This window comes from Lipophrys pholis (genome assembly GCF_963383615.2).
Source record: "Lipophrys pholis genome assembly, chromosome: 19".
In the NCBI taxonomy this organism is placed as follows: Eukaryota; Metazoa; Chordata; class Actinopteri; order Blenniiformes; family Blenniidae; genus Lipophrys; species Lipophrys pholis.
Window position 1 is genome coordinate 22,219,659 of NC_137647.1, and position 72,089 is coordinate 22,291,747.

The 72,089-nt window shown below is 44.1% G+C and overlaps 1 protein-coding gene across 2 annotated transcripts; it reads left to right on the forward strand.

The window, feature by feature from the left end:
- The first annotated feature begins 44,277 nt into the window (after positions 1 to 44,277).
- Positions 44,278 to 60,070, forward strand: LOC308124873 (NLR family CARD domain-containing protein 3-like). Of its 2 annotated transcripts, XM_080488229.1 has the most exons (11): positions 44,278 to 44,413; positions 44,955 to 45,054; positions 45,130 to 45,276; positions 45,503 to 45,604; positions 45,681 to 45,759; positions 46,072 to 46,279; positions 54,460 to 56,257; positions 56,338 to 56,511; positions 56,606 to 56,779; positions 57,082 to 57,128; positions 57,363 to 60,070. In XM_080488229.1, exons 2-11 carry the CDS (start codon positions 44,969 to 44,971, stop codon positions 57,935 to 57,937), a joined length of 3,390 nt encoding a protein of 1,129 aa, XP_080344355.1. In that variant the 5' UTR covers positions 44,278 to 44,413; positions 44,955 to 44,968; the 3' UTR covers positions 57,938 to 60,070. The 2 variants fall into 2 exon arrangements, with proteins under 2 accessions (XP_080344355.1, XP_080344354.1); XM_080488228.1 differs by lacking the exon at positions 44,278 to 44,413 and having other exon boundaries at positions 44,926 to 45,054.
- The last annotated feature ends 12,019 nt before the right edge of the window (positions 60,071 to 72,089 follow it).

Here is a 72,089-nt window from a genome sequence, read left to right on the forward strand (position 1 = left end):
CCTCAGCTCTTTCATCAGCTGCTCTCTCTCTCTCCTGTGCTTTGGCCATGTACCGTCTCCCCGTCCTCCACTCTCTCCGCTTGCTTCTTCATGAATCGGAGGACAGCATCGCTGCCCCTCCCTTGACTCTTTACTTTCTGGCTGGCTGGGGCTTTGTCTGGGGCAGAAGAGGCAGAAGCTGCAGTGCTGACTATTCCACCTGTAGGGGCAGTGAGGTTTGCAGCAGCAACAACCAGGGGTGGACTGATGGAGTGCTGTCCCTGCAGTGCCGCATCCATATCACCATGTCACTGCCAGATGACAGCAGTCACACTACCAGTCTCAACCCCCTTTTCCCATTGGCGGGTCCCTAAGCTTTGAAAATAGTACATATTAATACATTGAGAAGCTAAAGGTGTGTTTACACACAGACAAGTTACAAAGAGCTCGGTTCTTGACTCCAGATCACGAGTTGCACCTAAATCATACGATTCAGGGCAGAGGAGACACAGACCGTTAGGAGTTACAATTAAAAGCACGAAATGAAGGCGAATCATCGTGGGTCAGTATTCACGGTGTCAGGGATTGCAGGTGGTGTGTGGCTGGACCCGAGTGCAGACTCAGACTTAAGAAACAGTTTATTGACGTCCATGGGACAGGAGGGCGACGAGAGGAACGACATGGTGACGACACGATCCGACAAGGACAATAGAGGGAGAGGGGTTTAAATACACAAGGAAGGGGTAGACACATGTGGAACACAATGATGGCTGCACACAGAGGGATACAGCCATTGGTTAATTGGAAACGCGAGGTGGGACACTAATATTGTTCTGTGCCATTGGGCATCACAACTTTCTCTCATTAATCTGTCAGGAATGTTACGAATTGGGAGAATTTGAAAATGATATTCGTAACTCATAGTGCCAATGTACACTGCTCAAAAAAATTAAAGGAACACTTTGAAAACACATCAGATTTCAATGGTGAAAAAAAAAATGTTGGATATCTATGCTGATATAGACAGTTTAATGTCTCAGGAACAAAAGGATGCCACATCTTTTGATGGAAATAAAAGTTTTCAGCCTACAGAGGGCTCAGTATATAGACACCCCAAAAATCAAAGTGAAAAAATGATGTGGCAGGCTCGTCCATTTTGCCTAAATTCAATTTCTGCAACTCAAAATTCTTTTCAATATCTTGTGTGGCCCCCACGTGCTTGTATGCATGCTTGACAACGTCGCGGCATGCTCCTAATGAGACGACGGATGGTGTCTTGTGGGATGTCCTCCCAGATCTGTCTAAGGGCATCAGTGAGCTCCTGTAAAGTCTGAGGAGCAACCTGGCGGCGTCTGATGGCCCGAAACATTATGTCCCAGAGGTGTTCTATCAGGTTTAGATCAGGTGATCGTGAGGGCCATTCAATTGTGTCAATTCCTTCATCCTCCAGATACTGTCTGCATGCTCTTGCCACATGAGGCCGGGCATTGTCGTGGACCAGGAGGAACCCAGGACCTACTGCACCAGCTGACCATGGGTGCAAGGATTTCATCCCGACACCTAATGGCAGTCAGACTGCCGTTCTCTAGCCTGTAGAGGTCTGTTCGTCCCTCCATGGAAATGCTTCCACGGACCATCACTGACCCACCACCGAACGGGTCATGCTGAATGATGTTGCAGGCAGCATAGCACTCTCCTTGGCTTCTCCAGACCCTTTCACGTCTATCACAGGTGCTCAGGGTAAACCTGCTCTCATCTGTGAAAAGCACAGGGCGCCAGTGGCGGACTTGCCAATTCTGGTGTTCTATGGCAAATGCCAATCGAGCGCCACGGTGCTGAGCAGTGAGCACAGGGCACACTACAGGACGTCGTGCCCTGAGGCCACCCTCGTGAAGTCTGTTTCTGACTGTTTGGGCAGAGACATTCACACCAGTAGCCTGCTGGAGGTCACTCTGTAGGTCTCGGGCAGTGCTCGACCTGTTCCTCCTTGCACAAAGCAGCAGATATCGGTCCTGCTGATGGGATGAGGACCGTCTACGGCCCTGTCCAGCTCTCCTAGAGTAACTGCCTGTCTCCTGGAATCTCCTCCATGCTCTGGAGATTGTACTGGGAGACACATCAAATCTTCTTGCAACAGCACGCATGGATGTGCCATCCTGGAGGAGTTGGACAATCTGCAATTCAGGAGGGTTAAGAAATCGCCTCATGCTCCCAGTCGTGATAATGACTCTAGCTAAAGCCAACACTTGTGGAAAAACAGTTGAAAAAGATCAAGAGGGAGGAACTTGAAATGGCCTCCACCTGCAAAACCAGTCCTGTTTTGGGGGCCATCTCGTTGTTGTGTCATGGTTCCGGGAGGGCAGACCCAAGATGCAGAACACACGAGACCACGTTTGTTTAGAGAGGTGAAAAACTCAAGTTTATTAAACAAGGGGGATCCTTCAGCTCCCAGAAAAGACTGCAGAGAGGCTTCTCCACGGTGCCGGATGGGAGAGGATGGCGAGGTCCGGGAGTGCACAGGAAAACCGGAACTGTTGGGGGCTCAGGGATCATCACCAGGGGACAAAACTCTGAAGAGAGAGCTGGCACAGACGACTATTCTCATAGGAGGTACGGACTGGCAACGACCACTGGCAGCTCCAGGCTTTTAAGGGCGGAGCCGCTGATGAGCCACAGGTGGAACGAGTTATCCTCCCCCACAGCTGCGCCTGCTCTGCTGTCACAATGCGAGGGGGAGGAAGGAACACTACACACGGAACAGAAAGACAACACTCACCAAAACAAACAGAACACAAAACATATAACTGCCAGGACCGGACCCACCGGATCCTGACAGTACCCCCCCCTCTCAATGGGAGACTCCTGGCGACCCAGGCTTCCCTGGATGGGCTCGATGGAAGTCGCCAATGAGCGAGGGGTCCATTATGAAGGAGCGAGGTATCCACGTACGCTCCTCGGGCCCATACCCTTCCCAGTCAACCAGATACTGGAGCCCCCGGCCCCGCCGTCGAACATCCAGGAGCCGTCGCACCTTGTACGCTGGCCCTCCTTCCGTGAGCAGGGGGGGTGGTGGGGGTTTGGCTGGGGGGGGCAAAGCTCCGAGGTTTCCACTGGTTTGAGCTGGGAGACGTGAAAGGCCGGATGGACCGGCATGGACCGAGGGAGTTTCAGCTTCACCACGGTGGGATTGATGATCCTTTCCACCAGAAACGGACCCAGGAACTTGGGAGAGAGCTTGCGGCAGTCTGTACGCAAGGGAACATGTTTAGCGGAGAGCCAGACGGCCTGACCTGGTGCGTAGGGAGGGGCCTCTGAACGTCGGCGATCTGCCAAGCGCTTATTTTCTTGGGCGGCGCGGGTCTCGCGCCACAGCCTCCGACACCGAAGATGGTCCTGAACAGAGGGGACGGAGATCTCAGCCTCCTGAGCGGGGAACAACGGGGGCTGGTATCCTAGGGAGGCTTCAAACGGAGACAGTCCAGTGGCAGAGCAAACGTGTGTATTATGGGCATATTCCACCCAGGACAGATGGGAGAACCAAGAAGCAGGGTTGTTTTCAACCACACACCTGAGTGGTTTCCAGGACTTGGTTGGCCTGCTCCGACTGTCCATTGGTCTGGGGGTGGAATCCGGAAGATAGGCTGACTGTGGCGCCCAACGCCTTGGCGAAACAGCTCCAAACCCGGGACACAAACTGAGGACCTCGGTCGGAGACTATAGCCGAGGGGAGTCTGTGGAGATGGAAAACTTGGTCTACCAGAATGCGAGCGGTCTCCAAGGCCGATGGTAACTTGGGTAGGGCGACGAAGTGGGCAGCTTTGGAAAAACGGTCAATGATTGTGAGAATCACTGTTTCCCCGAGAGGGGGGGCAAACCTGTCACAAAGTCCACTCCGATGTGGGACCATGGCCGGGACGGAATTGGCAAGGGATGCAGGAGGCCAGCGGGAGGTTGGTTTGAGGATTTGCCACGGGCGCAAATGGGACAGGCTCGGACGTAGGCCCGAACATCTGGTAGGAGAGAGGGCCACCAGAACCTGCGCCGAACTAATGCCGCCGTGCGATGGGTTCCTGGGTGACCTGACAGCCGAGAGTCGTGACCCCACTGCAGTACCTGGGACCGAACAGAACTGGGGACAAAAAGATGATTTGCAGGACCCGTACCTGGATCAGCCTCCTCCTGGTGGGCCCGGCGTACTTTATCCTCGATGTCCCAATGGAGGATTCCCACCACCCGAGAAGCTGGTAGTATCGGTACAGGATGCTTGTCCACCTCGGCGGGAGTGAACAGGCGAGAGAGGGCGTCTGGCTTTAGGTTCTTCGACCCAGGGTGGTAAGTCAGGGTGAACCTGAACCTGCTGAAGAACAGGGACCACCTGGCCTGGCGGGCGTTGAGCCGTTTCGCGTCCTGCACATAGGCCAGGTTCTTGTGGTCCGTCCAAACCATGAAGGGGGTTGAGGTTCCCTCCAGCCAGTGCCTCCATTCCTCCAGGGCTAGTTTGATGGCGAGAAGTTCCCGATTTCCCACATCATAATTACACTCAGCCGGAGACAGCTTCCTGGAGAAAAAGGCACAGGGATGGAGAAGGTTCTTGGGGCCGTGGCGTTGTGACAGGACTGCACCCACTCCGCAGTCCGAGGCGTCCACCTCCACCACAAACTGTCCCTCCGGGTCCGGTTGTACCAACACCGGAGCAGAAGTGAACAGCTTCTTTAGTTGGAGGAATGCTGATTCTGCTTCTGGGGTCCAGGAGAAGGTGCGGATGGTGGAGGTCAGCCGGGTCAGAGGCAGAGCGACTTGGCTGTAGTTCCGTATGAACCGGCGGTAAAAATTGGCGAAGCCCAAGAATCGCTGCAACTCCTTACGGGTGGACGGGGTAGGCCACTCTAACACCACTCACCTTCTCAGGATCTGTACGGGCTCTTCCTTGCTCAAAGATGAACCCCAGAAAAGGAACCGAGGTGGTGTGGAAGGAGCACTTCTCCGCCTTGAAATATAGTTTATTCTCCAATAACCTCTGCAGGACCCTGCGGACATGGGAGGGGTGTTCCTGGACGGACTTGGAGAATATCAGAATATCATCCAGGTACACAAACACGAACCGGTTGAGGAAGTCACGAAAAACATCATTCACCAAGGCCTGGAATACTGCTGGAGCGTTAGTGAGTCCAAAAGGCATAACCTGATATTCGAAGTGGCCCAGAGGGGTGTTGAATCCGGTCTTCCATTCGTCGCCCTCCCGCATTCGCACCAGATGGTATGCGTTGCGAAGATCCAGCTTCGTGAAGATCACCGAACCTTGGAGGGCTTCAAAAGAAGGAGAGCAGCGGCAGGGGATACTTGTTCTTGACAGTAATGTTGTTCAAACCTCGATAGTCAATGCAGGGTCGGAGGGATCCGTCCTTTTTCTCCACGAAGAAAAACCCTGCTCCCACGGGAGAAGTTGAGGGTCGGATGATGCCAGCTGCGAGGGACTCCGAGATGTATGTTTCCATGGCCGCCGCCTCAGAACGTGACAGGCTGTAAAGTTTACTGCTGGGAAGTGGCGCGCCAGGAAGCAGATCAATGGCGCAGTCGTAAGGCCTGTGGGGAGGTAAGGAGAGAGCCAGATCCTTGCGAAATACCTCCCCCAGGTCGTGGTATTCGGCCGGGACCAATGGTAAGTCGGGGCGGGTGAACTCTGGAAGTTTTTGCGGAGGTGAATGGGATGCCGCGCTCAAACAGTGAGCGTGACAATGAGGGCTCCAATTGAGCACCCTGCCGGCCTGCCAGTCTAATTGGGGGTTGTGGAGGAGGAGCCAGGGGTAACCAAGGACAATAGGATTTATCGGAGAGCTGATGACTTTGAATTTGAGGGTCTCATTATGATTTCCGGAGACCGATAACACCAATGGAGCAGAAGTATGGGTCACTTGGGCGAATGGCTGGCCGCTAAGGTTAGTAGCTCTAAGTTATGACTCATCCGGATCCCCACACGGCCGGACGAGTCTAGTCTTAACGTGGCCGGACAGTTGGAGATGAAGTGGCCTGGCTTACCACAGTAGAGGCAGTCACCATTCTTTAAGCGTCTGTTCCGCTCTGCTGGGGTGAGGCGGGAGCGACCAAGTTGCATGGGCTCCTCTGAATCTCCGGCGGCCTCACTGCGAGAGGCGGGGCTGGGAAAGGCCCGCTGGGACTCCGAGCTCGGCGGGCACTGGTTGGAAGCTGGTGTGGGGGGGCGGCTCCGTCCTGCCCGTTGCTCCCGGATCCGGTTGTCCACCCTGATAGCCAGGCGGACCAAGGCTTTTAAGTCTGTTGGTGACTCAACAAGGGTTAAACGGTCTGTTATGTCATTTAAGCCTCGTAGGAAGGCATCCCGGCGGGCGGAGTCATTCCAAGTGACGTCCGGGACTAATGTCCAAAACTCCACCGCGGAGCTCGTGTAGCCGGCGCGCTGCGTCCCCGCCGCGAGCCAGATGATCAAAAACCAACTTAAAGTCCTCTAGAAAGTCATAACTTAAGTGGGTTAGTGGTGTGGGGGAACTATTAGCCTCCGCCCATGAAAGGGCACGGTTCCGCAGAAGACCTAAAATAAACTGAATCTTTGCTGCGTCGGCTCCAAACACAGCTGGCTGGAGTGAAAACACCTGCTCGCACTGCAGCAAAAATCCCCGGCAACAGTTCAGATCCCCGGAAAAACAATCTGGCGTAGGAATCCGGGATTGAAGGCGTTCGGGCGGGCTTACCGGTGCAGAGGGGTTCTGGACGGATGAGGCTGGAGCGTCGGAGGCAGCAGCCGGCAGCTGATCCAGTTGCTGCTCCAACCGGTTGAACTGGGCCTGTATCCGAGTCATCATGGCTTGAAGTGTCTGGTCCACTTGACCCAGATGGGCTCCCTGCTGCGAAATGGCATGACGGAGCTGGGCGACCTCTGTGGGTGTTCCGACAGTGTCTGCGTTATGGCCAGTCCGTTCTGTCATGGTTCCGGGAGGGCAGACCCAAGATGCAGAACACACGAGACCACGTTTGTTTAGAGAGGTGAAAAACTCAAAAGTTTATTAAACAAGGGGGATCCTTCAGCTCCCAGAAAAGACTGCAGAGAAGCTTCTCCACGGTGCCGGATGGGAGAGGATGGCGAGGTCCGGGAGTGCACAGGAAAACCGGAACTGTTGGGGGCTCAGGGATCATCACCAGGGGACAAAACTCTGAAGAGAGAGCTGGCACAGACGACTATTCTCATAGGAGGTACGGACTGGCAGCTCCAGGCTTTTAAGGGCGGAGCCGCTGATGAGCCACAGGTGGAACGAGTTATCCTCCCCCACAGCTGCGCCTGCTCTGCTGTCACAATGCGAGGGGGAGGAAGGAACACTATACACAGAACAGAAAGACAACACTCACCAAAACAAACAGAACACAAAACATAAAACATATAACTGCCAGGACCGGACCCACCGGATCCTGACATGTTGCCCCTCTAGTGCACCTGTTGTTAATTCCATCAACACCAATGCAGCTGAAACTGATTAACAACCCCCTCTGCCACGTACCTGACCAAAACCTTATCAGAAAAGTGCAATTGAATTCATGCCATACCCTGATAAACTGTTCCTTTAATTTTTTTGAGCAGTGTGTAAACATACTCGCCCTGCTAAAAGCTCACTTCTTTTCAGGGCCACTGCATCAGTTCTGTTGTCTGTGTTACGTTTAATATATGACCACCTTGTATTTGGCCTTCAAATTGTCCCATTTTTTTCTTGGCCTGTTTGACCGTCTGTCAGACCCGGACGCTGTCACAAACCCTCTGATGCGGACTTAAAAACATAAAGAATTACCCACTACCACTTCAAGTTTTATAAAGACACAAAGCTTCTCAACAACGGCCTCCTCCCTGTCCGCAGCGTTGAACTGACAACTGTCTTCAACTCGTTACACTGGAGGACGCTGTGGATTCAAACTAACACCATGTACTATTATAATCAAGGGACAACTGAGGAAACAAAAGCCCTGATCCAGTGGGGAACTGACAGTGAGTTTCTCTTCACAGGGAAGAGGAACACATCCAGACGTGGATGGGAGTGAGTGTTGTTCTTGAATTACTCCATGTATAAATAACATGTTTTTAGTCCAACATGCTTTTTCGTTTCTTCTGTTTCCCTGCCGCTGTGTCTTTATATGTAAAAATCCATTACTATTCATCCTCTGTCACTGAAATGTTACGCATAATTCACTTATAAGTCGTCTTTCTGAGAATCGACTAACTGGGAATCGTCTATCTGGGATGAAACCGACACCAGTGATACAAGATAAAAAAAAACTAAAGTAATTACAAAAGAGAAACAAAACAAAGTAAAAAATCATTTTTCATTGTAAACATTAATTATTTTCAATATTTTTTTTGAAGCACATAAAAGATTTACACAATTGTAAGTCGTGACCAAATCCATTCCATAAAAAGACTCCCAGAAAGGAAACATCTATATTTAACAGTAGTTCTCACACTACCTTATTCAAATACACACAATCCTCTTTAATTATAATTATCATCTCTTAATTTAAATTTTTTTGAATACTTGTGGGAAGGCTTTTATTCTTCACTTGAAATAGTATTTCTAATGTTTAAGTATACGATAGCTATGACTTTTAAGGTGCAAGATTCTATGAAAAGTTTCTTGGAGTTTTCTCATTATGAAGCTTTATTATTCTAGTAATTATTTTCTGGAGTTTAATGATGGGGTCTATATGTATTTCCCCAAACCTCAACAAAATGTCATATATGGCATAAAAAGTGAGTAATTCAATATACACAAACATTTCTTGTTCAGAAAGTCCATATACCAATAGTTTCAGATTTCGTTTTTATATACTCTAGATGTGGGTCCTGACTGAATTTATCACCTAGGATTACTCCCAGGAATTTTGTCTCATACACTTTCAATTCATACTCCATTTAGGATTAATTGAATGTCATAATTTGTCATAGCCCCAATATAAATGTGTATCATTCACAAATATACATTTAAATTTATTAAATACTGTACAGATATAATTTAAAATCAAGTATAAATAACTTCGGTCTCAATACAGAACCTTGTGGAACACCACACTTTTTTTTTTTAATAATGTGAAACCATTAATTCTTACATATTGACACCTTTTTATCTAAATAACTTCTTATCCAACTTAGTGTAATAGTGTAATACTCTTATGGTCCAATGTCTGCAGAAGTAAGGAATGGTTGTGTTGAATGCTTTATGTAGATCAATAAAGACACCTACAGAGTATTGTTTCTTGTCTACTGCTGAAGATATATTTTCTACAAATTCCATCGCTGCTAAGGACGTTGATCAGTTGCTCCTAAACCCATTTCGATGGTCACTCAATAACTCGTATTTCTCCATGAAATCATCCAGTTTATTTGCAAACATTGCTTCGAGTACTTTTGAGAACTGAAGCAACAAGGACACAGGTCTGTAATTTGATAATGTTTGTCACCATTTATATAGATTGGGACTACCTTAGCCATTTTCATTCTGTCTGGAAAAAGACCAGTTTGAAATGAGTTGTTGCATAATATAATTAAATGGTTTAGAGACACACTTTCTAAGTGACATATATCAATGATATTGTCTGTAGACTTTTTTGCTCTTAAACTTTCGGACCACTTCTGATGCATCACTCTCACAGACTTCACCAAGAAACATTGAATTGTTACTGCTGAATGCAAAACCATAATTATGAATGAATGAATGAATGAATGAATGCTTTATTTCGGTTAAAAATTAAAAATAAAAACAAAATCATGTTTTTACAAAATAAACAGACAGCAACCGAAAAAGGAATAGGCTGAAGCCTCAAGGCTTATTTGTGCCTATCCTGTAACATCATAGGATTAACTGAATAATTCACAAAAAAACATCACTAATACTCCATTACTACTGAAAAATCAAATTCAATCAAATTTCATTGTAACCGTTGATAATTTTAGACTTTAAAGTCTTCTTGAAAACATACATAGAATTACACATCTTTATTTCATCATTAAGTCCATTCCATAATTTTACACCCAAAACTGACACACATCTGTACCTGATATTAGTTCTTACTTTGTGAGTGTCAAACATTAGCAAACCCCTTAGGTTATAAATCCCCTGCCTTAGTTTAAACAATTTTTGAATACAACCTGGAATTGTCTTATTTACCACTCTAAACATAATTTCTAGTGTTTTTGAATATACAATGTCCAAAAATTTTATTGTATGTGATCTTATAAACAGCTGATTTGTGGAATCACGATATCCAACTTCATTTATTATCCTAATAGCTCTTTTTTGCAGTCTACGTCCCTAATTTCCTTTGCAAAATTTGGGCCGATATTGACAAAAATTGTTAAAAGCATTCCCAATTTCAGTAACTGAATTATTTACAAAATGTTGGAAAATCATTTTTACTAGATTTTTTATTATACCATTGAGCACTCCCAGGTTCCTTTTGTTTTCGCGTTTAAATGGCTGATCATAGTCTTTTTTTTTTTTTTTTCTGTAAGCTCATAATTTGTTCTTGCATATTTTGCACTTGTTCTCCTTATCTGTCAGGGAATTGCAGCAGGGACCCAAACGCAGACTCATGGAGTTCCATAAAATCAGGTTTATTGCACAGAAGTCCAGGGGATATGAGGAAACGCAGGGGACACAAGAGCAACATGTAGACCTGCCTGACACATCTGGCCTGACACATCTGCAGGATCAAGAGGTCCTCAGTCTGCAGGATGAGCATGTCAGGTTCTAAGTGATCAGTCACTGCAAATCATGACCATGATGTCCTGCAAATAGGCTGTTTCAGTTGCTAATATGCTTGTCTTGTCTCTTGTGCCCACATTATAACCTATTGCAGGAAGAGGGATCCCAAATGTTCTGGCCTCAGGTGGCTGTCCAGTCAAGATCCCAGAGAACCTGCTGCCTTGTGCCTCTGTAGCAGCAGACTGGTATGATGCAGAGAGAGGTTCATCCCTGACCAGGGTCTCAGGCTTTGGAGTCCACCCTTTCATGACCGATGAGGCGAGACAACAGGCTGGAAGACGATTTTCAGAGGCTTTTGGGGACATCAATCCTCTGTTTGATGGCATCGCCAATGACAACACTACGCCCTTTCTGGAGGCTCTGCAACACCTTATTAGTGTTAGCAGTGAATAAAAAAGCAAAGTAAAAAGGGCAACATCCGATTTTAACTTAATATCCATTCTCAATGAGAGAATTTGTTCTACCAATAAAGGTTGGATCTAGGTGTTCCGGGCATGTCCCTCCGGTAGGAGGCCTCGGGGCAGACCTGGGACACGCTGGAGAGACTATGTCTTTCGGCTGGCCTGGGAACGCCTTGGGGTCCCACCGGAAGAGCTGGAGGAAGTGTCTGGGGTGAGGGAAGTCTGGGCTTCCTTGCTTAGACTGCTGCCCCCGCGACCCGGCCCCGGATAAGCGGAAGAAAATGGATGGACTATTTCAAAAAACATTCATTTATTGTCGATTGGTTCAACGGTAAACTGCAACAGCGGGATCAAAGTGCATGTAAAGGTAAGTCAAAATATATAATCAAATTAATTTCATGAACTCTATAGCAGCATCCAGACCCTTCACGCCATGGATGCTGCTGTTGAAGTCAGGACTTCTACACTTTTTAAGCAGTGGTCTGCAGTGAGGAGCCACTGCCTCACACAGGCTCCACACCCCACCAGTGAGCTGCAGCACTTGGCGAACGTGTGCTCCACCATGATAGCTACAAGGTTTGAGATAAAAAAAATCCTCAATCAGAAAAATCCCATTTAAACAGTTCATTAGAGGCACTGCAAACCAAGTTTACTGAAGGATACTTATGCTACATATCTTCTACTTACCTTTACACACCAGGCAGGTGAAAGCTTCTTTGGTTGGCTGTACATCTGCCTCAGTCGCCTTCTGCTTGGCCATCTCAGACAGCTGATTACTGCTGTCTGAGATGCCTTGGAGGCTCAGCAGCCTGCTTCAACTGGTCCATTTTCTGGACGACGTTCAGCAGATGGCCGTCTTCAGCCCTTCGACTTACATGTGAGAACAAAAAGAAAGATAATACAAGAAATCTATCAAAAATTCTCTGTTAGTGCATAGTGCACACAATATAATTCATAAACTAAATCAGATTTTGCTTGATATGAAATGTTGCATTACCTTGTTTTGGCCTGCCGCCCACTCTGGAACTCCAGATATTCGCTTTCGGGCAAAGCCAATATCTTTCATGAGTTCTGCTTCAAGTAATGCGTGCCTAAATGTCAGAGAGAATGTACTTCACATTTGTATTCAAAAGCTCGAAAGAGTACGAATTTTCTGTTATCATGTAAATAAACAAGTGAGGGATTGAATAAACGCTGTTGAGATTTTCAGTTCTGATGTGAGAAATGTACCAAAGTGATTGCGATAACCTGCTCAGAATTAGCAACTTACTTCTTGTGCCGTCCGTGTCCAGGATTTCATTACCCTGACTGTTTAATCTCTATATGTTGCCACTCGGAAATATTATTAGGAAACACAACATTAACTTTCATTGTTATGCAGACGATACTCAGCTATATTTATCAGTTAAAGCCAATCAGGCCGACCAACTTGTTAAATTAGAGTCCAGCCTCAGGGACGTTAAGTCCTGGATGTCTATCAACTTCTTAATGCTCAACACATCCAAGACTGAAAAGTTATCCCTGAGCTTTTTAGGACCTACAATTATAACCTCAGATAGTCTGATTACCTTAGATAATATTACCTTAACTTCTAACAGTGATATTAGGAACCTGGGTGTTATTTTTGATCAGGATCTGTCCTTTATGTCCCATGTTAAACATGTCTCCAGGACAGCCTTCTTCCATCTAAGGAATATTGCAAAAATTAGAAACTTCTTGTCCTTCAAAGATGCAGAAAAGATTATTCATGCCTTTGTGACTTCAAGATTAGATTATTGTAACTCCCTAATGTCAGGATGTCCAAACTCCTCTGTTAGGATCTTCCAGCTAGAGCAGAACGCTGCTGCAGGTTTACTAACCAGAACTGGAAGAAGAGAGCACATCTCCCCAGTCTTAGCATCCTTACACTGGCTTCCAATTAAATCTAGAATAGAATTCAAGATCCTTCTGATCACATATAAAACTCTTCATCAGAAGGCTCCGTCCTATATGGAGAAACTTCTAGAAGTGTATCACCCTCCACGAGCTCTTCACTCTGAGGATGCAGGACTGTTGGTAATCCCTAAAGTCCTTCAAAGTAAAACAGGAGGCAGGAGTTTCAGCCATATGGCTCCTTTACTCTGGAATCAACTACCAGCCTCGGTCCGAAGGGCCGACACCATTAGTTTATTTACGAGTAGACTAAAAACCTTCCTCTTTGATAAAGCTTATCATTAGGAATAAAATAGGAGCACTAAGTTGAGCTGCTATAGGCCTAGACTGCTGAGGGGATTTTCTCTCTCCCGTTAAAGGGAGGAACTCTACATTTGGAGCTTCTGTTTCTTGTCTTTCTTTCTTTCTCTCTGTGTAACAACATTACTGGAGCCACCAGATACTGCCGCCGTCTGTTTTTCTCCCTGACAGGAGGGGAGCAGGACCCAAGACTCCCAGAGTGGAGTTACGACGGTCCTACTACCCGACCCCACCACAGCACCGGGACCCCACCACAACGGCACGGCCCTTAAACTCCAGACTGAGATTGGTTCATCATCAGACCAACGCTCATCATAGACTTTTCTTAGTATTTGTACTTATCTCGCCTGTCTGCCACTCTCTCTTTCCCTCTTCTATTCCTCTCTCTCCCTGTCCTATCCCATGTACTTCTCCCCCCAACCGGTCAAGACGGATGGCCGCCCTTCCAGAGTCTAGGCGGAAGAGGGAGTTTTTCCTGGCCACTGTTGCTTGTTACATCTGCTTGCTCTTGGAAGGGTTTAGTTGGGTTCTGTTCTCTATCATTGTAAGAGTGCTTATGAGATGTCTGTTGATGTGATTTGGCGCTTTACAAATAAAATTGAATTGAATGATGTTTACACACCTGAAAAATTCGGCAGACCTTCTCCGCCGACGTGTCTTCCTCCCGCAGGCTCGCTCTTTTCCCACCACGAAACAAATCGTATGACTCCATCACCAGATTTTCAAGCGCTCAGACCACGTTCAAAACTCCCGGGGTGGCAGACTGGGCAGGAGGGGGGTGGGAGTGTTTGCTCACAGGCAGACTGAAGGGGGCAGCAACGCGATGCACCGTTGTTTACTCTCCCATCCAGAGAAGAAGAGACTCGACTTCCGGGTTTTCCGGCAAATCAAACTTGAAATAAAGAATTACGGTCGTATTTTATTTCCCGATTTTTGTTTAAGAAACGCATATCGGGAAACCGGAAACCATCCGTTTTTCAATTTTAAAGGAAAAGCGGGAGACGGCTTGTCTCTTGTTTTTCGTTTCTCAATATCAAATCGAAAAACGAAAATCGGATGGTTTCCTGTTTTCCGTTCTCTGACATCAAAACGAAAATGGAATGGCCGGAAGGTAAACGGACCGTGGACACAGGTGGAAACTCAGCCTCAAACAACTGGATGGAAACTATTCACTAAAAGAAGAGCAGTGAGGAAGTTCTGCCTGAAATGTTTCTGCTGTAGTAAAATGAAACCGAGTGATCAGAGTGCCGTCCGTTTATATCGCTGATAAATTAATCTGGTATAATCTCACTAAGTCAGCATTAACAAGTCAGGAATGTTCTGGGTTTGGCTGCAGCAGCAGTGTTGCTTTTAGCTGCTGGATGTGTTTTAATTCTTCATATTCTCAGAGAATAGCTGCTCCTTCAGTAATCTGTAAACTGCTCAGTAACCTGTAAACTGCTCTGCAGAGTTTCTCCATGTGTCTGATGCTGCAAACTCCGCCCCTTTCATGCGAACGTGCACGTGTAGGTCTGGATTGATCTAGTGAGTTGATAACCTGCTTGGTAGTAACGGTGATCAGGACCACGCATGTCTGGATAAGTTAAACAGGAAACAGAGAGAGATCCTGGATATGTTGATCACGGGTCGTAGTCCAGGCCTCTGCTCTCACTCAGATGTGTCTCAGTGCAGGAAGAAAGGCTCAGGTGAGCTTATAGACTCCGCCCCTCTTCCTGCAGACTTCCTCTTACCACCCTGTCATATTGTGATATTTTACAAAAATATAATTGTGGACAAAAATAAAGTTGTGACAATAAAAGGTCGCTATAAATTGCTGTAACTCTCCGAAAAAAAATCAATCTAAAGTAAAAGTTGCGCGACGGATTGAAGTTTACTCAGCACATCCTTGCAACTTTTTTCCTCTATTAATTCACTTTGTTTGTTTTTGTTGTTTTTATTTTTTTAATAAACATGATGCACGTTCCCAAATCAATACAGACAGCAAAACTACTATCATGAGAGGACTGTTTGCATTTACAATCAAAATAAACTAAAGAGGAAACGAGTTCTCTTAATATTCTCTTTACAAAATATATATATACAGTTAATGTATGTATTGCTTGAATCTTTTGAAGTAGGTGTTACAAAGATTGTATATAAAATCTGTGCTTGATGTTGGTAGGACAACAAACCATATATTATTCTCATGCTCTAATTCAATTAAAAAAATTCAACCTGAATTATTGTATTTTGAAGACAAAATCACTTAATTTCTGAGTCATAACACAGAATACCTAATAACCTTTGTTCTTTTAATCAAGAATAACATTGATTATTTCATATCCCTAGTTTAATTTCACATTGTCTAATGAAGTGCTCCCGAAATTAACACCATTATAAATGAATTAATCAGTCTTTCAAGAATCTGGTCAAATGTTGCTTTAAAACACATAACAATGCCATGAGGATGTCTGCAGAAAGTGGCCAAATGATACATTCTGGGTGATCGCAATATGGAAGTTTATAAGAAAGTTTATCCAAACCTTATCATAGTGCTCACAATTTTCATGAAAACCGGCTATGATTCCCAAAGGAACCGAACACATAGATGAATGTGATTTTTGCAATGCAATCTTTCTACAAGTATTATAATCGCCATTAAACCTCTAAATGGGCAGTGTAACTTTTTCCCCATGAAAAACAAAACATTTATGAGAGACATGCATAACACAAACCGACCACTAGGGGTCAGTTATTAGTTCAATCGAAGGCCTTGAGAATCCAAAAACAACCTAAGGTAAGAAATCTATGGTATCTAAAGGAAGAAGAACGTTAAAATTGTTACTGAAACTTCAACAGAAGTAGTTAATGAATTGATCCATTGTAAAAGTACTTAATATTTCTAAAGTTAATTTATAGTAAAATCATGTTAGAATTGTGTGTTTTAAAAATGATACTGCTGGTGTGTAAGGTTGTTCATTCACAAATTTGTACATTGTCATTTTAGTTATTATGCATAATAAAAAAAAAGTGCTTCAAGGTGGAGGGAGAGACACAGTCGGGCCAACTTGCCTGAGATCAACTGTCTCCAGTGCCACGTTCCAACCTGCTTCAAGGCTTCCACCATCATCCATGTTCTCAAGAAGCCACGGACAACAGGACACAATGACTTCAGACTCTTCGCCCTGGCCTCTGTGGTCATAAAGTCTTTTGAGACGTTAAAGACATTACTCACCCCTAACCTGGACTTCCTGCAGTTCCCCTACGGAGCCAACAGTTCTGGAGACAATGCAGTAAACATGTCTCTGCACCCTGTCCTCCAGCACCTGGACTTCCCTGTATCCTACGCCAGGATCCTGTTTGTGGACTTCAGCTCTGAATTCAACACGATCGCCCCGGCTCTGCAGTAGCCTCTTCTCAATTCGTCAACATCCATCATATTTAACTTTCCCTCTTTTAGTTCAAATAAACGTACATATGTGTCTACTTCCTGCTACTACATAGCCACTGCAAGCAGGAATTGTGTGATCAGATATCGACGAGTCACCCTTAACAGAAAGACCCGCCCACAGCCCGTGCTGATTTGCATTGTATTGCTTTTGTCTTTTCCAGACGGCTTGACTCATCGAGTAAATGCAATGACAAAAAGCCATTGGAAAAGACAAAGACAAAACAGGAGAAGCATTGACAAAATGGAATAAGCAAATACAAGATAGAACAATATTATGACTACCTTTGTATATTTTTTGTATTATTGATTATCTTTGTATTTCCACATTTATTTCCTTTTAATTTTGGCACTCCCACTTGATTCCATACTTACATTCCACCTGGCAACGGTTGCTAAGCAAATTAAAATTGAAAGTGTTTCAACTGGCTTTCATGTCAAAGGTGTTTTAACATCAAAGCCAGATGAGTGATGTCATTGTGACTTGACAGACAAGAGTTTACATGTACCATTTACATGTACCACTTATAACGCCTTCAACAAGCATTCCTTTGTTAAAACTAAACGAAGAATCAGTCTTTACCTGTGCCAAGCGCTTCTAGTTAACCGGTTTTCGAGAAAGAGATAGTATTTCATTTTTAATTGACATTTTTGCTAATTGTAACCATGCAGAACATTGAAGCAGAGAAGGTTATCGCTATATTGCGTCCGGTCATCACATTGTTTTTTGAACGGATGGGCCCTCTACAATGCGAACTGCTCAGACAAGGTCGACCAGATTTCAACACAGTCAACTCATTGGCAGAAGTGTTGTTGGAGATCATAGCCAAACTTACAAATGCTGTTTTGGCTAATGTGAAAGAGGCAGATACAGTGGAGAACAATGCTGTGTCCGTTGTCGGGGAAGCAGTTCCTCAAACATTTGCCGAGGTGCTGAAGGCCACGGAGTCCGTTTCCAGCATCGGGCATGAGACGCTGAGCCATCTGATCGCAGATGAGGTCATAAGAAATGTGAAGTCTGACCTTTTTGCTGCAGATGAGCCGGGTAGTCTGAGAGTTACTCCTTCCAAGAAACTAAATCGAATGGTGGATCTTGCCTCCACAATGATCCAAAATTTAATTGGAGAGAACAAATCTCTTTCCAGAGAAATAAGTCAGGGCAAGAAACACACCACATCCCCACTTGAGGAGATTTTGAGAGTCCGGACAGGTGACGCAGCAAACGTTGAGGGTGTGCCACAGTCATCGCCGACCACCAATGAGACTAAGACCTCAGAGTTGGATGATGATGTGACAAATGTATCAGCTCAACATTTGCATTTTGTAATGAATAGTGCAGTTGAGGAGCTCACTACTCCTCTGTCAGATATCATGACGGAGGCAGCGTATGAAGAGTTGCAATATAGTCTAGCTGAGGACATTGAAGTGAAGGTGGATGAGATATTCCACTCTCTGAAGGAAGCTCAGGGTCTTCAGAAGAACCCACAGCAGAAAAGTGAGCATCTGGCTGCAATCAGGAATAAGTTGAAGGCATTTTTCGCAAAGCTGTTTGCGAAAATCAAAATACATCAGGCCGTGGCTCAACTGAAAAAGAGGCACTCCAAGGTTTTACAAAAAGACAAGGCGACACAAACAATGATGGAGAAGATTGAGTTACTGATAGACATCCATCAGGAGGAAGCAGGTGGCAAGGAAATCAGCGAGTTTACTAGACTGAGAAATGTGTGTACGGGCAAATCCGTGTCATTTACTGAGGAGCTGAGCCAGTTGTTGTACAAAAGTGTGTCAACGGGCGGTCCCACATCACATTTACTCAAGCTTGAAATTTCGGGTCAAGTGAGGACCATTATGGGCTGGATGAGATGGTGGTTTAATGTGCAGACCAACAAGCACATTGACCGAGTCATCATTGCCTTAAAATATGATGAATCTCCGTTACCAATGAGCCCTGTGGACTTTCAGCCAGACTCAACTGTGGATGAGGAGTCAAATGGTGAAACTCAAAGAGCCAAAGAAGAAAACTGGGATGTAGTGAAAACATGTGTCATCCTTACAGTTGAGTCATTGGTGTCCAGGACATTGAAGAAAGCTGGTATATTCCCTTCCTATGGAGTCATTCAGGGCCAAATAGCAAACTGGCTTGTTGAAGAGTTGCTTGCAGAAGCTGAGGACGTGGATTTCAAAGTCACACTCAAAATGCTAAAGCACCTTCATAAGGACACCTTCAATGTACTCATTGACAAGTATGGAGGTGCAGAGGATGTTCTCAACAGCTTGTTGTTGCAGGACGCCTCTGTTGTTGATTGCATTGCATCATTCTTGGCCGAGCCTAAAAAGAAGAAGTGGAACTTTTTCAGGTGGTTTTGAAAATATTCAGTCTTGAAAACATAATTTTTTATTTAGATTTTTTCAGGGGCCATATCCTTTTAGTTTTGTTTTTTGTGTTTGTGCTTTTTCATGATGTTAGATTATTTTAACTTGAATCCTTCTATGTATTCTGCAAACGGGCAGGATTTTAAACAGTTCATAGCTGCAGGGGAAGAGAAACCTGACTTTATATGTATACAGGAGACTTGGCTGAAGCCTAATTTAGATTTTGTGATTTATGGTTATGTGTCTGCTGGAAGGGATAGAAGAGAGGGTGTAGGGGGAGGGTATGTCACGTTTGTTAAACAAGGGATACCTTACAGGGTGTTAGGTGTTGGGACAGAGCACGAGTATATTGCAATGGAAGCGCGGGGGAATAATAATATGATTGTAATTAATTATTATAACCCATGTAAAAGATTACTCCTTCAAGCTCACTTAACTGTAGAGGGACATGGTGAGAGTTATGTCATTTGGTGTGGGGATTTTAATGCACGTAACACACTGTGGGGGAGTGAGAGGGTGGATAATAATGGTCAAGGTAATAGAGGATGTGTTAGAGGAGGGTAATTTAGTATGTCTGAATGATGGAAGTAAAACCAGGGTTGATGCGGTAACAGGAAGGGAATCAGGATTAGACCTAACATTGGTGTCTAGTGGATTGGCAGCAATATGTAATTGGACTTTGTACAAGAAGGGAACTTTAGGAAGTGATCTCTACCCAGTGACTTGTAAGATTGACATGGAGGTATCAGCGACCAAAGGGGGGAGGGGCGTAGAATGGATGATTGAAAAGGTGGACTGGGGGAAATTTGAGAGGAAGTGTGAAAGATACAGATTCAGAATGATCTAGATATCAAGACATTGGACATTGTAATATATTACATTCCTGTGATATGGAGGAGTTAAACATGGCTCTGGGGAAAACAAAGAGATCAGCACCAGGAAAAGATGGGGTGTGTTACTCAGTGTTAAAATATCTAGGTGAGGAGGGTCAGAAGAAGTTGCTGGAATTATTTAATAAAGTGTGTATCTCCCCCTCAATCTACCTCTCTCTCTATCTCTCTACCTCTCTCTCTACCTCCCCTACCCAAACCAGGGTGGGTTTCTCTCTCTATCTCTCTCTATCCTATCCTTTCCTCTGCTCTATCCCCTCACCCCAACCGGTCAGCAGAAAGCCGCCACCTCTGAGTCTGGTTTCTGCAAAGGTTTCTTCCTGTTAGAGGGAGTTTTTCCTTTCCACAGTCGCAAATAAATCTGCTTGCTCATGTGGATTTGTTGGGTTTTTCTCTTTTCTCTGTTAAAAGCACCTAGAAAAGACTGCGTTGTATTTGGTGCTATATAGATAAAGTTGAATTGAACTGAATTGAATTGGGAGGAAGGGAGTTTACCAGAAAGTTGGAAGGAAGCGATAATAACTCCAATGAGAAAAGCAGGGAAAGAAGCCAGTAAACCAGCAAGCTACTGACCCATTGCACTAACATCCAGTACCGGCAAGGTTATGGAGAGAATGGTTAATGAGACTGATTCATGTATTAGAAAGTGTGTGTGTGGGGGGGGGGGGGTCTGGTGGCCACCTATCAGAGTGGGTTTAGGAGGGGATGAAGCGTGATGGATCCAATATTGTATCTGGAGGATGATATCAGGAAAGCCCAGGCCAGGTTGATTATTTCCAGGGGCCATATCCTTTTATTTTTGTTTTTTGTTTTTGCTTTTTCATGACCATGTGTAAAATATGTTATTTTTAATGTATGACTTACACATTTCACTGTTTGCATATTGTTCATATCTTCATGGTAGAGTATTTATCTTTCTGTTAATGTGCTGTTACGAACCACAGAGGTAGGGAACCTATTTAAAGACACAGTGAAGAAAGTACTGCTGAACTGTAGAAAGTGTTGTTGACCAGCAGAGGGTGGTGTGGAGCAGTGAGCTTACAGGGTCAAAGGTTCAGCTGGGACAGGTGGCAGGCGGGTGGAGTTCCCTGGATGTTTGTGTTCGGGGCTCCCCTGCTGGCTACCAGCTAGCTACCAGCTGGCTGAGTGAGGAGCACAGCTCCAGCTGGTACCTCTGGTATGGGTCTAGGACACCAGTGTGTAGCATAGAGTGTGTATACAAATGTGTGTCTATGTAGCAACAGGTGTCTGGAACGGCAGCCAAGGCCTCTGGGGAGCCTGGGAAACAAGGTCACCACCTCGGTCCCACAGCTGGGGGGATGGTCGGGGGTGGAGTCAACCCTCGCCCTCAGGTATAAAGGTCGGGCTCCAGCGGGACAGAGGCAGTTCACTCCGGGGTGTACTCACGGTGTTTAACCTGTTGGTGCCGACAATAAACACATTTGTTTGACTTAGAAGATCTTTGACTTTGGTCATTTTTGACTCTGCTTGAGTTCTTTTACTACGAACGAACCAGAAGTTTTTGCGGCTAAAACAACGGGAGACAGGAGGACCTTTTTCTCACACAGCCAGTTCATTTTTGTTTCAATATTTTGATTTTATAATTTCAAATCATGACATTCAACAGACAATATCTTCATCTTGTTCTTCTGTTAAACTGAACAGAAAGGAAAATAAATAGATCTTAAAAAACAACAACAAGCAGGTTGTGTTCCAATTTCAAGTAGGTTGTGTTCCAATTTCAAGTAACTAATCTTCTATTTAGAAAGTCAAAGTCAGTAAAGGGTGCCAGACCCTCTCAAACTCTATGCACTTGGAAAGAATAAGATTCCTTATTAAAGACAAGCTTAGAGTGCTTGTCAGCTCAGTTAGCCACAATTTGTCTGTCGGTTCTTCTGTCTTCTTCCACTACATGAGAATGAGTTTTTTGACTGTAAGGAGCCCATTAGATAGAAGATGTTTGTAGGCCACACTCAGACCCTGATCCAATGTTAATTATTCTAGGAATAAAAGATAGGCAAAGGAGACTATGTTTTCTCCTATTACTTTGGAAAGTAGTCCTAATATTCCTCTCCAGAAGTTCTGCAGATTTGGGCACAAGCCATACAAATGAAGGTGGGTTGCTTCCAGTGAGCCACATCTATACCATTGGAGCGGTGGTCACCGGTGACAAAGGGACGGCAATCCTCCCGCTCCATATCCAAACCACTAGGTAACATTGCTGTATCATCTAGCCAGTTCATTTCTAACCTTAATTTCGGAGTTTCCCTTCTTGGTTTTTATGGAGAAAACCCTTGTCCAAGGGTCCCTAAAAAAGAACAAACAGGGAAAGAGGAAAAGTACAATGTAAAGGTGGGCATGAATGCCTAGCCAAACAAACAAACAGGTGCAGCAATGGCCCAACCCTGTACAGGGCCACCGAACCAGTACCAACACCGGGCTAAGAAAAAAGAGAAACCCATACTAAACCCGGAACGAAATGAAGAGCGAAGAAAGGACAGCCGGTCCAGCCACAGCAAAGAAACACTGCCTACTACTACTGGCTACCAGGAATTCCTAAAGAGCGAGCTGGATCAGCTGACGGCGGGAGTGTGCCAGGGACGGTGTGCGTCTCAGGAAGCGGCGATATACTGAATGATACAGATCAGATGAAATTTTCAATAAAATAATAACTATCTTTGATCATTTTCAATCATTTAATCATCGATAGCCAAACTGCCAAAACCCAACATAATTGGTACCCCATGTGTAGACTGAACTACATAAATGGTACGACGTGATCCTTGTGAGTGTTGGCATTTATGTTCAGTTATTAGCATTAAATCACTGTAAGTAATAGATTACTCAAAGTAATAAATCACTGGAAGTAATTTTATGAAAAATTATTAATGGAAGTAAACTGTCATTTACTCATTGACAACTCCTAAAGTAATTGATTAATTACTTAGTTAATAGATTATCAAAAATAATTGATTAATGAATTAAAATTAATTTGAATACATTCATTATTCATTCATTAATAACAAAAGGGGGACACCACCAGAGCATCTGGAAAATGCTCATACAAAAATATCAGTCTCATTTGGAAAAAGGTTTATTTAAGTTGGTTAATATTTCTGTGTAAAATTTAACAATCTTAAGTAAAAGGGAAGGTGTGAGATCTGAACACAGACTGTTACAAACCAGTGAATGTCAACAATAAATACACAATAATCACCAGGAATCATTCAGTACAGCAAACCAGCATTTATTAACAAAAATGGATTAATTCACAAATGATTCTGAAATAATCTCATAAATCAACACGTACAAGTCTTACTGTTAGTCAGTGATGTGGTTTGCACGGGGTAGTGCGATTTCGTTCTCGTGAGGCTGCGGTAACCTGAGGGATGCGTCCCTTCTTAGGGTAGCATCCTCCCCCACAGCATTTTTATGGCCTATCACTTTTCTTCCTTTGTGCTTGTAAGAGGGGGTCGGTCCCAACATGGGGTAAGAAATCTTTACATAAATGTTTCGCCGTGCCCGGACTCTCAACAAAGCCATGATAGCCAATCAGAATCCTGGAAAATAACACGACGTCACAAAACGCGACGGAAATATCCACCTACCCCCCTTTAGATGCAACCGGAGACACAGAATTTTTCCAGATCTCCACTGAAGCCGGAGTTTTCAAGAATCATTGTTTGTGCTGAGTCGTACCTATGTTTATGTGTAAATACGTGGCCCAAACGCAGAGAAATATCTTCTTTTTTTTTTTTTTCAAATAGCCCGGTATGTGTAAACGTGGCCTCAGTGGTGGCACCATCATGAGAATCAGGTGTGTTAAAGAAGAAAGACATGGAAAACATGCAGGGCTGCGGCCCTCCAGGACCTGAGTTTGACACCCCTGACCTGGAGGGAAGACTATCAAGACTTGTTATTTTCAGTTTAAAATAAAAATCCTTTGAACTCTAAGGAGGCTCAAGTGTTGGAGACAACCAGGGAACTCTAAATCCGTTTCCTGGTTGTCTCCAACACTTGAGCCTCCGTCCATGCTCCTAGCCTCCATTGATGTGTGAATTAATGTGATTATCCATGTAAAGTGCTTTAAGGAAAAGTGGATAGGAAAGGAGAGAGAAGGGACTAATGGGAAGCACCCACAGACAAAGAGGGATCCAAAGCAAAAGAGGAATTCAGACTTAACCCCCTCCTCCTTCCACTGAGCATACCCTACAGCAGGGGTGGGCATTCCTGGTCCTCGAGGGCCGCAGTCCTGCATGTTTTCCATGTGTTCCCTGCTCAAACACACCTGAGTTGTCATGATGAGGCTCTGCACAAAGCTTGATAACGAGCCATTAATGTCTGTCAGCTGTCTTGATGGAAGGACACATAGAAACCTTGTAGGACTGCGGCCCTTGAGGACCAGGAATGCCCACCCCTGCCCTACAGGTTGGCTCTGGGTGCTGCCGTTCCTGTCTCCGGAGCCCCCGAAGGGACATGGAGGAAATATAAAAGGAAGCGAAAAAAAAAAAAAGTTTCTCGAGATCTCGCAAAACTTTTGTGTGATCCTGCTATAAAACTATATTTTTATATATGCGCATTGTGTATGTGATCGCCTAAGTTTGTCCTTTCAGAGACATCGTACCTCCTCGCCTAATTTGTCCTTTCAGAGACACCATACACTGTTCTGTTGTTGAGAGAAACTAAAGCTAAGCCACTAGCAGTATTACTCTGTCTCGAGTCTTCCATTCATTGTTGTAAGTATATAACATTTATAGTTCTGAGTCTTATTGGCAGTATCGGAAACGACAATGGAGGACACCCAAACGTACAAGAGTTTTATTGAGATTTATTTTGAAATCGGCCTCAACTATAAAGACATTCAAGCAGTGCTTAGCAAGAGGCATCATTTTGGAAATTAAACAAGTGAACCTCCTGTTATAAACATGCAATACTTTACATTTTTCAAATTGTTTCAACTTGTTTTCCCCTACTGAAACATGTTTGACTTGATGTTCTTTGTTAATGTAAAAAAATGCTTTTTGACGGCACTGTGTGCATCTGATGTGCATTTTAGTTGCTGTCCTATTATAATGTTGTTTGGGGCAAACATGTCTGTAATTGTATTCCAAACAAAATCTGTGTACTTACAAGTATGTAACATTAAAATGAATGTAGTGCAAAGTCTTGATGAAGTTTAATCTGTAAGATGACTTGAACACTGATTGACATGTTCGCCGATGAAGTCATATGTTCTAGAAACGAGACAGAACTTGTGTGGGGGAAATTATTAGGGCTTTTATTAGTTAATGTAAAGAAGTTGCATCTATGATAAGCGCGGAAATATATTTCTGAACACACAAAACTTTTTCTAGCACTGATGTCTGTAGGTGCTCCAAAAAAATAAATATAAGTTGGTGCAAACACTTGATTTCTTCAACAGTGAGAAATAATTTTATTCATATCCAGCATGAACTCCAGGCAACCTCACCTGACCAAATTTAGAGGGTAACTCAATTCTAAACATTAGAAAATATTAAATTCCATGGGAACATTCTCATATTAGAAGATAATCAGCAGCATCAAGTTATGTGCTGAATTAAAACAATCATTTCTAACATTTTGGACATAATACATACACATCTGATTACCAACTTCACATTGTGGCAGAGAAGACTCAGATGGGCCAAAAAAAACCCTGAAGATTTTGTAAACAGTACCATATATATATATATTCTTTTGGCTTCTTTAACCAACCTTATTAGCCGCTGAGAGTATGAGGTCGGGTTCTCGGGTTCGCCGATTTGTGACGCGCTCGGAGGCTGTGGTGACAGATACGCTAAGATCCGAAGGTGGTTCTGGTGCATTTATTGATCCCAAAACGCACAGACTTATTACAGTGTACAAATGGATGAATGGAGAAATGAAAACCAGTAGATTAAACGGGGAAAAAGGTGATGAATGAATAAATGGGTATCGTAGCTTAGCGTAGCGGAGCTTAGCATCGCGGAGCGGTGGTGTCGCGGAGCGGTCAACAAAAATTACGGCTATTACCCAACCCTGACTCTCATCTGTGACAGGTGAGTGCGCACCTTTACACACACACGCACACACTTTCTCAAGTGAACACACCTACTCCCATGTGCAACCCCGCCTCCTGTAACACACCCACTCAAACACACCGTGCTCCTCATCTTCTACCTGTATGTTTCCTACATATTTATACACATAACCGATAAAAACACAGCAGCAAGCACGTTGTATACATCCATTAATACAGTATGATAAAATTACTGGTACCGGTCAATGTCGGCACATTCGTCTCTCACCACACCAAAACTTTTCCCAAAGCAAGAAATTACACTTAATAAACCAACACATGGAACGAGGATAGAAAGCGCAACTTAAAGCGCAACTTAAACTTTCAGTGCCTCTAACATAACCATCTCCTACTCCTATTAATGCTAATATAACTACTGCTTCTTATTAGTGCAGACTGATTGCTTTTGTCTTGGTTGTAATTGAACGTCACCTGATTGTAACGTAAACATTGATTCAGTTGATAAACCTATTATACGTGTGAATCTGTTGCGTGAGTAACTGGTTTTCCTGTTGACGTGATCATTCCTCTGTTATTCCAGTATGTCACAAAAGTATGGGCGGTGGCATATGCGTATTGACTGTCCGTGTGTATCGTCACCGGTTTGTCTGTCATCAATTTACATGCTTCAGTTAATGCTACTAATTCAGCCGCTTGGGCGGAATAATGTGTAGGCAGTGCCGCTGCCTTCAAAACTCTGTTTGCCGTTACCACTGCGTAACCTGTTTCTGTTTTTCCAAGAGCATTTTTTCTTGACGAACCATCAGCATAGAGCTTCTCTCCTTCGTTTAAAGGTTGATCTGAAAGATCCGTTCTGCCTTTTGATGTCTGTTCTGCTTCTGCCTGACAGTCATGCGGTGTGCCATCGTCTGCTACAGGAAGCAACGTGGCAGGTTCAAGGTTGTGCAACGCTCAAGGGTGAGGTGTGGTTGCGAGAGCAATGTCGCGATGCATGCCAGATGTCTGGCAGGTGATAAGAACCGCATGTTTGTCTGCAGAAGCAGAGCTGACACTGCGTGTGATACTTTCAGCGTCAGCTGGTGGAAAAGTACTGTGGTGGCGCTTACTTCTATTGCCATAGAGGCTGCTATTACTGCTCGTACACATGGTGGCAGTGCACATGCCACACTATCCAATTTGGAAGAATAGTAGGCTATAGGTTTTAGCTTTGCCCCATGTTGTTGCAGAAGTACTGATGTCATGAATTGTCTCTTGCAGTCAGCCATTTGCACGAAAGGTTTGCTGTAGTCTGGTAATGCCAGTGCCGTGGCAGACACCAGAAGCTGTTTACCTTTGCAGAATGCATTTTCTGCCTGTTTGTTCCACATGAGTTTATCAGACATTTTTAACTCTGATTCATACATTAATTTAGAAAGTTCAGCGGTTTCTTCAGCATAGTTTGGAATCCATGTTCGGCAATAGTTAGTCATTCCCAGAAAGGACATCATCTGCATTTTAGTCACTGGTTTTGGAGCTTGGAGTATAACTTGTTTTCTGCTATCAAGGATGGTTCTTCCTCCTGCACTTAGACACTGACCTAAATATTTGACCTCTGGACGGCACCATTGCCGTTTACTTTTGCTTATTTTATGACCTTCTTTATGCAAATGTTTTACCAGTGCTAGTGAGTCCTTTTTGCATGTGTCCTCATTAGGCGAGGCAAACAAAATATCATCAACATTTTTTATTTTTTTTTTTGTTTTACCATGATTTGTCCTCCTTTCCCAGGAATCAGTCCCAGCTGAAGTTGGGACAAAAAAATCTGAATACATTATTTCTTCAAAGTTTAGTAGTATTTCTGATCCTCCTTTCTCCTCTATATCCATGACGTCATACAGGTCTCCCTCATATTCTGTTCCTAGTTTGGTGCTTTCAATTCGCACCACAAGTCCTTTTGTTGGCAGTCTAACTAAAGAAAGACACATGAGTCAGGTTTCTTAAAGATTGACCATCAAATTATATTGAAGTGCGATAAGCAAGCAATATTCTCAATTTACAGAATTCTGGGTCTTGGTTCCTACTCTAAACCGAGCGACGTGAACTGCGAGCAGTTCACGGGAAGAAAGACGTGTCTGCCTAGGCAACATTTGTATTTATGCGTTTTCATCTGCTCTCCAAATGGTGAGTCACGGGGTCTCCTCAGGTTTAGCTGAGGTTTGCAGGATGTCACGAAGCCAGCCTGGGGTCAAGGGGTACTTGAGCGAGGTCATCAAAAGGGACCAGCTGTGACGGGTTTCCACCGATTGTAGGAGACAAAGCCTGAGACACAACATCTTAAGTTGGGGGAACGAAAACCTAGACTACAAACACTTGAGATAACCACATGTTACAGGCCACGTCCTGCAACCATAAAATAGAGGTGTTTTTCATTAGTGCAGACCTCAGCAAATTGTTAGTCAAGCGGTCAGCAAATTCCTCAGTGCACGTTAGTATCTTTCACACAGCTTTTAAGAATAGAATCTCTTAACAGTCCCCCTTTTGGCCTGAGCCAACAGATCAGGCCACAAATCAGTTAAACATATAACATATCTTCTGCAATACGGCCATCATCAAAATCAGACGCAGTTGGAACAAAAATTGACGAGTCATCAGTCTGAACCATTTGATAGGCATGTGGAGGGGGGCGGTCAAGGCTGGACTTTTCAACAGCAGTCACAATAAGTCTGTTACAGAGGGAACGGATGCAGGGAATACAGCAACAGCCACAAGTAACTAGAACAGATAGAAAAATAGCCATGGCAATCAAAGCAGAAGTAACAAAATCCTTATATTTACCAAACCAAGCAGTCATGAATTGAGTGAAGGGGTCCGGGACCGTACCTGAAACATCCTTCATCTCTCTGGATAGCAGTTGAAGACCCGCTAGGGCCCTAGTCAAAGAACCGTCAGGAGCAGTGTTGTTGGGAATAAAAGTACAACAAGAGCTGCCGAACATAGCACAGACACCCCCTTTTTCAGCTAACAGCATATCAACTGCCATTCGGTTTTGTATAGTCATGATAGAGGTGGCTGACAGCTGACTATGAATAGCCGTAACAGCATTAACAGTATAATTGGCCAAGCGCTGAGTGTTAAAGTGCACGTAATTAACACCATAAAAAAGTTTTTTAATGCTAACAATTTGGCCAAAAATTGGGATTGCATTAATGAAACCAAAAGAATGGTCCATAATATGGTACTCATGGGGAACAGACGCAATGTCTCCTACTGCATTCAGGGAGGCGACAAAAAGCTCACCATCCTTAGTTACATCTCTCTTAAGTCGATGGAAGATTGGGTGCGATGACATGTAGGAGGAGGGGAAACAGGCTCGAGGCAGAAATGGGAAGCAACTGAATTGGGGCGATAAGCGAAACCAGGGCACAACGTCCTGTCCAAACAGCGGGCAGGATATCATATAAACGACGTCCACCACAAAACCACCAAACATCTGCTCGTGGGGTGACCAGCTTAGGGATGTCGCGAAGGATGACAATCTGGGCACACTTAGAAAGTGGAACTACACCTACAGGAGGGGATCCATTGACAGCAGAATTAGGTTGAAAACAGGTAAGATTAGGATATATGTCGGGGTTAAACACAGGTGGTTGCACATTTGGGGGCGTAACCGGGTAAACCAGGTCCCAAGATAAACAAGAAGGCGAGGGGTTATCTTTAGACATAATATCAATGATGCAATCTGTGGAATTGGGGGATTCAGAGCACCTTGTGGCATTAAAGCATCTCTCCATATCTGTGGGTACCATAACCAAGGTCGGGCGAGCTGGAGAGCACACAAGACAGTCGCCTCTGTTAGCCTCCTCAGCAACAGCGGAAGTATACTCATACCAGGTGTTAGGTTCGCTATATCCAGTCTCCACCTGTGACCTATCAGACAGAGTAAGTTTATGAGTATCAAAAGAAACCACACCGGTGACACTGGGGATATAAGTATTGTGAGTTACTCGTGGAGGTGTGAGAATGTCAGGGGAAGCGGTGTCCACTGGCATCTGACAAATCTGAGCAAATCTAAATGGATCATCTCCGCTTGCATAAGCCCACAGTCTGAGAAATCTACAAGAGATATTTCCTGATTTATAACTCATACCAGCTGAGTAGTCTGAGTCCAAGTCATATGATTCTAAGTCAACAGTTAAAAGGAGCCCTGGTGTCAGTGAATGACTGAGTGTGCCTCGTACTATAGACAATGCAGATAAGTAAGAAGTTGACGGGGGAGTCAAAGAAGGAATCCAGTCGGTACCAGAATAAGCAAATACGTAGTCCCATGACTTACTAAAAGGATAACCCAAGTAAAAATGATCGTTCTGGTGTTGAGGGCACGCAAAGTAGGAACATATGTCGATCTGAAATGTCAGTCGTCGCTTACCAATCATCATTAAACATATTGTGTCTTTACCGACGAGCTTAGGGCAATTAGAAGTAGGTAAAGGAGTGAGATGAGTTGTGTTAGTAAAGGAAGAAGACCGCGCATGTCTAGAAATGTTAGCCGTAGCGGCTATAGGTGTATCAAGGAAGTAAATGAGCAAAGGCGGCAGTGGTGCTAACATCCAGAACAAAAGACACACACACACAATATCGTCTGAAGGAACCCAGATCGGTCTTGCACCGTGTCTGGGCATGATCACTGTCAGTCCTCTTCCTGGAGAGGCGGAGCCGGAGTACACTGTGAGAGATGGTACCACGTGGGTCCTCTTCCGTGAAGCCTCACGGCGTGAGAAGTCCTCTCGACCACTTTGAAGGGGCCAGTCCACCTTGGCTCAGTCCACTTTCGTTTGAACACCTTCAGATACAGCCACTGAGATGGTGCTGGGTCTGGAGGGGGCGGTTTGTCGTTCTCAGGAGGATCTGACGCCACCTGTCTAGCAAAAGCAGAGACCAGAGCGTTGAGAGCCTCATAGTACGGTTTATACTTTACGTGTTCCACCGTGTCTCCAAGGGACAACGCTGCTGTCGGTCCTGGAAATTGTTGTCCATGTTCCAGTTCATAGGGTGTGAAACCTGTAGAGGAGCAGATGGTACTTCGAACAGACATCAGAGCAACCGGCAGTGCTTGAAGCCAATTCATGCCAGTGTGTTTTTGGATTTTTGCAGATTTCTGTTTGAGGTTCCCATTCATGCGTTCAACTTTTCCTTGTGACTGGGGATGATATACTGATCCGAATTTATGCCTCAGTCCCAGTGCTTTTTCCACAGCCTGCAAATATTTGTTATTGAAATGTGTACCATTGTCGGACCGAATTAATTTGGGAAAACCATGTGTGGGAATGTAGTGGTTAATCAAACACTTAACCACCGAGGTCGCATCCTCCGATGCACATGGATATGCTTCTGGCCACCTGGTGTATGCATCCACCATGACCAGGAGATATCTTTTACCACTTACTCTCTCCCCCATGTCAGTGAAGTCAATCACTACTTCCTGTCCCGCGGCCGCTGGGACAGGGAACTTTCCTCCGTCCGGAGTCAGTCCTTTCTTCGGGTTCATCTGATTGCAGATTGAACAGTTAGTCACAAAGTCATTCACAAAGTCAACCATATGCGGGTGCCACCAATGTCTGAGCTTGGCCAAAACTGCTTTCTGGCCAACATGTGCCGGTGAGTGGGCTTCTTCAACTAATACCTTCAACAGAACCTGTGAAGGAATAGGACGTCCACCCTTACCTTTCCACAGCCCGTCCTCCCCTTTTATTGCCCCGGAAGAGATCCAGCCTGATTTCTCTTCAGGTGAAGCCTTACCTTGGTCATGTAGCAACATGTTCAGATCAATCTTAGGTCCCATGGGCTGTTTAGGTTCACTTACCATTAGTTGTAGAGTAGATTTGTACCCAGCTGCCTTTTTAGCTTCTTCGTCAGCTTTGGCATTTCCTCTGTCAACAAATGTGTAGCCCTTGCTGTGTCCCTGACACTTGATAATAGCTACCTGTTTTGGTTTGAATAGAGCCTGATATAACCTTTGAATCTCCGGCCCATGTTTAATTGGTGTTCCTGCTGCTGTTTTAAATCCTGCCCTCAGCCATTGTGGTAATTCAACATGTATAGCTCCAACTACATATGCTGAATCAGTGTAAATATTTACAACTTCATTTTCTGACAATTCCAAAGCCCTAACAACCGCCATCAGTTCTGCTCTTTGGGCAGACTGTTGTCCTTCCAATCTTTTTGCTTCCCATACCTGATACGTGCAATCCTGTCCTTGTCCTATCCATCTGGATGCCTGCACCACTGCATATGCTGAAAGTAATTCACCTTTCTCGTTCCTGTAGCAACAGCCGTCTGTGAAAATAGTAGATGTTAATCCCTCTGTAATAGGCTGAGCAAACAAACCTTCTCTCACCTGATCTTCCTGTTGCACTCTTTCAGCACATTGGTGTGGTTCACCTTCCAACATACCATCAGCCATGTTAGTGCCTTCATGGATATAGGTCAGATGAGGCGCACACAGAATCTTTTGAAGTCTGGTTTGTCTCAACGGAGAGAGTGTGAATGACATAGACGTGACGAATGAGACAACACTATGTGACGTCAGTATTGTCAGTGGGTGTCCCAGGACCAGGTGGGATGTTTTTTGCAAAATTTTTGCCAGTCCTGCTGCAAAACGAGTGCAACTTGGCGCTCGCTGTTCAGTGTTGTCTAACATTACAGAGCAGTACATCAGTACATATCTTACTCCCCCTTTTTTCTGAAAAAGAGCACCAGAAACTGAGTGCGGTTTTTCAGAAACATCTAAATGAAAGGGTAAAGAGTAGTCTGGTCTCTTTAAAACAGATGCAGATGCCAGTGCTTGCTTCAGAGCAATAAAACATTCTTCACCTGCATGAGTCCACAGAAGGGGATGAGCAAGATTTTTCATGCCCACGGAGGCGATCATGGATCGTAAGGGTGCGGTTAGTTCGACATAGTCTGGAACATATGTCCTGCTGAAACCTGTAAGACCCAGGAAAGACAACATATCGCGAACAGTGGTGGGTTTTGGATGGTTCAGAATAGAGGATTGGTGGGAGGAACTGACTCCCATACCAGTCTGGGTCACCAACCGGCCCAGAAACTGTACAGTGGACCGGGCAACCTGAAGTTTAGATTTAGATACTTTAAAGCCTAATTCTGCTAAATGCGAGAGCAGAGAGTGGGTTGCAGCCAAACAAGAAACTTCATCCGGAGCTGCAATCAGCAAATCATCTACATACTGTACAAGAAGAACATCGTCTGGCAGTGTCAAAGGTTGTAGGAGACTTTTCAGAACCTGGTTGAAAATACCTGGGGATAGCAAAAAACCTTGAGGCAGGCGAGTGTACCGATATTTAGAGTCTCTGTGTGTGAACGTGAAGATGTCACGCAAAGCTGGATGTAAAGGGAGACAGAAAAAAGCATTGGAAAGGTCAACCACAGAGAAAAACTTGTGTAGGGGGCTAAGCTGGGACAGAGCAGAGAATGGATTGGGGACCGATGACAATGGGGAGGAGGTAACAGCATTAATCAATCGCAAATCATGTACCATTCTGTATTTACCTCCCCCTTTTGCAACCGGAAGAATGGGGGTGTTCCAGGAGGCAGATGAGGGTTCAAGCACACCTGCCTGCAAAAGGCCCTCAATTACCTGGTGCACGCCCTCCTCCGCCTCCGGATTGGACTTGTACTGGGACCTGTAAATGGGATCATGGGACAGGAGTGTAAACGTAACAGGTGGAATGTTGATGAAACCTACGTCAGTTGGTGTAGTGGACCACAGTGTAGATGGTAGGGAAGAAATCATGTCTTCTGCTACGTCTGAGTCAGTCATTTCTCTACCATGGTCACGTGTCAACCACTGTTCTTCGGCGGTGGCAGAATCCTCTCCTGTCAACAAAATCTTGTAAAATTTAGTGGAGCCTGAAAACCAAACGTTGGGGATGGATGTAGGCTCCCAATCAGTTAGAGAAACAGCCTGCTTTACCATTGGACCCAGTTCTTTGGCCTGGTGACCTGATCCTAATGCTAACGAAATATGTGGTACAGCAGTTTCACTTATTTTGAACCAGGGCAGCAGAGAGTCAGATAGTTTCACCACAGCAGCCGCTCCCTGCGGTCCAGCCACAATGCCAACAGACGATAGTGTATGTGTGGTGCCTGTCAATTGAGTTTGAAACATCTGTTGGTATTCAAAATCATCATTGCGATCATAGAACAGAGTGCAATGAAATGAATCAATGGGAGGAGAGTAGGGATGGAGAGCTTGTAGCCAGGGTTGCCACAAACGAAACTGCGTAAGGATCGATGATGATGTTGGCTCTCCAAGCCTCAACCAGTAGATGTTAGCTCCGAAGGAGACTTCAGGTTCAACTATCTGTGGTAACATTCGAGAGAGAGTCTGGCCATCATATGCATGAATCAAAACAGTTCCATCAGGCAACGTCACAGATAATCCATCAGGGGAACAGAGGATGCTGGCTCCCAGCTTGACTAGTAAGTCTCTTCCCATCAGGTTTACAGGGCATTGAGGTGAGTGAATGAACTGATGTAAGAGTACCTGTTTACCCACGCTGACAGGCAAAGGTTCGGTGAGGTGGCAGGTTTCCATAGTCCCAGAGAAACCAATGAGTGGAACAGTGTCAGTAGATAGTTCTGCGGTTGGGGGTAAAACAGAAACAGTTGAATACTGTGCCCCCGTGTCTACCATGAGAGGAATAGTAGATCGTCCCACTACGGCTGTCACCCATGGCTCTGCCACCTGCCCTGGGTGTGGCTCCTCTGGGCACCCCTATTGTCTCTGTGTCCACTGGCCCCCTTGTGGTTGAGGGGCGAACTGTGTGTTGGGTGCCTGGTGAGGTTGCGGAGGTGGCATCAGTTGCAGCGGCGGTGGTGGTTGCTGCATCATCTGGGGTGGCGGTGGAGGAAACGGTCTCTGGAACTGAGGGGGCGTGAGATAACCAGCATTACACTCACGCGCCAGGTGTCCAGGGGCTCCACACCGGAAGCAAACTATTGGTTGATACTGCATCGGAGTTTGCATGCGACGCTGTGGGAACCCGCGACCTCTTTGGCTTCCATATCCTCCATATCCTCTCCCTCTCCCTGCACCGAGACGTGGTTGGTTATTCTGCCAATCGGCAGGCTGCTGTGGCTGCGGAGGGGGCAGCGGCTGTGGTGGACCCTGCTGCTGGTTCATTTGTTTGGATTTTGCTTTTTCAGACGACAGTCGCTTCGCCTCCTGTAATTGTAAAGACAACAATTCGTTTGTTTTGTTATCAGTATTCGCTTTCTTTTGTGCCTCTTTAGTCAAAAATTTTTTCATGTGGAACAGGAAATGAGTCTGCCAATCCGTCTCAGAAGCAGTTGGGAGGGTTGGTGAGTCAGTCATCACGTCCTGTACCAGTTCAGGGCATCCTTTCAGCAATGCCGCCCTAAAAAGTGACAGCATCACTTCCGATGTCCCAGGTTGTTGTCCAGTCGTGTCCGTCCAAGCTCGCTTAGCATCCTGCAAATATTTCAATGGTTCAATTTCAGGTGAATAGGTAAAAGTCATTTGGCTCAACACACCAAGAGGAGGGGAAAAAATGGTTCTCATTGCTGCGCCCACGGCTGTAGCTTGTGGACCAAATGGGGCTGCATCAGTTTGTCTGGCGGTACCTGCTTGTCTTTCTATTTCCATAAGTGTGTGGTGATTAACAAGCCGGCACATGATCGCTCTCCAATCTCCGAGAGCGACTGTCTGACCTGTGGTTAAATCAGTAAAACGCTGCATAAAAATGGCACCTCCTTCTAATGGATTGGGTAACTTTTCAACCAGGCACTGAATGTCTCCCAACGAGAAAGGTACATAATGTTGTACTCCAGTAGTAGGCTCTGTTCTAAGGGGCATTGAAAAGCTAATCACATTCTTTTCTTTGTTCGATCTCAGATTATAATGTGGTGTTGAGGTTGTTACCGGATTTGGCGTTGTTTCCTCACTCAACCCTGGCAGCACTTCCCAAACGTCACCGCCAGGGGGAGCCATTTCTTCTCTCACAGACTCATCCTGTGTGCCACCCATCTGAAAGCCTTTCTCCGCCCACTTCCTCATGGGTGTCTCCCTCAGTTTTGATGCTTCCTCTTTTAATTCCCTCAATTTTGATGTTTCCTCTCTTAGTTCTCTAAATTTTCCTGACAACATCTGCTGCCTATCTCTTGCCTGGTCCTGGTCCAGATGTATGTCTCTTAACACTTCTGATAATGCTGGCTGGCACTGTCCTCCTTTCTGAGCACTCTTACAACTGCTATCAGCCACTCTAGCCCTTACTTCTCTAACCCTCCATTCATCTTCATATGTGTGCACAGCCTTACCTTGGGGTAAATGCTTGGTGTCAGGAGGTATTGTCGGGTAAAGAGTGTTACCTGGGTGTGTCTCCATCAACTGCACACTGCCTGGGCGTTGAAGTGGAAGCCCAGGCTCTTCCTCTTCCTCTTTGACCATGAAACCTCCGTCTATGTCCATTTTACCTGAAATCTGTAACACTGGGGCTTGGAAGAACGGATTAGTGGAAGAGTAGGGTGGGGGCATTTTGTGCTCCAGCTCAGACCATTGGGGACCCTTGAATGGTTTTCTAGTCCTGTCGGTTTTGTTCTTAGTCGAGTCATTTTTTCTGTCAGCAATAACTTTTGTCTGCATCGTCGCAGCCTGCGCTAATCGCAGACAGAAGCCCAGTCCGACTTCCAACACTTCCTTCTGCTTTCGTGCTTTTCTCTTAGTCAACAGTCCTCCTTTCTCAATATCTTGGTCCAAATCTTTTATTCGCGCATTTGAAAAAGCAATCAATTGTTTTAATGCGACAACAACATCCATCCGAAATTTATCATTTGGAAATTTTCCTTTTTTCTGCAGTCTGCCAATTAAATTTTTTGCCACTGTCAAACTCTTCTCTTTCTCTCTATCTGTGCCAATTACTGCACTCCTGTAAAATGGCCATATTCTCTGCAATTGCACTCCAACCGGTTCAACATCCTCATTACCATCACCGTATATATCCAAATGATACTCCTCAATTTCCCGTTCAAATTCACCTTCCATCGTCAGCGGTCTACCGCTGACCCACTTTTATCACTTAACCCAATCCTTCAATAAACTTCCAAAAATCCTTTCTCAACACGCCACAATTATTTCAACACAACAGTTTTAACACAACAGTTTTAACAAAATTATTTCAACACAACAGTTTTAACACAACAGTTTTAATACATATACTAAGCCCGGGTCTCCCTGAGACCTCTATTTGGGCTAGTCTTCTGACCACTGGGCCGCCAATAGGCTCCACAGTCGCAATCAGGCATCTGATCACTGGGCCGCCAATAGGCTCCTCAGTCGCAATCAGGCTTCTGATCACTGGGTCGCATTAGTGCGCCTCAGTCGTAATCAGGCATCTGACCACTGGGCCGCATTATAAGCTCCTCAGTCGCAATCAGGAAATTATTCACAAAACTATTTATCTCACATTGATATTTCTTCCTTATCGCACACAAAACACTTAATAAAGGACTTCCACGAACCCATTCCACCCTTAATTTGAATTCACATCCAAATCTGACATTTTTGTCTTACAGAAACAGGTAATGTCTCACCTTTCGTCTTTCAGCCGGCTGGGGTGGAATTCAGTTACGCAGAACGTCCCTCTGACTCAGTCCTTCAACTGACATCCTGTTCGTGGCGCCAATTTTGGTGCTTTCAATTCGCACCACAAGTCCTTTTGTTGGCAGTCTAACTAAAGAAAGACACATGAGTCAGGTTTCTTAAAGATTGACCATCAAATTATATTGAAGTGCGATAAGCAAGCAATATTCTCAATTTACAGAATTCTGGGTCTTGGTTCCTACTCTAAACCGAGCGACGTGAACTGCGAGCAGTTCACGGGAAGAAAGACGTGTCTGCCTAGGCGACATTTGTATTTATGCGTTTTCATCTGCTCTCCAAATGGTGAGTCACGGGGTCTCCTCAGGTTTAGCTGAGGTTTGCAGGATGTCACGAAGCCAGCCTGGGGTCAAGGGGTACTTGAGCGAGGTCATCAAAAGGGACCAGCTGTGACGGGTTTCCACCGATTGTAGTCTAGGTTTTCGTTCCCCCAACTTAAGATGTTGTGTCTCAGGCTTTGTCTCCTACAAACACTTGAGATAACCACATGTTACAGGCCACGTCCTGCAACCATAAAATAGAGGTGTTTTTCATTAGTGCAGACCTCAGCAAATTGTTAGTCAAGCGGTCAGCAAATTCCTCAGTGCACGTTAGTATCTTTCACACAGCTTTTAAGAATAGAATCTCTTAACACTAGATGTATGGGAATAGGCTCGAAGCCGCGCTGCTGTTGATGTTGTCTTAACGCTTCATCAAACTCCCTGTATGCTTTCTTGGTTTTCTGGTTTTCCCTGTCTAGTCATGCCTGATGCCCCCTTGCCCCATCCTGGTCTCTAGCCATGTGACCTGGCTTTCCACAGTTCCAACATCCATCCCCTCTGTTCCCATAATTTCCTCTTCCTCTGCCTCTTTGTCCCCGAAAGGGTCTACGCCCCCTTCCTCTGAAGCCTCCTCTAGGAGATCCCTGGAAAAACACTTCCTCTGTTCCTTCCTCGTCTTCCTGAAAATACGTTCCTGTGGTAGCTTGCCTCCCTGCGTCCTTCTTCATCTTCCTCCTCTTTTTCTTCGTCTATTTGTCTCTTCCTATTTCCTCTTGCTCTGAGGACCCTCACTGGCACTGATCCTGTTTCATCTTCCTCATTTTTATTCAGCATCAGCTGCTGTTTTGCCTTTCTCTCTCTTTCCTTTTCTTTTCCTCTCTTTTCTCCCTCTCTCCTATAACCTGCCATTTCTAACCATTTAGTGGTGGTATCGTGTGGTATCGTCAAAACCCTGTTTCTTTTTCTTCTTTTCATTGCCTCCTGTGTTTCTGGTTATTGAGTCTCTTAAGTTGACCAATTTCTGTGAATTAAGGCTCCCGTCGAAGCCACGTTTGTTTACCCAAATGTCCAAGTATTTTATCAACTTTGGATCCTGGCTCTCTACGTATTTCCAGTCTTTGCACGATAAATTTTCTCGTGGTGATTTTGAATGTCCCTGTCCCATTTTGGACTAAATTTGGGCGGACCCTTACTACCTGGGGTAGTCTATGGGTCACACTTCTTCCGTTCTTTCTGATGGGGCAGTGTGGAATTTCTTTAACGAGGTAATTTTCGCTTCGACCCTATCAGGTGGAAAATTCTTGCCTTTGCATCCTCGCCAAGCCACTGCTTACTTTCCCATCAGTTTTGGATATAGCGAGTTCACAGTCTAGTGACTATTTACTCGCCCATTCATACAACATTCACTCTTTTATTGTCTGCAGGATTTTCAGAGACACTTCAACCGTGGACCCTGTCGTCCTATTACAACGGATATTCTTCAGGCTCCGTTCACCTCAGTGTCTTTTCTTAGTTTACCTATCAGAGTCTAGAATTCATAGGGTTTTAATTCTGCGCTGCAACCCTCAGTCAGCCAGTTCTTTTATTTAAGACAATGCTTACCCTTGGAGTGTTTCTGTCCTGCCTCTGGATGCCGTCAGCCTTCGGACTCCAGCACACGGATACCCGCCAGTCCTGGAAAAGCTGCTTAGATCTCACCTAGTGAGTTCTGCCACGGCCATGGTCTTCCTGTCATGGTATCCGCCCGCTGGAATCCTTGGGCGTTTTTGGCATCCGGCTCGAAGGACCAAGTTAAATGTCAGGTTTAACCTCTGCATACTTATTAATCTGCAAGAAAGAACACACACCAAGTCAAGTTTCAGGACTTACTCGCGAGGAGAACGGACAGAGAGTGTTTCAGTTACAATCTCCAACCCGCTCTGAAAACTCTCGTCCGTCTCCTCTCTTTTTATTAGGGTTGCAGCAAGGTGTTTACATTTCTACAGAGATCAGTGAGCAGAGAAGGGAGGAGGTGAATGGAACCATCGCTCCGTCGAGGTCAGCTTTGACTCGAGTGCTGGAACACGTTGTTCTTTTGTGAAACTGCTCTTTGACGGTTTTCACAAAACTGTCTTCTCAGTTTCAGAGGATTATCATCTACAAGGCATAAAGATTATTGTTGCAACAACACCCCTGCACTCATCATAGTGCAAGAATGTGGAAATACAGCATGGGATAAATTATATACACTTTTATTCCAACAATCTGTCATTTAAATGATTCAAGTTTGACTATGAGACTCTGTCAAGAATGTTTGATTTTGTTTTCTTCCATTTAGGGAGCTTTGGGGTGGAGGAAGAGGGAGTTTGATTATAAGTCCCAAAAACATGCACCGTTTATCCCAGGCAAGACCTGGATCCCGCCCTGGGTTACCACTGTGGGCTCCCGCTCCCTAAGCCCCGCTCCTTGTCTCACCCTGCTCCCTGAGCCCCGCTCCTTGTCTCACCCGCTCCCTGAGCTCCGTCTCTTGTCTCACCCCGCTCCCTGAGCCCCGCCCTTCATCTCACCCCGCTCCCTGAGCATCATTATGTCAGCTCGCCACACTACGATGGACCCAAATGTGGACAACTGGGCAGTAGCAGTCTATAAGACAGAGTGCCACTAAGAGAAGGCCAAGGGTTTGCAGTGCTGTCACTGAGAATCTACAGTGTAAACAGCCATGAAAATATAGAAAACAAACCTGAATGAGAAGGTGAATCCAAACCTTTGACTAAAAGTGTAGAATAAACCTCCACCCCTAATCAGAGCAATTCGCCCTTTTACAGCACTTGTAGCAATCGGTTGTGTAACAAATCAAATATTACAAGGCTAACAAAGACTGAAGCTATACATTTGGTTTTAGACAATCATTATGCTATGTTTGAACTGATTTTATCTATAAGAATGATTTAAGCTTATAACTAGCCATTTGAGGTGAGCAGTCCCTGCTTGATTGTGATCAACATTGCACATGATCTACAGCACACGTGTCGAACTCCAGGCCTCGAGGGCCGCAGCCCTGCACGTTTTGCATGTCTCCCAGCTTCAACACAGCTGATTGCAATGAGCAGCTCGTTATCTGGCTTTGTGCTGAATGTGATGATGAACCATCAGGACATTCAGGGGAGGGAGACATTGAAAACGTGCAGGGCTGCGGCCCACGAGGATCTGAGTTTGACACCCCTGATCTACAGGAAGACCACAATAGTGAGTGTTTCACATTAGCAATGTATGGCGCAACTAAATTTGAGATTTCTGAACGAATACTCCATCTAACATGAGAAAATAGGTGTATGATTATCAGATTTATATGATTTTATAAAAGTTTTACTTCAGGAGCAGTTACGCCAGAAGAGGTGTGCAAGTTTATCCGTGATTGATTTTTGAGCAATAAAGTCCCTTTCTTTGAACCTATAAAGACGACGTCACCCACCACATCTAAAAGGAAGCTTGTGGCGTCACATCAGAAAGTGATCCAGTACAAGGTGGCAAGGGAGTTCATCTTTTTGATCTTCATCAAATCACAAACTCCTGAGGTCACAAATAAGCACTTCCAATTCAAAGTGCTACACCCTGACTCTGACAGCATTTCAACATCCGATGGCTTTTTCGCAAAAAATAACAAAGCACGAGAGATGATTTCAGAAATTGGAAGTTAACAGTGGCTCAGATTAGAGCTCAGATTAATGCCATACTCCTAGTAGCAGACACTCTCTACAGCCATTGTTCAGAGGAGAATGCACCAATCAGACCTTTATGGTCAAATAGATGCTAGAAAACCGCTTCTCATGAAAAGCAACAAGCAGAAGAGATTTCCTGAGGCCAAGAAACACAAGGAATGGACATCAGACTCGTGGAAATCTGTGCTTTGGTCTGATTGAGTCCAAATTTCAGATCTTTGGTTTCACCTACCGTGCAACACGGAAAAGATGAATGGATGGTTTCTACAGGCATGTTTTCTGTGTGTGTGTGTGCGTGCGTGCGTGCGTGTGTGTGTGTGTTCTGCTGACAAACCTGCTATAGTACCTTCCAGTTTGGGTTTAGATGGACAATGACCCCAAACACACCCCCAGGCTAAATAAGGGGTATTTGACCAAGAAGGAGGGAGATGGAGTGTTGCTCCAGATGACCTGGCCTCCACAGTCACCTGTGAGATGGTTTGGGATGAGATAGAATGTCGAATGAATGCAAAAGGGCCAACAAGTGTTCAGCATGTCTGGGACTCCTTCAAGATTGTTGGAAATTATTTCAGGCGATGACCTCATGAGGATCATCCAGAGGACAACAGGGAACGGAGCAGTGAATTAAAGCGAAGGGCGGCCATTTTGAACAATTTAAAATATCATACATTTTCAGCAATTTAACACTTTTTGGTTTATTACATGTGTTCATTCAGTTTTGACGCCTTCAACACACACACACACACACACACACACACACACACACACACACACACACACACACAATTGATTAATTATTCAACATTTATGCAATATTAATCCCATTTGAAAGGGGTTTGATTCAAAATTCCATTTTCTCTGATTTGAGGTACAGTGTAGACATTTGGCCTCAGCAAGTGTAATGTAAAGTAATTTTCAAGATAGAAAGCTCATCTTGGGCTTAAATTGAAGCACATGAACAATAAAGTGTTCAATAAAGTGCTTGAAAATAATCACTTTTGATGAGAACTTGTCAGGTGAAAAGACATTTTTTTGTCTTTTTGTGTATGTTCAGGGTGATATTTGAAAATAGAAAGGCAGCATGCCAATTTTCTCTGTGTCAGGATACGCCATGCAAATGTTCATGCTTATATGACAATCTATGTAGTTGCACTACCTTAATCTTGACATTTACATAATTTCACCAGAAACAGTTCTCTAAAAGGGGGTTTTCTGGCCCCTGAGATCAAACGGCCACGAGTTGGGAGTCTGTATCAACTTGTGATGGCTCAACGTATAGGTTAACTGCAAATAATAGTGAAAAATAGGAAGCAAAAATCATCCTGAGGGGTGGACCTGGCTCCCGGCCTAAAACAGGTACAGACTCACAGATGGTCACACTGACTAGTAAACTCATGATTGACCAATGAGAGCTGCTGAGAGGATGGAAATGAGTAGGTGAGTTGGACTCCTATGAATGGAGGACAAACAGAAATGGTTAAAAGAAACCAAATTCTGCAAAAGGAAAGAATGGCAGTGAGAAACAGAGGTACATGGGGGGCTGTAGAACAAGAATATGGTGGAGTTTGCTGAAAACAAGCAGATTATTTTATGAATTTATGGTACAATAAGTTTGTACAGTACTGTGTGTATTGGGCGTGTTTTGTTTCTGTAATTGTGAGAAAATGCTACAGTGAATCCAGTTGACAATTGACCCAGAGGTACCTGGGGGGCTGTACAACAAGAATCTGCTGCAGTGTCCTGAAAACAATTAGATTTTCAATGAATTTATTGAATATGAGTATGTACAGTAACATGTATAATGGTATGAATTCATTGTGAAATTGTGAGAAAATGCTACAGTGATTCTAGTTGGAAATTGGCCCACGGGTACCGGGGGGCCTGTAGAACAAGTGTATGGTGCAGTTTGCTGAAAACTATTTGACTTTCTATGAATTTATTGTCCAATAAGCATGTACAGTACTGTTGGTGTGAGTTGCCCCGGCGGGCTTCTGACTGCATTACCGTAATACGTGATGAAAACAGGCATTCTAGTTTAAACTGCGGATGGCGTTACTCCAGCCTGGGTTCGTGTCCGGACGCACAGATCTGGGGAGAATGGTTCTGAGCAAGGATTCCACTGAAACGAGGAGAGAGTACATGAGTTTAGTCAGGAGCATTTATCAGGACTTCTGAGACTGACGACTGATCTGGTGACTGACTGATGTGGATCTATGGTCCCGCGTCAAATAGAGTTAGAAGCCCCGTTAAATAACGGAGCTTCTCATCATGAAACCATCTCCACTCCGTAACCGAATCCAGAGAATCACCCAACAGGCTCTCCCATCTCTGTACACAACCACCTGGTACGCCCACCTGAATAACACAGCAGAGGAGAGGGAAACACACCTGCAGCACAATAATACTCCTATGAGGCCAGAGTGCCCAAGGACACTTCGGCACATAGAGGAAATAAGGGAAGAAACACGTGATTTATGTGAAAGCAATGCCTCCGCCTGTAACCCACATCGTACTTCCTCTTCTGAGTGTGTTAGAGGTGAAAACAGAACTTTGTCGCTGTCAGATATCAGAGACGTACTGAGAAGGACGACGAGCAGCTTCTTCTCGCCACAAGTTTCCTCACACATGGAAAGGTGTCTGTAAGAAGACGTGAGGAGAGTTCAGGTGAGAATCTGTCATCTCTTTAAGCTTCCACAAACGACTAAAAGATGTTATAACTTCTCTTTTTCTCTTTCATTCACACCATCACAAACCACTGACAGCTGCTTTCTTCTCGTTCACGTGTTGGACAAACATTTCAACCTTCACTTTCTTCACTTCTTTTCTACTCGTTGGAAAAAGTAATTGAACATTGAAAGTTTGACTTTCTGCAGTGGGCGGGGCTTCAGCCCTTCTTCACTCTCATTGGCTCATGTTGGTGTCATTCTTCCAAATTCAAACCAACCCTCGATCCACACACACACACACACACACACACACACACACACACACACACACACACACACACACACACACACACACACACACACACACACACACACACATTATGAGTTTCTGCCTTTTCTGTGTGTGTGTGTGTGTGTGTGTGTGTGTGTGTGTGTGTGTGTGTGTGTGTGTGTGTGTGTGTGTGTGTGTGTGTGTGTGTGTGTGTGTGTGTGTGTGTGTGTGTGTGTGTGTGTGTGTGTGTGTGTGTGTGTGTGTGTAGGTGTGTGTTCTGCCATGGACCAGTGTGAGGACAGAGAGGAGGGAGTCCCTCCCTCTAAAAGGACTGTGTGTGGAGAACAACACCAGGTCGAATCTCAGAGGTGAGACCTTCACCTTTAACGGCCCACGACTCTTCTTCACGCAATTTTACTCAAACTGTCTTGTCTTTGTATCAGGTCAGAGCCTGAAGATGAACCTGAAGATGAACCTGAAGATGAACCTGAAGATGAACCTGAAGATGAACCCAGCTGTGTGTCCCTAAAGAGTGACGGGTCCAAAAGAAGACTTTATGATTTTAAAGGACCTCCTTCCATGAATTTGCAGTGTGTTTTCTTTCACATTGTCTTTTATAGTTGATGTCCTCATTGAGAAAATTATTCAAAGACACGTTATTAAATCCAAAAATCCTGCTAAAGTTTCTAACTGATGATTCTCTGATTCAGAACTATTGAGCAGAGTCTCTCTGAAACCCTAAATTCTTCCCTTTATCCTCCAATGCGCCTCCCTTTGTTCCAGTCAGTCCGTTCCTGATGTTGTGTTTGTTTTTAGCTCTGACTCTGACTCTTCATCCAGCTGGGTGTTCCTGACGAGTGATTGGTCTATGTTTGAACTCATTGACTTTAAGTCTGGAGCAGGAAGTGCTGATGAGGGGTGAGAATCCGTGTTTGTCTCAGGATTCATCATCACACCACACAGCAGCTTTAATAAAGTCAACATGTTTCTGCAGCGTGAGCCAGCAGAGTTCCCAGCTTCTCCGTGGTGGCTCCACCCCTCAGCATCAAACAGATCTGGACTCCATATTTATGGTGAGAACACGTCTCCATTCAACACTTTACTGTCACATCATGAGACAGAAGAAGCTGTTGTGACTTCCAGCTGAAACATGAAACAGACACTCAGCTTATTAGATCCATTCAGGTCCAAAGTGAAACAGTCCAACCTTCATCCAGCTTCCAGTCTTCACTGATGCTTGAAGCTGCTTCTGCTGGAGATCCCACATGAAGTGTGATTTGGCTTCACATGTTGTCCATCCTGCTCTCTGCACTGGATTTACACTCACATTTCAATCTGGCTTCAGTTTCAGCTCAAAGTCAACTCCTGATGTTTCTCTGTTCCAGCTGCTGGAGGACAACATGGTGACTTTCATGAAGAAGGAGCTGAAGAAGATGAAGAAGCTCCTGGGTCCAGATTGCCCAGCATGCTCAGAGAGTGAGAGGGAGGATGAGGATGAAGAGCAGAGGAGCAGCAGAGAGTCATTTCTGAGGATCACACTGGACTTCCTGAGGAGGCTGAAGCAGGAGGAGCTGGCTGAGCAGCTGAGGAGCAGTAAGAGGATTTCATTTCATTTCACAAGCTGGAGATGAAATGCTGAATGTTTTCAGGTAGAGCAGCGACTCGAGAGCAGGAAGCAGTCACAAACAGTCCAGATCAAAGATCAGAGTTCATTTTGAGTTCCAGAGTCCCAAAAGCAGAGATGAGCTGACACAAGGTCTCCCCTCTCCCTTTTCCACCAAGAAGAACCAGGAGCTAGTTCAGGGTCGGTCCCAGGACCAGTTCTCAAATGAGCACCGCCAAAGAACCGGTTGTTTTTCCATTGTCAATGGAGCCAAGTCAGATCCACATCATTGCGTCACTCCAAAACGCCCTACGTCACTGATTTAGCCAATTTAGTGCTCATACAGGAACGAGGAGACGGAGTGTATTCATGGGTTTGGTCCGGGTCGCTCCATCTACTTTGGCCTGAACCTCTGATGCACCAAAGAGCCAGAAAACATTGCGTCTCCTTGTTGCTCCATTTTTGTTTTTTCCTGGAGTGGCCATGGAAAAAAAAATCCAATAAAGATAATAATAATAATAACACGAGGGAACAAGATAATTTATTCCATGGCCACAAGATAGTAACTCCTTCCCTCAAGCTATTAACTTGAGGAAACGAAAGATGATGTCGTTTCCTCGCATTATATTTTTTCACCACTGTCGCCTCCATCCCAGTCTTATTTGCTGTTATTGACGCTTTGAGATTAAATGATGCAGACCACATTAGATATTGGTGTTTTCTAACCAAACCATATAGATGGATGGATGGATGGATGGATGGATGGATGGATGGATGGATGGATGGATGGATGGATGGATGGATGGATGGATGGATGGATGGATGGATGGATGGATGGATGGATGGATGGATGGATGGATGGATAGATAGATAGATAGATAGATAGATAGATAGATAGATAGATAGATAGATAGATAGATAGATAGATAGATAGATAGATAGATAGATAGATAGATAGATAGATAGATAGATAGATAGATAGATAGATAGATAGATAGATAGATAGATAGATAGATAGATAGATAGATAGATAGATAGATGGATGGATAGACTTTATTGTCTGCCCCAAGCGGCGACAGAAATTCATCTTTGACAAAGCCCAAAACAATAAAATACGGACATAAAGGAAATGTTAAATGAAAACAGGAAACAGTAGCCGATTTAAAAAAAAAAAAGAATATATGTATTGTCCACTTTCTTATTTCATTTTTTTTCGAGTGGCTGTTGCATTTTGGATGAAGGATTTTTTGTAGATGTTCTTGCTGGCCAGAGGGACGTTGAAGCGTCTACCTGATGGTGGTAATTGGAAGAAGTGATGGAGGGAGTGAGAGGAGTCCTCTGTGACCAGGGTGGCTTTCTGGCTTTATCTGTGTTTGTGGTGAACCAAGGATTTTGCCTGTTTGACAATACGGGAGACTTTTGTTTTGTGTTTCATGGAGAGGGAACCCTACCAGGACGAGATATTGAATGTAATGATGGATTGGATGAGTGAGGTGTAAACCAGGGTTAAAGTGCCTCTGCAGGGCAGGGCACCTCCCCAGCAGGTGAAGGCGCTGTTGTGCTTTAATATCAACGAAATCAGCGTGGTTTGCAAACGACAGACTGGTGTCGATCTCTCGTCCCAAATATCTAAAAACCTTAACCCTGGATGGTGAGGGGTGTAAAGAGGGGTGTAGGAGAGTTACATTTGCCTCCAACAGCACTACTCCTTTGTTTTTGCAAAGTTGCACGGCAGGGAGTTTTTATCCCAGGCTTGGACCAGGTTGTTGACCGTCTGCTGGTAGCGGGTCAGTGCTGTGCTGTCCAGCAGGTGAGCCACCAGAGCCATGTCGTCTGCATATTTAAAAAGGTGTCATTCCTTCACTGTTACAAGAGATGTTATCCGTGTACACAGAGAAGAGAATGGGAGATAAAACACAAGCTTGAGAGACGCCCGTGTATAAAATCACTTGGCTGGATTTAAAACCGTTTAAAAACACCTGCTGTGGCCTGTCATGTAAAAAATTCTGAATCCATAAAATCAGGGTGGGGTGAACCTGAAGGTGTGAGATGTGGTGCAGTAACGAGTTTTTGTGCACAGTATCAAAAGCAGAAGAGAGGTCCATGAATGACCTCGGTCCTCGAGGATCCCTGTACTGCATGTTTTAGTTCTCTCCCTGCTTCAGCATACCTGAAACTAACGATGATGTCATCACCAAGGTTGTGAAAAAGCCCAATAACAAGCCTCTCATTGCAATCAGGTGTGTTGCAACTGGGAAGAGCTAAAACATACAGGACAGGGGCCCCCGAGGACCGAGGTTGGGCATCCCTGCCATAAATGAATAAGATTGGGGCAGATTTTTCAACATTTGGGCAGTACATTGTGCTACTTTCACTTTACTTCTGAATGTGTCTGAATCAAATGCTTCAACATGGAGGAGTAGAGATGTACAATGATAGAACGCAGCTCTCCAGCCGATTCCAATGGCAACCTACGTAAACACGCGCTGATCGACAACAAATGTTCTCTTTCACATGAAGCGCCATCAAAAGGCACATTTTATGGCTAAAAAAATCCCAGTTTTCATTTACCGGAGTACGTAGTTTGTTTTGTAGTTGCTGATGAAGCAAAAGTATTGCTTCATTATCAAGAAGTTCCGTGGGGTCGAAGATGGGGTGCAACTCGTCAACGGACAACTCGTCCATGACTAATTTGTTCAGCATTATTTATTTGCAGGATTAGATTTCAAAGTACATTTGACACATTTGCAAGGATGATTAAGTATATTTGACACAAAAACATAAGATATATATTTCATTATCGTCCACGACAATCTTTTTTTTAGCATTATTGATTTGAAGGATTTCAATTTGACACAAAATCACGTATTTGTATTAAGGTCTGTACTTTCCTTGCTTTGATATGGCAAACAGAGGATTTGTTGGAGCATAATAATCAGCTTGATTTATGAGTCTCATGGCCTTCCTCTAAAGTACCAAAAAATAGGATCAATGTTTGTTTTATAATTATTTCCCCATATTTCTATACCAAGGAGGGAAGAACGAGAAAGTTTTTGATCTTTTGAGTTTCTCTTGAGAATTTTGATCTAATACTGATCTGATTTTACACATTATGGCAATATTGTTTGCTAATTTTGACTTCAGGATATTTATATGAGCTTTTCATCAAAAGTCATCCCTAATAATGTATTCATATGCACTTGTTCAATTTGTTTATCATTAAGAGAAAGGTAAACAAAGCCATATGATACTATATTAAATATATATAGACACATACTGAATATATGAAAAATATATAAAATATAAATTAGAAATTACAGTATATAAAAGTACATTGTACAGGATTTATTTTCTCCCAAAGAATTCTGAAATCTCATCTGCGGACAAGTTGTCCAAGGTTGCAGTTTTGTGGACGAGTTGTGCTACATAGTTGAGCGCGCACGCAACGCAGCCCGCATGCAGACCTCAGCCTGCGGTCAGAACGCGATACAAGACTTAGAAGTGAAGTTAGTTACAGTGATGTTACGATGAAAAGCGTGAAAAAAAATTGACAATGGAAAACTGCTTCTAAACTCTCTGTCCGACGCAACTGACTTCGTGTGACAGTGCAGGAGCTCTGCAGCACAACAGTTCAATTAGAGCCACCGGCTCCATGATCACGGATTAAATTATCTGGTTCCCTCGTATTATTAACTTGAGGGAACGACTTATTATCGTGGCTTTTTTTTCGTCTTCTTAATAGCCACTCCGGGGCTCTGTACTATGGCGATGTTCGCCATAGATTTCAGAATGCCGGTACAGAGTCAAAGAGGAACAGAAAAATCAAACAGTTGAAATTAAAAATGTCTACAATCACAACATAAAGTCAATTTGGATGAAACATAATGCTAGGGTTCTTATATAGTGCTTTTTTGGACACTTAAAGACGCTTTACATTCCATTATTCATTCCCTTCATACGGGATGGTGGTAGGCTATGTATGTAGCCACAGCTGCCCTGGGACAGACTGATGGAAGCAAGGCTACCAATCTGCACCAGCCATCCGACCACCATCAACCACTCACTCTCACACTGCATTCACCCAGGCTTCCTGGTGTTCCCTGATGGCCCCCCATCCAGGCAGGGGCGTTTCGAGACCCCCTGGGGGCCCTAGGCAAGAAGTCTCTGGGACCTCCCGGCCCCACAATGATGATGAATGAAGTCCAGGACGACGGATCAGTAAAGAAACACTTTATTAAATAATTAACATGTAAAATAAATATTAAATAACATAACTATCAAAACTGAATGCAAACTTTACACACAACATGCAAATGCCAGAAAAAAACAAACACAACTGAAATGTGCAGGTGGAAATTAAGGAGTGTGACACCTTGGTCTTATATCTATAGTCCACTTGTAATGCAATCTATTTACTCAAAACTGCTGCTTGTGGGCCTTGGCTTCTGCAAATGCAGCCACAATATCTTTCATATCCAAGGACATCCGAACATCTCTCTCTATGGAAATCAGTGCTCGTCCTGCGAGCCTCTCCTGGCACATGGTTGACCTCAAATATGTTTTGATGAGCTTCAAAGCAGAAAAGCTCTTCTCACCAGAGGCAACAGAGACGTGAAGAGTCAAGAGGAGACGCAATGCAATGCTTAGATTGCTGTATAGATCGAGCAGGTCCTCACTGTAAATGTAGTTTAGAATGTCATTTGGGCAGTTGGAGGCATGGTCGGGGAAAGTGTAGACAGCAGAATTGATCCTCCGCGTCAATGTCCTGCATTGCTTGTTCCAAGTTCTTGGAACTTGCACAAAGCCACTCTGTATCACCTGTTGCATACTTTTTTTTTAAAACAGGAAACTGTGGAGAACATAGACATCTTCGATTTTTGAGAATCTGTCATTCAGGCTTCTCAGGAGTGTGTCTACTAAAGGGAGAAAGAACTCCCTTTTGAAGGACTCTTCTGGACTGGACTGGGTTTCTGGTGCTCCCTCATGCTGAACATGTTTTGCTGCTTTTCTCTGCATTTTTGCTGGAAGCTCCATTTTAATTTCCAGTTCTTCTGCAATTTCTACTGCATCAGATTGACAGGAAGCGAGCCCACTGTCTCTGAAGTTCTCCAGGTACTGCCTCACTCCCTGTGTTTCTGTTTTAAGAGTTTCCAGAGCAACATCTGGGCTTTGCAGCAGCTTGCTCACAAGGTAAACCTGGTACAAGACATTGTACCAGATCATGGTGCACAACAGAAAACGCCAGGACTTCAGCTCATTATGCAAAGCATGAGCAGTGGTTGTTGTTGTGGTCCAAAAAACTTCAACAAAGCACCTTGAGGAAGAAAAAAGAAAAGAGCGCAATGTATTTGATTGGCACGCATAAAGTAAAGTAAAGAACTGTGCATGCTACACAAACATTCAACATTTGAGATATGTATGGAATAATTAATGAACATTCATTTGCAGTAACAACTTTAATGTTTCATATTAACATTTTATTTAATGTAACATTTAGGCTATAGCAGAAAATGTATGGATATATTACTATTTTACTACATTATCTTTCAATTCTAAATACAAATTAGCCACAGTCTCGACTAAACTGACAGCAGGATTGATGCTGGTATCAGTTTTAGCATTTGACAACAAATACTTTATTCTGGGAGAAAATATCATTGGCAGCAAAGGACTAAGTTATTGTGTGGCTATGAGTGTATGTACACAGCCATTGGCAACAAGACTTATGACATACTGTGTAAGCAAAGCTGGACTACTTCTTAAATAAAACTGTTAAAATTGGTGTAAAGTAAGAGTAAATATGTGCTCTAAGTTTGACCACAGAAGTGTGTTGTTAACCACACTGTCTAATTTGAATGATTAATATATACATAGATACACACTTTATGAATGTGTTTAGAACAAAATGGCTGAATTCACTTTACACGGACTTAAATGTGCAGTTAACTTTTCTGGTGATGATGGTGGTTGACTGGGAGTTTGGGACAAAGTGTCTGGGACTAACTTTTTTAAAATGTAACACACACAGCTTACACACTCTCACTTACCACTGTCACGTTTTTTCTTTTCATCCTCTTCTTGTTTTGTTTTTTTCTTTTCATGTGCCCTGAGAGATATGTCCGCTTCATTTTCCCAGGTGTGTTTGAAAGCAAGGACTGCACGATGCAGGGTAGAAGTGGGGGCCCATTAGGGAGGTTCCCAAAGTGTCATTGTCTACGGGGAGTTTCGAGTTGTGTCGCTGATATCTGCCGTCTGTCGGGGCCCCCTACTAGCAACTAGCCAGTGACTACTCGGAAAGGGCCCCGGGGAATTTTCTATGTGCTGTCGTTGCAGAGTGTCAAAGCAGTTACATTATTTTGTCATTGAAATTGACTAATGTCAGCAGTCCCTCTGGGCCCCCTTCAGCTCGGGGCCCTAGGCAGTTACCTGTGTTGGCTACCCCGTTGTGACGCCTCTGCATCCAGGTACTGACCAGACCCTACCTCACTTAGCTTCCGAGATCTGACGGGATTAGACATTCACAAGGCGGTATGGCCAAACATTCTGCTGCAAAATATAGTGAAATGTAAAAAAATATAAATCTCTTATAAATCCTATATAACCATTTTGCTTGGTGTTTTTTTGGGCCTGGATTGGAGCGTTTCTGGCCCATGGCGCAGCACTGCACTGTGAGGAAGGCTGTCTGCTCATTTAAAAGTGTGCCAACAGTTAAATTCTTGCTGTGCTCAATGATGTGTTCACTCTTATCTGGTCCCCTCATCCAAGCTTCTACTATAACACATATTTTAGACAGCTTTTTTTTTGGCCATCTTTTCATAAAGTTGACTGTCCAAATGACTGCTGGACGGCTCGCTTACTAAAACTATGGACACGCACTCTTGAGGCTTGCACTCGCACACTGGGTATCCATTGGGAACTATACAGTAAGTGCTGTTCCACTGCTGCTTTACTTTAGTTTCTATAATGAGGTCGTCAAAAATGTATATACACAGTCGCCTGTTGTTTTAAAAGTGGTGGTTTTGCATTTACCCCTGTCTAGCTCAGTTGGTAGAGCATGAGACTGGCAATCTCAAGGTAGAGGGTTCATGTCCCATGCTGGGACATGATACACCTTCCTGTGGGCTCACGACCTGCAGGAAAGGTTCATAATTGGTGCAATGTGATCTGGGTGACCGTGCTCAGACTGCCACCCCTGTGACGTGGGAGAAGATGGATGGATGGATGGTTCTGCATTTTCATCGGGCATAATAACCCCACCCCCAGTCCCTGAAGTCCTTGGTGCTTTGCTCTGGCACAGCAAACACTTGGTTTTTGATACGCATCAGTTTTCTACATTTGGTGCTGCAATGGGCTCCATTATTCAATTGGTATTTACGGAATTCTGCACCATTAATGCCCTTTTTTTTGTTTATAGCATACTATGAAGGTTCTGTCACTCCAATGAAATTTCATTGCATCTATATGACAATGACAGTAAAATTATTGATTGATTGATTGATTGATTGATTGATTGATCGATTGATTGATTGATTGCATTTACACATAAACGCAGCGACTACTCACCACAAACAATGATTCCTGAAATCTCCGGCCACAGTGGAGATCTGGATAAAATCTGTGTCTCAGTTTGCATCTAAATATCTACGTCACAATTCATGGCGTGGTGTTTTTTTTCCCCCAGGATTCTGATTGGCTATCATCACTTTATGCTTCTTGCTACACTGCCCCCTACAGGTTTGGCTGCTCATAGCGGCTGTGAACTAAGTATATATGCGGTCTGTGTAAATGAAGATTTTTTTTTTAAAGGTAGAGGGGGCAATGTCCGTTTTTGTAAAAACCTAGGTGCGTGTGAATGTGGCCTGAGAGCTGAGGAGTTCCACTCAAAGCAGCTGATATCAACCAGTGAAAGGACAACAGGAAAGAGGAGTGGAAGCCAGCCAATGGAGAAAAGACCACATCCCCAATCATAGATGGAGGCAACAATGGTCACATTTCTCTCCTGAACTCTACTGCTCATATCAAGCAAACCTCTGCATCAGATCAGAGGCTGTTTGGTCTCCACTGAGAAGCTGTATGGATCTGATTGAGTAGAAACATCTCCACTAACACACTTCCATCTTCACATTCAATGTCAAACACACTCAACTCATTCATGATTTCTTCTTTTCAGAAACATCTGCACATGCCGTCTGCCAACAGAAGCTGAAATGTGTCCTGAAGAAGAGGTTCCAGGTTGTGTTTGAGGGGATCCCTAAAGCAGGAGACTCCACCCCCCTGAATCAGATCTACACAGAGCTCCACATCACAGAGGGAGGGACTGCAGAGGTCAATAAGGAACATGAGGTCAGACAGATTGAAACAGCATCCAGGAGAGCAGCCAGAGCAGAAAGCAGCATCAGAGCAGGAGACCTCTTTAAAGCCTCACCTGGAAGATCTCCACCAATCAGAACAGTGCTGACAAAGGGAGTGGCTGGCATTGGGAAAACAGTCCTGACACAGAAGTTCACTCTGGACTGGGCTGAAGGCCAAAGCAACCAGGACGTCCACTTCACATTTCCATTCACCTTCAGAGAGCTGAATGTGCTGAAGGAGAAGAAGTTCAGCTTGGTGGGACTTGTTCATCACTTCTTCACTCCAACCAAAGAAGCAGGACTCTGCAGCTTTGAAGACCTCCAGGTGGTCTTTATCTTTGATGGTCTGGATGAGTGTCGACTCTCTCTGGACTTCCAGCACACTGAGATCCTGACTGATGTTACAGAGTCCACCTCAGTGGATGTGCTGCTGACGAACCTCATCAGGGGGAAACTGCTTCCCTCTGCTCGCCTCTGGATCACCACACGACCTGCAGCAGCCAATCACATCCCTCCTGACTGTGTCGGCATGGTGACGGAGGTCCGAGGGTTCACTGACCCACAAAAGGAGGAGTACTTTAGGAGGAGGTTCAGAGAGGAGGAGCAGGCCAGCAGGATCATCTCCCACATCAAGACCTCAAGAAGCCTCCACATCATGTGCCACATCCCAGTCTTCTGCTGGATCACTGCTACAGTTCTGGAGGAGGTGTTGAAGAGCAGAGAGGGAGGAGAGCTACCCAAGACCATGACTCAGATGTACATTCACCACCTGGTGGTCCAGGCCAAAGTCAAGAAGGTCAAGTTTGATGGAGGAGCTGCCACAGATCCACACTGGAGTCCAGAGAGCAGGAAGATGGTGAAGTCTCTGGGAAAACTGGCTTTTGATGAGCTGCAGAAAGGAAATCTGATCTTCTATGACTCTGACCTGACAGAGTGTGGCCTGGATCTCAGAGCAGCCTCACTGTACTCAGGAATGTTCACACAGGGCTTTAAAGAGGAGCAAGGCCTGTACCAGGACAAGGTCTTCTGCTTCATCCATCTGAGTCTTCAGGAGTTTCTGGCTGCTCTTCATGTCCATCAGACCTTCATCGACTCTGGAATCAACCTGCTGGATATGAAACAAACAACGACTCAACATTCTACACAAAAGCTTGAGCTCCACCATCTCCATCAGAGAGCAGTGGACGAGGCCTTGAAGAGTCCAAATGGACACCTGGACTTGTTCCTCCGCTTCCTCCTGGGTCTTTCACTGCAGACAAACCAGAGTCTCCTCCGAGGTCTGCTGACACAGACAGGAAGTAGCTCACAGACCAATCAGGAAACAGTCCAGTACATCAAGGAGAAGCTGAGTGAGAATCTGTCTGCAGAGAGAAGCATCAATCTGTTCCACTGTCTGAATGAACTGAACAATGATTCTCTGGTGGAGGAGATCCAATGGTATCTGGGATCAGGATGTCTGTCCACTAATAGACTGTCTCCTGCTCTGTGGTCAGCTCTGGTCTTCATTTTACTGTCATCAAAAGAAGATCTGAAGGAGTTTGACCTGAAGAAATACTCTGCTTCAGAGGAGGCTCTTCTGAAGCTGCTGCCAGTGGTCAAAGCCTCCAACAAAGCTGTGTACGTGGTTCATGAACAAATATGTAGAACTGAGTCCATGACAAACATTGACCTGGTTTTCATTGTTGTTTCTTCTTCAGGTTGAGCAGCTGTGGTCTGTCAAGGAGAGGCTGTGGAGCTCTGTCCTCAGTCCTCAGCTCTCAGTCCTCCAGTCTGACAAGTCTGGACCTGAGTAACAACGACCTGCAGGATTCAGGAGTGAAGTTGCTGTGTGACGGACTGGAGAGTCCTCACTGTAAACTGGAAGCTCTCAGGTCAGGAACCAGCTGCTTGTTGATCAGGGAGATGTTGGTGGAGATCATGTGGAGGATCTTCCTTCTTGAGTTGATGCCATGTTTGTGCCTCCAGTCTGTCAGGGTGTCTGGTCTCAGAGGAAGGCTGTGCATCTCTGGTCTCAACTCTGAGCTCCAAGTCCTCCCATGTGAGAAAGCTGGACCTGAGCTACAACCATCCAGGAGAGTCAGGAGTGAAGATGCTGTCTGCTGCAGTGGAGGATCCACATTGCAGATTGGAGACACTCAGGTTTGGACACACAACAGGAACTCATCATGTAGACTAATATACTCTTCAAAATGTCTCCAGTTATCGGAAACTTCAATTCCGTTCTTCTCTCAGTCAATAAAAACTCAATAAGTGTGAAGGATCCATCAAAGCACATTTTCCAGCTGTACTTTACGAGGAGAGGAACACAAGGTCACAGGAACGCCAAGGTGTCTTCATCACACTCAGTGAAGACTCAGAGCAGTTTCAGTCTGCTTCATGTTGACCAGCAGTCCGGACTCATGTTGGAGGGAAAAGCCTTCTGACTGTGTTTTCTCCTGCAGGGTGGACCCTGGTGGACAGCAGTGGTTAAAACCTGGTCTGAAGAAGTGTAAGTTTGACTGATGAAGGACAAAACAGCAAAATGTCGGTTTGTCTTTAAGTCAAAGGAGATAGTTGTAGTTTTGATTCATTCAAACATTACTGACAAGTGAAGCCTGACGAAAAGTATTCTCATTAAACTTTCTTTGAATGAACAACATGTCAGTAAGTCCAGAAAGAAGAAATCCATCACATGTGTCAGATGATGACCTGCAGCTGAATTTTCTCTTTTTCTCTTCATCAGATTCCTCTCACTTTGAACTGGACACAAACTCAATGAACAGAAACCTCAAACTGTCCACCAACAGGAAAGTCACATGTGTGAGAGAAGAGCCGCCGTCTATTGATCATAAGAGTAGCATAAATGAGCTGTGGTCTTGGCTGCTGTGTACAAACGTTGTGAGTGGTCGATGTTACTGGGAGGTCGAGTGGAGCGGACATGTTTATATTTCTGTGACTTACAGAGTAATCAAAAAAAGAGGAAGCAGTGATGATTGTGTGTTTGGATGGAATGATCAGTCCTGGAGTCTGAGCTGCTCCTTTCATGGCTACCGTTTCCATCACAACTCTTCCTCCCCCTGCTCCTGCTCCTCCTCCTCCTCCTCCTCCTCCTGCTCCTCCTCCTCCTCCTCTTCCTCCTCCTCCTCCGGTAGAGTAGGAGTGTATGTGGACTATCCTGCTGGCACTCTGTCCTTCTTCAGTGTCTCCTCTGGCTCTCTGATCCACCTCCACACCTTCAACACTACATTCACTAAACCTCTGTTCGCTGGATTTGGATTCTGGTCCTCTGGATCTTCAGTGCGTCTGTGTCCTCTGTAGGAAAGATGGTCTTTGTCTCGTGCAGCAGTCCTGTCACCACCAATCAGCGATACAGAGAACATCAGTGGAGTTCAGCAGGGTTCACAAACGGAGCCTCAAACACTTTGTAAATATGTCGTCAGTTTGAGTTTCACAACATTTTCTAACCCTCCTCAAGTCTTTGTCAGCAACAGTGGCAACGGTGAGGGAAGGACTTCTCTGACCACAGTTTGATATGTGTGTTTTCAAAATAAATGCTAAAGGGGAAAATGTTTGGAGAAAAGCTATACTTGTCTATTGCTCCAACCATTCTGATGCTACCGGAGGCAGTAGTATGATGTGTCACCCTTCTTATCCAGTTTGTTTCCAGGTTTCTGGGAGTGACAAAGTGGATCTGGTCATAGATTCTGCTTTAGGATCCATGGATCATCACAGACAGCAATGTTAGCTGAAGTAGCATCCCAGGCTGGAGTCATAGTGTCATGATGAAAGAAGCAGTATCAGCATTATCTGAACATGTTTGTTTCCTCTTTCTTTCTATCATGACAGACTTCTTAAGGCAATTCAAATGTCCTTTTAATATTATTGCAGTGTCGGAGACTGGTTTTTAAAAGTAACTAAGTTAGATTACAAGGCACTTTTTAGTTACTTTCAGCAGCTGCCGACAACACGCCCCCCGGATCTCAACCTAAAAATGACAACCGGTTTTACCAGAAACTCAGTTCTGATCACTGCCTGGCCTCCTGCTGATACATGTTGAACCGTTGACCTTCAATCGTTGTTGTATTTATATCTGACTCATGGTTTTAGCATCAGATCTTTACTATTACTGGTATTTATTTACCTGGAAATGTAGTTGTAGTCTGTTGTTGCACTATTTATCTATTTGTTTATTTGCACTACCTGCTATATGAGACCTTTTACCCCACCCCCCACCCCACAAATAAATTCTTTCATTTATTGATTCAATGAAAAAAGGGGGGGCTTATTGCAACGTTAAGGTTTATTGATGACGTTAGTTTGTTCCCATTCTTTTGTGTTACCTGAACGCACCGTTCGAGTGAGTTGGCCATGTGATTGGCTGAGAGTGGAGAAGGGGGCGGGTCAGGTGAGCTGCAGACTGCATGCACGCGCTGCATGTGTCTGTGTCAGTTTGGAGGAGAATGGAGGAGCAGCAGGTTCTGTGTAATAATAAAGCGGCTTTGCAGAAACTCGTCCTGCCGGGCGCTACAATAGTAACGCACAGTGACTTGGAGAAATAACTTTTATCTGATTACTGTTTTGGAAATAGTAACGCGTTAGATTACTCCTTACTGAAAAAAGTGGTCACCGGTATCACTGGTTATGAGATGGTTATACACAGACAGACAAAACAAGAGTTGGGGTTGTGTGTGGGAATTTCTTTTTAGAAAAATTGATGGAGAAAAAGAAAAATAGAATTGTGAGTTTCATATCCAGGGGGCCAAGTTCCAACACAGACTCTGTGATAAATGGATGGAGGAATATCTTTCAGAAATAAACTGAAAAGTCTTGTTCGTCTGTGGTGTGTCAAGTCGTCTCAGTGAATGTTATCAGATATCCGATGTCTCTTGCGTTGCTCCGGGTGTCCTGATGCCGGCCTCCACGACACATGGGGCCCTGGAAAAGCTGGAAAAGCAGGAGGAATCTACAGACTGAATTAAAGCCAAAGTTAAAAAAAAATCTGCTTTTATGTGGAAATTCCTGCAGTCAAAACAACATTCACATATGTTTCTACCTGGAGAGGTTTTGCAAAGTCGGAAGTTTCAGGCTGTTTTCTGCTGTTTTGAACAAACTGGGCTAACTGATAAAAGTTTATCTGTCATATTAAAGATTTCCGTGTAATAATACATCTGTCTCTGGCTCTAAAACAGAATATGAGGTTTGCTGCTCTAGCCTGCCTGCTGTTCTTTATTCCAACGCAGTATCGTTTATTGCATCTTATCTGTTTTATTCTATTGTGTCGGTACATCTGTCTACACAGTTCTTTTTTTACTATTTGTTTGACTCATGTATTTATTTTTTTTTTTTAAATAATCATTTTTATTAAATTGTATTATGGCCTTGAATAACCTGGGCATCATTTTGGTCAATGAAGCTTATTTTTGAATTTGTTTTAAATGAACCTTGACTTGTTTTCAGATTCCTAAGTGTCTTTATTGTGTCTCTATTGTGTTTCCTGGTTCGGCCCGCAGACTGATTAATGCTGAAGTCTGCACAAAGATACGTGTCATTAGCATGATCACTGCCAGCGCCCGCCTTTGTCTGTGTGTGTGTGTGTGTGTGTGTGTGTGTGTGTGTGTGTGTGTGTGTGTGTGTGTGTGTGTGTGTGTGTGTGTGTGTGTGTGTGTGTGTGTGTGTGTGTGTGTGTGTGTGTGTTGTCTGAGGTAGCTTTTACAAGCAATCTCTTTACTGCTTTGTGTGGTGCACACCTACTTTTACTAGCCTACCACAGTGAAGAGAGGGAACACACACACACACACACACACACACACACACACACACACACACACACACACACACACACACACACACACACACACCATTCCAATAATAAGCGCCATGTGAATGATATGAGCGGGTTGGTTTGGTATTGAGTTCTCTCTGGTTTTGGTTTATGGGGGAGCTGCTCTGGAGGGGGCCGGGTTTGGGGGGTGGGGGTGGGGGTAGGGGGTGGGGTTGAGGGTTGAGGTTGTGGGGGTTGACGGAGACATTAGTTTAATTGCTGTCAGGGTCTCGGACTCAAGTGAGCGTCTGATTGTGTTCCTCAACAGCGCTCTGTCTCCGTGTCTCTCATCCACAGGAAGAGCTTTATTCTCATTGCCGACATGGTGACTAGTGATCAACACAGCACAAATTCATCAAACACCACAAACTCTTTAAAGAGCTGCCAGTCACACAAAGCAGCATTCTGCTTCGATTAGATTTCTGCAAAGATTTTCAACTTGCATGATTCATATTAATTTGAGTTTGTGGAATGTTTAGTGTGGAGTTTGCATGTTCTGGTTTATCATGTTTATTTTGGAGGGTAATTTTGAAAGGGCCAATTCAAACATGCAAAACATCATAATTCATATATCAGGGAATATTTATTTATTATTTTATTTCTTTGGAATTGTAAATAGTCATAAATGTGAACGTGAAAACAAAAATAAATAGGAATTTTTGCACAGGAATTGTCAATACGGTTATATTTCTCTCATCCAATTTGCTTACTACACAATAAGTGCATTGAATTAGCTGCTGCATCGTGCATCAGGAGACAGAACTGTCACAACAGTGTAGAGGCTGAATTATCATCATTAATATATAAAAAGCTGGTGCACATAAAATATGTCCAAACAATGATGAAAGACTTCTGTTATGGACAGTTCTCTAAAGTGAACACCGTAAACAAGAAAGCATGTGAATCATCATTAGGACCCCAAGTCTAGGAAATGTTATATTTATGCAGGAAGACGGAATGAAGATTAATGTTACCAGTCACACGACGTTTGTGGATAAAATGCATTAGGTAGTATATGTTTGAATTATTTATTAGTTTGCATCATCATCAAACATCAGAATGGAAGCTGCAATATATCCCCCTGTAACAGACTCTCAGTGCATGCAGCTTTAATAGCAAAGTAAATTAAGATAAGGTTGTGGTGGTAAAGTGAGAGAAATAATTCTTCCTGAGGGTCTTTATTTTTCTGCAGCTTCCAAAACAGACGGCTTGCTTTTCTGTACATCTTTGTTAGAGTGGGGATTTTAGTGTAATTACAATTAATTAGTGTTCGTTGGATTTAATGTGATTTAATATGCTTTGGGCACAGCTGCTGACTATACAAAGATTAAACCTTGAGCCAATCGAGCACAGTAACCAGTGTGTGTTGGGCGTGTCGGTCCTGTGGGAAACACGGAGAGCAGCGGTGTCACACTGTTTTTGTGTCAGGGGCCGTCTGGACAATTCAACTGGACAGTAGCAATGAAACGATAAGTACAGTATGTTTTAAATAACAAATATGTTCCAATTGTTTTAGTGTAAAAAGTCTAAATACATTCTAAAATCTTAACATACATAATGCTTTTTAAAAAAGAAATATTTTTAACCAGGACATTTTGTTAACAACCTGAGATCCAGTCTGGACAAATAAAATAAAATAAAGGAAAAGCCTTTATGATTTTTTATTCTTTTATTTTTTTAACCAGTTTTGGTCCATCAGTTTGACACACCGGAGGCTGTAGAATGATTTTTTTTTTATTTCCTATGACTTCAACCTCGATTATACATTAAAATTTAACAGATTATTCAAATTAAAGGCATTTAAGTAAGAATGTTTGAATGAATGAATTTGTTTTGTGTTTTTATGCTGGAGGAAAACCATATATTTGAATAACAGATGTCTTTGTGGTTATAGCAATTTGTTCAAAAACTAATAAATAAATAAAAACACGAGAGAAAACCAAACCAGAGAAATTGTTCTTATATTGAAGGTTCTAGCTTTCATTACTGTATAAAGGGATGCCGACTGAGTCAAGGGTAGTAGAGGCTAACAAACAACAGGGGGCAGCACAGATCCAGTCCAGCCTCATATTCTTTGGGGGGGGGGGGGGGGGGGGGGCTTCTCTGTGATAGGGTGGTCTGGTCACTAGAGGAAGGAGGGGCTTGTTCTGCTGCCTCTGCTCATTGGTCGGATGCAGGATTTCTTCCATTTATAGAGACTGTGCACCCACCCTCCGTCTGTACACCCTCCCTCTGCACACCCACCCTCTCTCTGTGCACCCACCCTCCCTCTGTACACCCTCCCTCTGTGCACCCACCCTCCCTCTGTGCACCCACCCTCTCTCTGTGCACCCACCCTCCCTCTGTACACCCTCCCTCTGTGCACCCACCCTCCCTCTGTGCACCCACCCTCTCTCTGTGCACCCACCCTCCCTCTGTGCACCCACCCTCTGTGCCCCCACCTGCAGCTTCACAGCTCACATCATGCAGAAGGTTCTCAATGATCATCACACTCACTTGAGGTCACTTGAGGTCACACATGACGCTGATACGTGGCTCAGCAGCGCTGAGGATTGCACAATCCTCCCGTATGTTTGCACGTTTTTGGTGGTGAATCAGTGGTGAAAGCGTCAACCCTAAAGCGTGAGGCTGAAGTTCAAACATATCACTTGTGACGTGGCCACAAACCCCGTCTGACACACTTTAATCCAGCAGTCACTGGAGCGGTTTTTATGGAGGAGGGCGGGGGCTTGAGTCATATAGATTTATAGCTTTTCAAATACTGTGTACAACATTGGCACAAGTGCTTTCTGTGTTGCTTTGTTTGCTAATTGCATGGTTCGAAATTATGCTATTGTCTTAAGTGAGGGGTGGAGTGGCGATTTATCAGTTTATCTCAAGTAGAGACGTCCAAATCCTCCAAAGATCTCCATACATCCTCACACACATCCACCCATCCCCCTTCTGTGCCACTTCGTCCACACCGTACATGTTTTGGGAGAAAGACCTGGAGATCATGTAAAGCTTACCAGTATCATAAACTGGTATTCCTCGTTTCAGAACACCAGTAACTACAGTCACAGCTCAGCATGTTTCCCTCCTGTGGGATTTCCCGTTTCACAGGTTCATTAAAGTGAAGAGGGGAGAATGCTCAGCTATTTTACACTATCAACAAATGGCAGAGTCCTCTCTGGATGAGCACAAGCTGAAATGTTGCATTGCTGATTGGAGTGTTTATCAGGTTGTGCTAATGTCGACACAATTTGTTTTTTTTAAATGTATAGTGCACGTACAAAATACACACTTAATAAAATGGGCTAAAGGATCAAAATCAACGGAAACTAAACCTCACAGAGCAACAACTCATTGGCGATTATAACAACACAAAGAAATGTACACACACACACACACGTAACAAGGTTTATGTGTTATTTAATTCCACTTGTTATGAATTGGGTTCACAAAATATTTCAATGGCTCTATAGCGCCTCCCTCCTTTGTAGATGCTGCTGCCAAGGGGCCAGCATTGTCAGTTCACCTGAGGCGTGCGCGAGGTGGGTTGTTGCGCACAGCACAGCGTAGAAATACTTTATATTCATGTTCATACTTGTTCAATATGTAATCGTGTGTGTATTGTATTGTATTGCTTTTCATGTGTTTGACGTGTGTCTCACAAGTTTAAATGCGTATCTGTATTTAACACACTCTGAGGGCTAGCTTGTTAGCCTCCGGTAACGAATGTGTATTTCTGTTGTAGCGTGCTGCGTGGAAACGCCCATGGCGAGCCGTGAACCTGACCGCCACGTGTTGTTTCATATCCAGATCCAGAGAATAAACAACGACACAAAGACGGTTCCAGCCTCCCGTCTTCATTCAATAAAAAACACAACGCAGAGTCGAGGAGTACTTGAGCCAGCCAGCCACCGGCAATAAAGTGTGGTTGTGTGTGGTTACACACACACGCACACACACACACACACACACACACACACACACACACACACACACACACACACACACACACACACACACACACACACACACACACACACACACACACACACAGAGGATGAGAAGACGATCAACCCAAAGTCAAATCAGCAAAGGACAAACTAATACCAGGTTCACCATCTACTTCCCAACATGTGTCACAACGCTCAGTTTTCCGATGCTTCCCGGATGTGGAGAAGAAAGTGACTGAGGCCTTGTTTATATGACAACAAAAACACGTGTAACCACAAAACCTATGTCACGTTTGGGGGGGGGTCTGCTTACCCGACACCAGTGCTCGAAGTCACTGCGAGAGTCACTGTTTCAAAACAGCTCACAAAGTGGAACTTTTCTTCGACGGTCCAATTCCCCCCCCTTGGTAAGGAGTTCTGCTCATGAGCAAGTACTAAAACATGGCGGCCTCCGTAGTGACCTTCCTCCCAGTCCAGTGGTTTTATAGTTGAGATTCATCACACACAGCGTCTAATCCCTCATCTGACCACATGAATGCCGGTACTCTTTATTGTTAACAGTTACAGTGTATTGTTCTCTGCACATGTATGTGTGGTTTCATTGCAAAAACAAATCAACACCGCCACCTTGTGGCCCGGCATGCTCACGACATCGTTTTCAGTATTTCTGGCCTTTGCCGTGTAATAGGGATTAATATAATCCCCTATTCCCTATAAATATAGGGAATAATATTGATAGGGAACATGAGCTGGGATTAGCTGTCGTGTACAGGTTAGTTTTAGTAAGTTTTAGTTGTTTTTTTTTTTTAAGGCCCATGTTTATACAACAACAATCGAATCATTCGTTTCCAGAAAAGTGTTGCGTTTACAGAGCAGCAAAGGCAGAGACCAAAACTAAAAGCCAAAAGCAGCATAACAGAGGGTTCAGGCCAGCCTGTTATTTAAAGTGACAAAGAATAACATTTACTGACTTTTTTATTAAATGCTGCACGGATGCATCTGGTGCTGATTATTGGGCACAACATAAAACTGAATCCACATCATAAGATCAGTGGTGCAGCAGAGAATTAGAATGAAATCATGTAGCTACATGGTTACATCAACCTGAAGAGAAATATCTTGGCAGTGTTTAAAATACTCCTGCAGATTTGTAGTTTTATTTGTTTCACTGTATTCTGCTCTGGAAAGCATAATAAAAAAACAACAAACTCTTATAACTGCATGTAATTTTCTCTAAAGAAAAGTGTGTTTTCGTAAAAAGACAATCGTGTGTGTTTTCCTACTTTGTCTTTGTTCTAAACATGTGGAAATCCCATTGTTTAATCATCACAATTAAAACTAGTTTGGCTCATTCAAACTCAGGTTGACACCCATTTGAAAAAAGAAATGTTCATAAACGCTCACCATATTTCTAAAAATCTGATCTCAATATACGTATATCCAGTGTAAGATGCCATTATTTTTTAACATTACTACATGTTGCAGCAAGTAGTTATTTGACAACAACACTTTGTGTGAAATTAACAATATCCAGCCTTAAATTCATTGAGGATGAAAACTGGCGCATTTGAGATTAAAACACTTGAATTGAACACAAGTCTCAGCTCAAAGAGTTCCTCTGCTCCGACCTCCAGACACTAAATTATGTCACATGAAAGCGTTTTTTTATTCTCTACTTACATCTCTACATCCCACCTGAGCCGGGACAGACAGCCTAGTCTGCCTCCCCCCTCTACTTATGGCTTTATATGATTATACCACATTATTATCCGAGCGGTACCCTCAGTGTGTCCCGCCGGGCTAAGCTCCGTTCAGACGTCCTCACCTGTAATTAACCCCCGCTGTTTATTGTCCTACATTATTACACACAGCCTGTGCAGTGGCTCCTGCTCGCAGTCGGCCATCGCGGGGGAACACCTGTCCAGGTGAGCTAGGAAACACTGCGCGGTGAGTGTGTGAGGCTCACAATGCTGTGCGAGGTTGGAAGGCTCACCTGCTGCACAGAGCGGAGAGGACACAGCGACAGCCAAACTCCACGTGGATTAATTCTCCTAAAGGATATAAATTACCTCGTTAAACCTCCGGGAAAATCAGACGCCGTCGTTACAGCTTTGTTTTCATTCAGTAAACTTTATATTGATTTGCCGCTTAAACCCCCAACAGTTGGGCTTTAAAAGCCTCTGCAATGAGCACAGCTTTAGTGTTTATACTTTGATTTGTTCATACCTCAGCTTTTATGACTGTAAAACTTTAGGCTCCGTCTTTTGAAATGTGTGTCAGGAGTTTCTGTGGCATGTTTATGAGCTGAGGAACTAAAACTGGACGGACGTATGCAGGTCCAACAACGTTTATGAGGAGCAAAAGAATTAAGTTTGTGTGAGACATTTTATTGAATATGCCCCTGTTTTGTTTTGTTTTCTTGTAGATTGTTTACACTTCACTGCTTCCACACCAATCAATACAAAACCAGACAAGGAGCCAGAAAACAATCCAACCCTCTTCACCCATCTCATGGTGGGCTGGAGCAGAGACAAACACACACACACACACACACACACACACACACACACACACACACACACACACACACACACACACACACACACACACACACACACACACACACACACACCTTATAATTTCAATATATCAAAAAACACAAAAACTTTTTTCTTATTAAAACCATCTTGTTTCTTTCCATTGAGCTCCTCCTATTGTCGGTTTATTTACAGTAAATCCATCATGGCAGCCCAGCTCTGGTCCATGTCAACACACTGCACTAGTCTACCAGAGCAGCATAACATGTTTATATGTCTAGATACGACAACGTTTTAGTCAGGAATGATAAAATGTCACTTGCACAAATCGTTAAGGCGGTGAAAGTCTGAGAATCATTGAAATTTGAACTTCATAGACAGAAATCTCAACATCAGGTTTAAGTACCTAAAAAAAACAATGGCAACTGTTTGGTTCTTTTGCTTTTATTTATTTATTTATTTTTCAACCAAAAGATCACATTTACTTGGTCAATGGGTCCTATTGTTTCTAGCTGCAATGCTATTGGACGGTAAATGTGTTTATTGGTCCAAAATTCAGGCCAGAGAAGAACCTGTCCAGAGAAGAACCTGTCCGCCAGGCTGTGTGAGCTTTAAAGGGGACATATCATGCTAAATCCACTTTTTTAGCCCTTAAATGCATGTTGTTGTATATTTAGTGTGTTTAGAAGTACAGAAAAGTTCAAAGTAGTCTCTTCAGGTGCTCCGTTGATATCTTTATATTCTGTTTTGGTCATATTTTGCGATCCGTTTCGATTTTTCTATTCTCTATTACGTTTTTTGAACAATGACGTCACAGTATTCGCAGCGGAACTGCCAAATTAGGACATCGACACTTCGAGCAATCCGCCATTTTTGTTTCTCGCTGCGATTTTGTAGTCCAACCGAAGTTACGAGAGGATAAGTCGAAATGTTCGGTTGTTGGATGTAGTAACCCACAAGCTTCGTTACACCGTCTCCCAATATCAGAACCTTTTCGAAGTGCCTGGTTGAGTTTTATTTTTCACAGAAATGTACCCACATCTGTGGGTAAAGTCATTTTTGTGTGCGCGAAGCACTTTAAGGATGACTGCTTCAGCAACCTCCGCCAGTATAAAGAAGGATTTGCCGAAAGACTTGGTCTGATTGAGCGGTCAGTTCCTTCTATCTATGGAGACGACGAACAGAGCACTTCGGTAAGCTGTATATAACGCTAAAAAGTGTGATGATAAGACGTCCCTGTCATTGTTTTGTTAGCATTAGCAGTTGCACCGTCTTCATATGTTAGCGCTGTGTGCTCGTTTTAGATTATAATGTAACTTCTGTGTTAAATAGTCGTTGTAATACAGGCAGTATTGTAGTAGTGGGCATGGATGGAGAAGTTAGTGTAAATATAGTAACACACCATTGCGTTACATCCATATGAAGACGTTGTTCTTCAGGTGCTTCATCGTCATTTTCATCTCGCTCCGCCGGGTCCGACTCTGGCTCCAACATGTATGGCTGGATGGACAAATCTTCCGTTGTTGACATTTTGTAAATAATGTGTGAATATAAAGTTTCTGCGCCGCTAGATAATTGTATCTGTTCTATCAAACTACAAAGATGGCCGAACAGGGTGGAGTTGAACCGAGTGTCACCTCTGCAACCTGGAGAGGAGGCGGGGTATGAAGTGTCTCATTTGCATTTGAAGAGACCGCCCCAAAACGAGTTGCTCTCAGAAGCACATCAGAAAAGGTGTTGAAAAAGGGCCTGTGGAGCTCTAATAATGAGGAATTCAGACCCAAGCATTGCAGTTCCGCTTTATATAGACCACAACTGTATGATTTATATGTAAAAAGGAAGGATTTAAAAGCATGATATGTCTCCTTTAAGCAAGCGCTCATCTTCTGTTTAGATGAATCGATTTAAATTGCTCCATATACAGTTTAACTGCTTCCATTTAGTGTTTGTTTTTTATTGCGTACTTAATCATGTTATGCTAAAAATGCACAGTGAGTTGACCTGTTCCCGCTGCTTCCGCGGTCAAGCTGTTGATCATAAATTATTGGCTCAAACGTGCTCAACACTCAGGTGAACGTCAACATTCATTTCCCAAAGAGGCGTCAGCGAGATTAAATAAGATAAAGAAATAAATATTTCACAATGTGAGAATCATGTTCTTGTTTTAAAGCACCTAAGAAGTTCAGGATTCTGATGACTTTTGAAGTGAGACATTAAACAAGGGGAGACTTGTCCCTCAGTTTAATTCCACCGTGTCGTCGAAATATAAGCGAGACGTCAGCAGCAGCAGTCACTTTCACTCCCGGCTGGGACAGCAGTGCTAAATGGTTAACATCTTGTTTTACTGTGAGACGCTGCATACCAAACAATCCATAGCTGTGCTAAATATAGGATGAAATCCATCTAATAAGTTGGAGGCAAGCTGTTTCTGTCTGCGCTTCCTCTCTTGTCGTTGGATCAGATCTGATGATGGAAGCACAAAGTGTGGACTCGCATACCGTATGTCCCTCAGCAGTTTTATAGGAATCAGCCTGATAGACTTTTCTGTTTCAAACGTTTACAGCCGGAGCAGCATTTACAAGACAAGAGCCGCTCCACTTGAATCAAAGGCAGAGGAAGAGTCGTACATCGAGAACGACACGTTCACACACTCCACTGCTGCTGCTCTTCAAATCTGACTTTTTTTATTTTTTATTTTTTACATTTCTGTGTTTATTTTTGTGCCTTTCTCCCTTTTATAGACACACACACGGCAAGCAGGTTCAATAATTTAATCAGCTCATTGCTCCGGCAGCAGTTTCCTCTGGTTTCTCAGGACTGTGGAAGCTCATCAGACGTCTGAGGAAAACATGAATCAGGAGGATGTTTAAGGCTCAGAATGAAAATGATGTAGACGTTTACAATGGACTGTGGAAATAAAGTAGTGTAGAAATGAATAAAAATAATACAATAGTACAAGTTAGAATAAGGTTTCTGTTTCTTTTGAACATCATACCGAGTACTTAAGTCAGATTGAGCTTTGTGGACTGCATGGTTTCTCTCCATGTATGCACCTGCTTTCTCTGGTGTGTCAACCATTTATAGAGCACTCGTTACGTTTCTTTAAAAAATAGGAACTTCTACCCACATTTTAGGACTTTTACAGGACTTCTTCACTTATTAGGCTTAAAGGTCCCATTTTATGCAGTTTTTCAACAATCTGTCGTCTTTGTCAGAGGTCCAATGAGATCAGTGAAGATGAGTGTTGCCAGATTGGGCTTCTTGGGGAGCCTGTTTGTGTTACCCTTTTTTTCTTTGTTTACTTAGTGCAGCTGTGTGCTTATGGGCACGTTGACAGGAGCCCGGTTTTATCCAAACCAGAGTTCATTTCAGGGACTGTCAGGGAGAGGAAAGTCCACTTCATTTGTTCAGGTGTGAAAAATCCCGGGAGGGGAGCTGAGAACTTTCACCCCTTCATTTGGTTCGGGTGGCGTTCACGTTCACTTTAGAGACCGGATCAAACCGCCTGGAAAAAGTGATGTAATTACACCAGCTGCTGGTTTGGGGGCACTGTCACCAGAAATAAACACTGACCAGAGAGAAAGTAAAGAAAAAACACAGCTCATTGATTAGACCGTGGTGGCTAGGCTAGTTAGCTCGTGCATAATGGGTAGCCACAAACAACCACGATATATGGTCTTCAGGCCAGATATCAATGTGCGCCTTTCTCTCTACTTCTTCCTCACTACTCCACGTCTGCCCGAGCGATATATTCCAACCTTTTCTGTCTAATTCATCTGATTCGCACGGTTAGCTTTGTTTGTTTACTACCCAGAATGCATTGTGCACTATGTTACGTCCTCTCACCCAATCCTCTCACGCCGCCCACTAGACAGATCGTTTGTAAACAAACCAAGACCAAGGTTTTCAAGGGAACCAGAGATCTGTCACCTCCGGTTCAGAGTTTGTGGGGGTGTTCAAGTCGCCCAAACGAAATGAGTTTTCCTTTAGAGAACTGCGGTCCTGATCAAACAGGGGAATGTGAACACGTCTTCAGTTCACTCGCAAGCGGACTATCTGTGGACTATCCTGCAGACGGCGCGAGAGGACGTGACTTAGAGCAAAGTGCATTCTGGGTAGTAAACAGACGAAGCTAACAGCCCTAATCTGAAGAAGCCGACGCAGAAGATATCTCGCGGGCAGAAGTAGGAGAAGTAGTAGATGAGCGCTCATTGATATCTGGTCTGAAGACTCTATTTTGCAGTTGTTTGTGGCTACCTATTAGCCACGAGCTAATTAGCCCGTTTCGGCAATGAGGAGCCATGTTTCTTTGTGATAATGCTTTTCTTCCTCTCTTATCAGTGTTTGTTCCGAGCAATAGCGCCCTCCATCGAACCGACAATCCTGCAAAACAGGAGATTTTGACTGTGCATCGTCATCAACACAGGAGGCTAATATCATAAATCTACGTCTGTTAGAGTTAGCCGCTAACCGCTAACTGGACTAATTTAAACTTTGAACCAAATGGGATTTACAAATGACCACTGTATTTCATTTTAAATCTCCATGGATCCACATGGATGTTTTTAAGAAGACTCCGCAATAGTATTTTCATTTATATTTTTTGTGTCACCAAACGACTGCTATGCTATTGCATTGATTGGCAGTTCTTGCGGCCAATGAACGCGCGCCAAACATCCATACCAGTCAAAATCTCTCATGTACTCTCATGAGAGGAAGTTGCGGTATGAAAAAGGGTCCGAATGAGGTATGTTTGATTTCTTTTATAGTCAATTTTGATTTGATTTAAAGACAATTCAATGGCGATTCGATGAGTGAGAATACCAGCTGTTGACTCCTTTAAAAGATCGCCAAGGGACTACTGAGTCCTGCAGTCCTACAATATAACTCGTTAGTAGAAACAAAGGAGCCTAAATGTGACTTATTGGATAAAGTGGGATGTTTGAAAAGTACAATTCTGTGCACAAGACAGCAAGAATCAGGGATGTTTTCAAATATTGTCTCCTGCTCCATAAAGGCTTCATTAATGTGTGTGTGTGTGTGTGTGTGTGTGTGTGTGTGTGTGTGTGTGTGTGTGTGTGTGTGTGTGTGTGTGTGTGTGTGTGTGTGTGTGTGTGTGTGTGTGTGTGTGTGTGTGTGTGATAAAGTGATAACCTGTCCTGGTGTTTACA

Excerpts from the sequence above, each read along its gene's own strand:
- LOC308124873 (XM_080488229.1), top strand. The coding sequence starts at position 44,969 with ATGGACCAGTGTGAGGACAGAGAGGAGGGAGTCCCTCCCTCTAAAAGG. Across the intron at positions 45,277-45,502 it reads CCTCCTTCCATGAATTTGCA|CTCTGACTCTGACTCTTCAT; the intron begins GTGTGTTTTCTT and ends GTTTGTTTTTAG. Across the intron at positions 56,780-57,081 it reads TGCAGATTGGAGACACTCAG|GGTGGACCCTGGTGGACAGC; the intron begins GTTTGGACACAC and ends TTTCTCCTGCAG.